Source organism: Erigeron canadensis, chromosome 1 (assembly GCF_010389155.1).
Source record: "Erigeron canadensis isolate Cc75 chromosome 1, C_canadensis_v1, whole genome shotgun sequence".
NCBI classification, from domain to species: Eukaryota; Viridiplantae; Streptophyta; class Magnoliopsida; order Asterales; family Asteraceae; genus Erigeron; species Erigeron canadensis.
In genome coordinates this window covers 52,170,928-52,243,016 of record NC_057761.1, presented here as the reverse complement: position 1 = coordinate 52,243,016, position 72,089 = coordinate 52,170,928, and the positions used below count along the sequence as shown (strand labels likewise).

At 31.3% G+C, this 72,089-nt stretch overlaps 7 protein-coding genes across 8 annotated transcripts in view; 1 reads left to right on the top strand and 6 right to left on the bottom strand.

The window, feature by feature from the left end:
* The window catches only part of LOC122584969 (heparanase-like protein 3), a 4,476-nt gene extending 2,459 nt beyond the window's left edge, over nt 1-2,017 (bottom strand). Inside the window, exons 1-2 of the mRNA XM_043757061.1 lie at nt 1,615-2,017; nt 82-118 (exon numbers count right to left, since the gene is read on the bottom strand). Coding sequence (XP_043612996.1) covers nt 82-118; nt 1,615-1,908 — 331 coding nt within the window. The 5' untranslated portion in view covers nt 1,909-2,017. The remainder of the gene's footprint in view (nt 1-81; nt 119-1,614) is intronic.
* An 18,193-nt stretch (nt 2,018-20,210) lies between these two features.
* Nucleotides 20,211-23,604, bottom strand: LOC122586080 (protein PHOX1-like). 2 transcript variants are annotated; one of them, XM_043758185.1, is made up of 4 exons: nt 23,503-23,604; nt 21,498-23,392; nt 21,254-21,411; nt 20,211-20,589 (listed from the first exon to the last, which is right to left on the bottom strand). In XM_043758185.1, exons 2-3 carry the CDS (start codon nt 23,377-23,379, stop codon nt 21,263-21,265), a joined length of 2,031 nt encoding a protein of 676 aa, XP_043614120.1. In that variant the 5' UTR covers nt 23,380-23,392; nt 23,503-23,604; the 3' UTR covers nt 20,211-20,589; nt 21,254-21,262. The 2 variants fall into 2 exon arrangements, with proteins under 2 accessions (XP_043614120.1, XP_043614119.1); XM_043758184.1 differs by having other exon boundaries at nt 21,498-23,604.
* Nucleotides 23,605-27,212: 3,608 nt separating this feature from the next.
* LOC122603178 (putative protein TPRXL) lies at nt 27,213-29,443 on the bottom strand. Its single transcript, XM_043775818.1, has 2 exons — nt 27,953-29,443; nt 27,213-27,836 (listed from the first exon to the last, which is right to left on the bottom strand). The coding sequence occupies exon 1, from the start codon at nt 29,316-29,318 to the stop codon at nt 28,647-28,649; it is 672 nt and encodes a 223-aa protein (XP_043631753.1). The 5' UTR covers nt 29,319-29,443; the 3' UTR covers nt 27,213-27,836; nt 27,953-28,646.
* A 19,039-nt stretch (nt 29,444-48,482) lies between these two features.
* LOC122594777 lies at nt 48,483-49,478 on the bottom strand. Its single transcript, XM_043767120.1, has 3 exons — nt 49,414-49,478; nt 49,254-49,325; nt 48,483-49,173 (listed from the first exon to the last, which is right to left on the bottom strand). The coding sequence occupies exons 1-3, from the start codon at nt 49,476-49,478 to the stop codon at nt 48,483-48,485; spliced, it is 828 nt and encodes a 275-aa protein (XP_043623055.1).
* Nucleotides 49,479-49,572: 94 nt separating this feature from the next.
* LOC122594761 lies at nt 49,573-50,813 on the bottom strand. Its single transcript, XM_043767119.1, has 3 exons — nt 50,698-50,813; nt 49,768-50,052; nt 49,573-49,651 (listed from the first exon to the last, which is right to left on the bottom strand). The coding sequence occupies exons 1-3, from the start codon at nt 50,811-50,813 to the stop codon at nt 49,573-49,575; spliced, it is 480 nt and encodes a 159-aa protein (XP_043623054.1).
* A 6,459-nt stretch (nt 50,814-57,272) lies between these two features.
* Nucleotides 57,273-59,540, top strand: LOC122591614 (flotillin-like protein 4). The gene is made up of 3 exons (XM_043763876.1): nt 57,273-57,879; nt 58,024-58,392; nt 58,841-59,540. Exons 1-3 carry the CDS (start codon nt 57,322-57,324, stop codon nt 59,339-59,341), a joined length of 1,428 nt encoding a protein of 475 aa, XP_043619811.1. The 5' UTR covers nt 57,273-57,321; the 3' UTR covers nt 59,342-59,540.
* A 5,153-nt stretch (nt 59,541-64,693) lies between these two features.
* On the bottom strand, nt 64,694-65,958 carry LOC122594744. The gene is made up of 2 exons (XM_043767118.1): nt 65,507-65,958; nt 64,694-65,447 (listed from the first exon to the last, which is right to left on the bottom strand). Exons 1-2 carry the CDS (start codon nt 65,956-65,958, stop codon nt 64,694-64,696), a joined length of 1,206 nt encoding a protein of 401 aa, XP_043623053.1.
* Between the last annotated feature and the right edge of the window lie 6,131 nt (nt 65,959-72,089).

The following is a 72,089-nucleotide window of genomic DNA, read 5'->3' as shown; positions in this document are numbered from 1 at the left end:
TCCTATGTACACTAATGTGATTTTAAAAAATAAAAAATTTAAACATATCTAGTGATTTTAATCACTGTGTTAAGTACTCACCTGTAACTGCATTAATCAGGATTGTGTTGTTAAGATCCTGCCACGAAGTTTAAGAGAAAAACAAATAAGAATGTTGTCTAAATAATACTTTAAAACAAATAAGAATGTTGTCTATATGTCGGTAACTCGTGTTACGTACGGGTTCTTTAAATATAATTCTTTAGAAAAATGATGTACTTTTTACAACCGGTTAATATCACTAACTTTAAAAACTTTCGAAAGATTTTTTTTTTTCTTATCAAAATAGCCTATAAATATGTATTTGTGTAAATAAAAATAAAATAATACTATCAAAAGTGTTAAAAACTCTTAAAACTCCCAATAAATAGATAAAAATCCTTTTAAGAAAATGTTAAAAGCTGTAACAATTTAAATGTTAGAAATTGTAACAATTTAAATGCTATCATTAATTTACGACGATGAAAGACTAATGAAAAAATTTGTATTACGAGTCACATTAATCCTAGTCCCGCATGTCTTGCCCTATCCGTATAAAACCAATTCTTGACTGGCCATAAGCCCATAACATGAATAGACAAATCATGAATGGGAAATGATTAATTCTTCTAACAAAATAGTCTAAAAATCTTTTTAATTATTGGATGATGACATGTGAAAAAAATCAGGGGGAAAGTGGATACCACATGTCACCTACTTAAAGTGTTAGGATGATTTTTAGGTTATTTTGTTAGGAGGATTATTCATTTTACATAATGAATTATTAAAAAAAAATTAGTAAATAACTTGACATTGTTTGACGTTTTCTAAGTCAACTCTCATGCTAATTCATAAGACTAAATTCGCGGTTTTCCTTGGGTGGTAATCACTGGCCAGAAGATTATGGGGCTTTTTTAGTCAATATAATAATGTCATTTTACAAACCTATCATGGATGTCACTACTCACTATCACCATCTACTTGAACATTCTTGTTTTTATTATTCCAAACAACTGATATATTTATTTATTTAATACAAATCAATGATCATATATATAGTAAAAAAAGAGTGAACATCATGAAGCAGTTAATTATGTCCTCCTTATCTAAACCAACAAATAACATGTCCAGTAATATTATTGCAATTTTTGTTTGAAAAAATAATGTTATATTAGATTAGAGTCTTGGGTAATTGAATATCATCTCTGTTACTACGAGTACTATCTAAATGATCATATTTTATATTCTCATGTGTATGTGTATGATTTAAAAAGTACATTACTCGTATTATATATATATATATATAAAGTAATATAATGGATTGAAAATAATATATAAAATCTACAACTTCTTCGATATTTACATTACTCTCATGCGGTTAGAACCTTTATAGTAATGTTTTCGTATGAAAGTTAAAAAGATTATTAGGAATTCGTGGAATAATATCTTAAGTCTTATGGTGTAAGTATTGTAAATATATTGGGAATTCGTGTACGTAGAATAATATCTTTCAAAAATAAAGTAAAAAAGATTAATTAAGAGGAAAAAAAGATTATTACGCATATAATAATAATAATAAAACTAAAAATTACTAACCAAATTGAGAATAGAAGAAGCTCCCCAGCTACAAGTTCCATAATCACATTTTTGAGGAGGCCACCAATCCAAAGTAGCACAAATAAAGTCTTCATCAATCAAACCAATGGAAACTGTTCCATTCACATTCACCGTTCCCTCTTCAAAACCATCCTTTTTGAATAACAGATTTCTTAACCCATGGGTCACCACCACCACAATACATATCCCAACTAGAAGGATTAATAAACCCACCTCAAACACCACCACTTTTGTTCGGATTTTGCCATGTTCCGTGTCGTCGCTTATAGCCATATCTATACTATATATATGCTTGTTTGAAAGTTGAGACTTGAGAAAGAATGATTATTAGAGAATGTGTGAGAGAGAATGGATGGAAAATAGACTTGCAAGACGCAAAATTGTTTGGGTTTTGTATTGTCTACATGGTTTATATATATATAGTTAAAGTTAATTATCATCTTAGTTACATCGTATCATCCGAATAAGTTTTATATATATATATATATACACCCAACACTCCATATACAAAACTTCAAACATATATTAGAAAATAAACTCCTTAAATAGTTGACCATTGGCAATAACGAACGGAGCAAAAAGACTAGAATATTGTGAGGCCATATATTTTTTAAGTTTCTTTTTTAGTAAAGGTATATTTGGATCTATTGTAATATATACTTTTAAAGAAAAATAGTACTCGTACGATGTACGGTTGTTTAATTAAAGTTTTGGATTTATCTTAAGTTATAAAAATCACATCAAAATTGAAACTTGCAATCATAATAGATGATGACAAATAGCCTTGTGATTTCAAATCGTAAACTCAAATTTCTGAAGTCTTCGTGTTAATAACTTATTATAATTAATATAAGTAATAGGAGTCGAAGATTGAGAAAGAAAAAGAGACAATTTATTAATAAGATTACGATGAATCAAATAAGATTATAATATCTTTTGTATTAATAAGCCAAGATTTATAGTTTTGTTCAAAGTCTAATAGGGAAATTGAATTTATATAGAACTAAAAAAACTAATTTAACAAAATAAATAAATTAAAAGGACACTTTTCGATCAAAAATTACGCCATGTGTTGATCAAAAATTACGACATGTGTCGTTTCAAGAATATGTCAATATTATTTTAGTTTATTGTTAGATATCTTCATAGTTCGATCTTTTCCATTTTAATATAAATCCTATTACCATGACTTTTAGCAAAACTTGATCACGTCATCCTCAATTGTTTTCAATATATCATTCTTCTTTTGGAAAGTACATATATGCCTATTTCATTAAAACAATCTGTTGATTCTGTTCACGTTGGCGAGTTGGGTTCGTGGGTTGGTGAGTTGAAATTCTAACCCATAAATGTTCCAATCCAGACCCATGACTTGACTAACCCGGACCAACCCTTTAACCAATTTATGAGCAACTTGAATAAATAAAAGACCATAATTTATAAATTTTTGAAAAGGGCAAAATTGTTTCATCCTTTAACCCCAATTAAGTTATGTATCCGGATGCACCTTGTGAAGTAATTTTATGATTAGAATGTCACATATTAAAACAAACCAGATCATAACAGATTTGTTTATTACGAGTATATTATATAGAAAGTTGGGGTTTACTAAATTTTACAAATTCCTTTAAAGGGTGTGATGATTATATGAAAAGATCGACTTAGTGGGATAACAAGGCTTTAGTGGCTGTCATCTGTATCCTTTTTCCACAAGGAGTTTTTATGCATTTTCTTTATCGATAATCAAAGTCAATTTAAATCTATATCTATCTATCTATTAATAAAAATTAAAACAAGATTGACATGTTCCGACATGTAGCGTAATCTTTGATCAACACATGTCTTTTTAATTTATTTATTTTGTTAAATTAGCTTTTTTTAGTTGTATATAAATTCAATTTTCTTATTATACTTAAAATTAAACTCTATCTCTTGGTTTAATAAACTTATTGTAATTAATAAACTCTAATATTGTCATTAATAAATTTTTTCTTTTTCTTAATTATTCAACTCCTAATATTTATATTAACTATAATAAGTTATTAACATAAAGACTTCAAAATTTTGAGTTTACGATTCAAAATCACAAGGTTATTTGCCATCATTCAAATCCACTATGCTTACAAGTTCTGATTTTGATATGGTTCTAAAAATTTAAGGTAAATTTAAAATTCTAACTAAACATATATTATATTTATCACTATTGTTAATTATAATTTAGCTTCAATCATCGATTACTTTAACCACAAATATACTCACGAACCATGTATGGGGCATATTCGAATTTCTTTATGATACAATTTATATAGCTACCGTACATCATACGGGTATTAAGACTAGTACTATATTATAAAGCAAAACGTCTCTAGATTTTAAACATTGAAATTAAATTTTCAATATTGATTTGAAGTACTTTCCCAAAATTCCCCTTTATCTATTCTCTATTTACCTAAAATAACTATAATACCCTATCTATCTTCTTAAATCTCAACCAATCATTTTTTTTTTCTCTCATCCATAAATCATTTCTTCCTCCAATTCATTCAAAAATCTTTTATCTCAAAAACCGTACATCGATAAATTATAAATATTATATGGATGTTCTTAAAATTTCATGCTCTTTCATTAGAGATGTCATTCGATATACTTTCAACGAATTTTTAAATCCGACGGCGGAACCAGTACGGTTAGGGCATCAACTTCATCTCATCGCCGCAACGCGCGAGTACTTACTCTCGTACATATAAACAAAGGAGAAGCTTGTCTTTGAAAAAGGACTTCATTTTTAAGAAAAATAAGGCCAATGATTATAAAGATAGCTTATTGTAACTTTTTGTCTTTTAATTTAGCGTCATATCACCTAGGACTTCCTTTAAAACTCTCTTCCTATTATAGTGGAAAGAGTACTCACCACCTCTCCCCATTTTTCCTTACCTTTTGCTCACTTGAAATTCACCAATTTTTTCCCGACCAAGTTTTTTAGATGTTGCATTTTTTTTATTGATTGCTAGGTGAAGATCAAGGTGGTAAAGCTAATCCCCAAGTAATCACCACCTTAGGCATCAATGGCACAAAATTTTGTTCTCCTGAGCAAAAGGTAGTCACCATGTTTTTTACCATGACATTCTGAGGGGCCTACGAAAGTTTCTTGGAACTTCTCTTGATTCTACTTGTATATCTTATCATTCTCATTACTCACCCCCGATCCCATCTAAAGCTTCTCCCAACTTATTTATGAAGAAGTTTGATGAGGAAGCAACAAGAAAGTTCAATGACAATGGTGTCTATTGTCTGGGAGCTCTAGGACGTTTCGGATAAGTTTTTATATATGAAGTAAATGGTTTTACACATGGTAAAAGTGAATATGGGGTTGTCATTTGATGAGCGTCCATTTTGTGATAAAAACCCTACTGAAAGGCTTCATTTTATGCTTAAATGAGTTATTATTCTGGAACTATCGGTACTTAATAAATGATGTCATTATGCAGGTTCATGGAAGATGCGAGAGAGGGTAAATGACATCAAGTGACTCAAGAAGGAAGCCTATGAGATTACAAGACATAAGGAAGTGATTTGGGAGCCAAACGAAGACCCACAAAGAAGAACAGCAGCCACCAACGTCGCTGACTACCAAGCCAGCGCCACTGGTCGACCGAGATCAGAAACCGACTAAACACCTATTTAAGTCGAACTAACCCCCAAAACCCTAAGAAAGAGCCGATTCAGCAGCCCTAGCCGCCCAACAACAACCCTAGGTCGACTTTGCAAATTCCAAGGAGGTTTTGAAGCTTAACCTTCCGATCTTCATCCTCGGTCTAGATCTTTCATCTTTATTTAGTTTATATTATCAAACAATGTCTTTCATCTTTTCAGACTTTGTTATTCCTTTAATAATGCTAGGCTAGTATGCTGAATACTTGTTTGGATCGATGTGATCATGTAGACATTTATTGTTTTAATGTGTTTGTTTAGATTCTGTTGGAGTGTGTTTTACTGTTTATCGTAGATCCATGTTTATTAGTAATCATGTTGCTATTGGTTTTATATCTGAACATATTACTTTAATTTTGATGGTTGTCTATGATCATACACTAGGACTAATATGCTAGGGGAAAAAACGACTAGTCGGTCTTTAACTAGAAGTAGAAAGTGATTCACTCGTAACCGAGGGATCCAGAAACATAGTAATTAGGATGAATTGAACATTTGACAATGTCATACGCGATCCTTTGACTTATAACCGAGCACTGTGGTCATCGGAGAGAATTATATCTAGCCATGGCTTAACGGTTGGGTAATTAAAAGACGAACTAGTAACACAAACTTTAGGTCATTAATGCTTAAACAATGAATCTAGCGAGAATTTGTTTATAGGGTAGTCTGAGTCTAGCGACAGCACTACTAATTAGGCAAAGTGAATCTAACGAGAATCTGAGCCGTGATGAAGTTTCCAATAGACTAACAAACCAGTAGGATAGTATTTGGTCGTACCATGAGATCGGAGATGCCATACAAGTATTTTAATTTAATTACTGTTATTTGTTTTTTCAAAATATTTTCATATTAGCCTCTCGCTGAATAAGCGGTTGCGGCTATTTTAATTTAATGTCAAAGTATTAGTTATTTAAGAGTTAGTGACAAACCCCAAAAACAACTAGAATTACACATACTACTAGATTAGGTAAAGCAACGGATCCCTACGAACGATTTTGTAGCTTATCACTAGACTATACTACATTAACCAGGTTCTCTGCTCGTTAGTGTGGTGTATTTTGTTAGGTCCAGTTTAAGCTATAAACTGGAGCTCTCCAGCTACATCTGGAGAGCATGAAGAATTGTCTGAAATATTAGAAGTCCAGTTCCATTGTACAGTTTAAGCAACTGATGACTTCCTCCAGTTGAGATCTGAAGACTAGAATCTGAAGACCTTCCAGTTGAAGTCGAAGACAACAAATGGAAGACAGAGATTGGCAATGGCAGCGAAGCCCAGTTGACAATCTACCAGATCAATCAACTGGAGAATCCTCTAGTGTAAATGCTCTTACAAAGCTTTACACTGATTACGAGGAGGACCTTTTACACTACATCCTTTTACCCGGACAATAATCTTGTCTGTGGATAAAAGTGCAAAGATGTAGAGTGGTTGAATAAAGTAACCTTTTGTCTTACTTTATTTAGCACACACAAAGGATTATTTAACAATACTTTTGTGTGCTGTCAACCATATTTATACGTCGAAGTTGAGATCCCAATGCCATACTTCGAGTATAAATAGAGGTCTTTGCACAAGCATTTTCACAACTTTGCAAACCCATACATTCTGTAATATTGGTGAACTTGTGCAATATTCTCTCAATCGTAAAAAGGAATATTTCACAACTTTAAGTGTTTCGATTGTTAGGAGAATTTCCAAGTATAGATCAATTGTATTTCATAGGTTGTTAGGATATTTACATCTTTGTATTATCTTGGTTCCGCAACAACCTTGTATTTTATTTAACAATCAATAAATAAAATACACTTGAAAAATACATATTGTCTCATCGATATATATACTTGTCTATTATATCTGTTGCATTGTATTTACTTATTTACATTGTCATCTTAATAAGTAAACCTCCAGTTAACCTACTACACAATCAATCTAAACTGGTCAAGTCCAGATTAATTGATTATGTTGCAAAGTTCACTCGCCATTGACATAGAGGTGTCATCTAGCAATAGTTTGGGACTTACATATTTTAAGATAGTTACTTATACAACTTATAAATTTAAAGACAAAAAAAACGTACATCATCATTTAAGCTTAAATGATGACTCTTCACAAATCAACATTTAATAATTGATCCTATAAAGTTGATCTAACGATATAGGTAAAAGTGGATCAACTTTAACCATTGAATTAAATCTAATGATCAAGATTTAAAAATTCAATTTTGATCTTAACCATTCGATTTAATCCAATGGTTAAAGTTGGTCTAACTTTATCTATAAATTTGGATCGTTTAAATGGACACAACCTCATATTCATTTCTAATTCGATTTACAAATACATATCAAATTTGAGTAAATTCCTTTTCAATTAATTTACACTTTTTAGTTTCTTATCACCAATTTACACTTTAACCCAATTTAAAATAATTAACTTACACTTTTTGATTTTTCATCACCAATTTACACTTTAACCTAATTTATATTTAATTATACTTTTATATATATAGTTTACACTTTTAAAATATAAGAAACTGTAAATTTTTTATTTAACTAAAGATGGAAAAAAAAAGGGTAAACTGAAATCAATATTTATATGAAGTTAATTTTCGTATGTTTCTTCGTTGGGCGGATAATTTTTGGAGTATTTTGACCGATGGAATAGCTATTCAGCTAGCAAATTTTCAAGTTGATTTCGGTATATCTATTTAATATATTTGAAATCCAATTTTGTAGCTTTGATTAATATCTTTTGAGACTACCCGTCCATTGTACGGGCCTGACCACTAGTTAAATATATGGAAAGCTCGTAAGTCGTAACAATTTGCTGTTTCAAATGGTAGCATCGTCTAGATTACGGGTGGTGGAAATTAATACTTGTGAAATATTAAATGTCTAGCATAAAACTTAACCGAGTAACTCACTGTCACACCCCACCTTAGGCGGAATCGTAGGATATGACGAAAAGATATATTAATAGCACATGGACTTTATAATAGAGTCAAACTAAATGAAATTCAAATAAATGTAAATTCCAAAAGCGAAAAGTCTAGGCAACACACCTCAAATATCAAAAGAAGTAGCAAATTGCAAATAGAGTTCAATGTTTCAAATGCAATCTAGGAGTCCATGAAGGATCTCTTTATTGGTCTTCTTAAAGTCCATAAGCTCACTCTCCTTAAGCATTGTTATTACCTGAAAATGAATGCTCGAAAATGTCAACATAATGTTGGTGAGTTCGTAGGTTTAAAGTAATTCAAATGAGTTTGTTGTGCATGATATATGAGGTTTGGACAATAGTGTAAATATAAACATGTAGCAGCCTGTATGCAATCCAAATACTGATCAATGTCATCATAGTTATCCAACAACACAATCCCCATCACTCCTGCCAACAACTCAATCACACACTGTAATACCAACAACTACCAGCTGGAGTATATAGTTGGTCGATAGATTTCAAATAGTCTTCAATAGATATCAACAGACATCTATTGCATCATAGAATCAACACAAACAAGCTAGCATACACATTTCATAATTACACGTATTTGTCCAAGGAAACAAACAAGTTTTGGCACAACTAGTAAAGAAATGAAAAGTGTTTTGAGCATCATTTTCCCCCAAGTAAATAAAATAAAAAGGGGCCGCGAAACTCACCAAAATTTCTTTGACAAAGTGATCAAGATTCTTTTTGTGTTTTGTGATGGAGCTTTGTTGGTGTTGTTCGACGGCAGGAGAAACCAAAGAGTTTTTATATATATATATATTTTAGGGTATAGTTATTATATATATATATATATATATATATATATATATATATATATGTGGAGATAAGTGTTTTAGTTAATTTATGATTAGACTTAATGCATCATAAGAATTCTAATGGAATTAAAATTCCTTGCTCACCGTAAATTGTTAAATATATATATGACCGAAAATTTTTTACTAAACATATGATATTTTACTATTACTATTACTATCTTACTACTTATACTGATTATATATTATTTTTATAATTATTGATTTTGTTCACCACTAAATAGCGTATACTAATTTATCAATGTCTAGAAATAAATATGACTAACAACTACAAGTCTAGAAATTACGGGGATAGTTATAGTCATCTACGTTTAGGAAGATCAAATATCTCAATCCTAAACTATTGAAATTCAAGTAATAGAAATCCCATATTAGAAATGATCACCACATTTCTATGCTTGTTATACTAAATAGGCATATTGACTAGTCAAGAAATTTGCAATGTAAGTTAGAGACTATAATAAATTACCAGTTTTGGTGACGGGTGTCACACTCACAGAATATTTTTATTTATTTATTTATTTATTATTATTATTATTATTATTATTATTATTATTACTAGATTATTGTCCCGCGTAATACGCGGGCATGCATATAAATTAATAACATGTTATCATTTGATATAAATATAAAATTAATAAATACTTGATTTTATATAGTATTTTATTTGGTGGTGGTGACGAGTGACGACAGTAACGACGGAAGTACCAGTAGCGATAGAAGTGTGATTGTTAATGTGAAAAAAAGGGTACATGAGTAAAGATATTAAGGTTGTTTAAGGCTAAGAGTATTTTGGGTATAAAAAAGTGTCAAATTCCTTAATATAGGGAAAGCCATTTTGCTTTATAAAGTATATATATATATATAGGGTAAAGTTTATGTGAGAACTATTCACATATGAACATATGTAATTTCAAGTAAAATTTTATATGGTCATATGTGAACAAATTTGCTCACATATATCATTCATATACGAACATCAACTTATAATTTAAAAGTTCTCATGGTTCTTCCAATTTAAATGGTTCTTATATGAACCTTTTCCTATATATATATATATATATATATAACATGGGGATAATAATTTATTCATTAGACATTAAAATAAAATATAAAATTAACATGTGAAAGAAATTACACCCAACTTAAGTGTATGACAACACCACATCTACTTTTCCCTATATATATAATGCATTTTTCACTTAATTTTGAGTAAAGTCGATGTCCTTCGTATTATGGATTATATGAATTATTTTATTTAATCCTTTTTTTAAACTATCATTAAAAACTTTGTATGAAAAGTTTATTATGATTTCTTAAAAATAATTAAACTATAAATTTTAAAATAATTTTTAAAAATTCATTTTATAATTTTTTTAAATCGTTATTCTTGATTGATCATAATTCGTTAATATTAAGCCCAATATAGTTTTCATTATAATTCGTATCCATAATCGTATGTTCCTTTTCTTGTTTCCTTCAATTTATATTGATATATTTTGTCTTTTTATATTATCTTAGTATAAATTGCAGCACATAATTCATGTGAATTTATATAAAAAAAAATTTCATTTTATTAGTTACTACTTTGAAAAACTTTAACATTTGAAAATTAAATGTATAAAGATGAATAAAGTAAAATATAAATGGTAGTAATATATTGATAAGAAATAATGCATGATAATGATAGTAATAGATTGAAAAGAATTAATGCATGAATATACATTAGAAAATAACAGTTATTATTAGTTTATCCTTAAATTTGATTTTTTATTTTGTTTAAAATATATAGTAGAAGAGCAAATGTTGTGTTTGATCAATTATAAAGTCAATGACATCATCATTTTGATATAAGCATTGTAATTAAAATTTAATACTCATCTAATGATTATTGTTTCTCCATTATATACTTTAAGATTATTATATATATATATAGGGGTTGGGTATTGTAAAACAAGTATTAAAGTAAAACAAATAAGACAAGATCTTGACCATTAGATCATGGTTAGATTGATGCACGAAGATTCACGAAGCAATTGATGCATAATGATTTTCATGATGCACGGTGATTTTCAGTAAAGAAAAACCTATTGTTTTATTTGTTTTACTTTAATAGTTGTTTTATTTTACTTAAAACCCATATATATATGATGTCATCTTCCACTTAAGTTTGAGCTAAGTTGATTTTAAACCCTTCATATTATGAATTATATCAATTATGTTATTCAAACTCTTTCTTATCAATTATTATTCAAAATTTGTATGGAAAGTTTATTACGATTTTTTAAAACTTTATTTAACTTTAAATTTTAAAATATCTCTTAAAAGCTCATTCTACTATTTTTTTAACTCTTTATTCTTGATAGATTATAATTCGTTAGACTCAACTCAATACTATTTTCATTATGATTCCTAGCCATAAATGTTTATTTGTATTGATATCTTACTAAGCCATAGGTTTGTTTATTTTCTAACTTTTTTTTAGTATATTTGGTCTTTTTATATTATTTTAGTATAAATTGCAAAACATACTTTATGTGAATTTATATACAGATAAATTCATTTTATTAAAACTTTACTGTTTGAACAATATATGTATATAGATAAAATAAAATGATAATAATAGGTTAAAAAGAAATAATGCATAATAGAATGAAAAGAGTTAGTGCATAAATATATATATATATATATATATATTTAAAAATTAGCTATTATTGGTTTATAAGTAAAGTTTGGGTAGCATATTCCAAATTGATGTCCGATAGCAATGATAGACTTAAAAATAATTACTTATCTTAAAAAAAGGGGGAAAACAGTTTAAAGCTTTATGTTTAATATAAAATATATATGTATATTTTAGTGTTAGTTGTTAAACGCAAAAATATTTAGTTGTTAAAAATTGTTAATATTTTTATTTTAGCCTGATAAATTATTGTTGGATAAAGGTTATTATAAAGGTTCAGTGCTATATACTTTACAAAAAATATAATTGAAAAATAGCTTTATTTTACATTTTTCATAGTGATAAAAATGATTAACTTAGTATTGTTAAATACGTATATGCTTTCTTCTATAACCTAAAAATTATTTATTTTTTAAAACTAAAAATAATCGTGAATATTATATATATTTTTTATTATTATACACTAATATATTTAGTTACATAAGGTTATACTTTATCTAAATATATAAAGTAGAAGGACTAATATCGTGTTTACTTAATAATAATAAATTTAATTATGATACAATTATTTTGATCTAACGGTTGTAATTAAAAGTTTAAATTTATCTAATGGTCTTTAATTGGATTAGTGGGTACCAAATGGTACATAAGATCAGGAGTATCTCATCAAATTACCTTTTTTATTAATGATAAAAATGATTAATTTATTAAATTTATTTATAATATTTAAATACTATTATAAAAGTTCAGGCTATATGTTTTATAAAACTATAATTGATAAAATAGTTTTATTTTACATGTTTTGTTGTGATAAAAAATATTAATTTATTAATTTCTTTTATAATATTTAAATAGGGCATAACCAAATTGCTATTAATCTATTAAAAATTACCAATTGATTGTTGATTGTTTTACGGAAGGAGTAAATAAATCTTCTCCAATATAATGATTTAGTAATAAAATATTAACATCTTATTGTTTGTTAAATAATTTTGTAAAACTTGAATAGGATACAAATACAATGTAGATATCATACATATATTTATTATTAAATATTAATATATTTAATTAGAAAAGGTTATAGTTTGTCTAAATATATAAAATAGAAGGACTAATGTTTTGTTTACTTAATAATAAACTTGGTAATGTTATAATTATTTTTATCTAAGGGTTGTGATTAAAAGTTTGAACTCATCTAACGGTCCTTGTTTCTTTATAAAAGAATTTAGGACCTTGTTATATATATATTGGTAGATGATTATTATTATTATTATTATTATTATTATTATTATTATTATTATTATTATTATTATTATTATTATATCCATAATTCGCGAGTTCAATTATCAAATTGTAGCAATAAAATTATTTTTGTGTTAGTTGATTACTAGATTATTACCCGCGTAATATGCGGGAAACATATATAATTAATGACATGTTAATTTTTTATAATATCATAAGTTAACAAATATTTAACAAAGTAAGAATTAAACCACTAAAAAACGTGAAGTTACATTAGTGGTTGTTTAGATTCCGGATAACAATGACCAGACAGTTGAAAAATGAATATATCATCTATTAGAGGTCTCACTAAGTAAGGTTTTCGTTTCTTTGATGTCTTTCATTCATCCGGATATGTCTGCATTATCATTGTACTTGTTCTTTAACGTTTTACTCGAATAATTTAGTTTTACACTAAAATTACTAAGCAATTTAATTATCAATCTATATATTGCATGTTGTGTTAATATAACTTAAAATTATGCATAATATCATTGCAATTTTCATACAATTACTTTTCTGATATATAATTATGATAGCTTACTACTCCATATTTGTTTTTAGAGCATTCACAATGGTGGGTTGATCAAAAGCTTTTTTTTTATGCTAATAAGTCATTAAAAAACTTTTTACCATTGAGAAAGATAGCTTTTTTCATCAAAATGTTGACAAACATCAACCTATTTGGTGAAAGACTTTTTTCAAACACACTCACACCAACTTAGAAATAAATTATATTAATATGACTTTATCTAACATTCTTAATTTAATATTATAAATTGATGGTATGGAAATAATAAAAAGTCATTGATAAGTAGATGTCATTGGGGATGCCCTTAGTTCTTTATTAAAAAGGACGGTTTGACATCTGGTCCGGTTTTCAAAATATTTATTTAATAAAAACGTTATATGATAAAAATCCTATATAAAAAAATCCTTATAACAAATTTTATTGGTTATATGATAAAATAACTATACAAAAATATAATTTGATAAAAACGTGTTACATTAAAAAAAGAAAATTTTATTGTAAAAATAATAAATATTAATTTACAGATAAAAAATGATATAAAATACAAAAGTATAAGTTTCCATAATTATATCATTAAAAACATTAATTAATAATGTCTACAAACTTATCAATACTACTATATAAAAATTATACATCCCTTGTTGAAAAGAAGAGTTGCAAAATGACCATTTTACCCTTAATAAATTAATTTACACCATAAGTCCTCTATCTTCTAAATATTTCCACCACCACCTTTACATTTACATCAACCTGCACCAATCGACATTGTCACCACTACCAATAGTCGTCACCATGACCACCCGTCGCAGACACCACCAACCGTCATCACGGCCACCGTCGCATTGCGCGGATACCGTGTTATAAATAAGGAAATAATAATAAATTAAATTTATTAAAATAAATTTAAATCTAAAAAAGTTAAATAAGGTATATGACATCATTATTTGATCTAATGGCTCTAACTAAAAGTTGAATTTCATCTGAAGGTTCATACTTCTCCAATTATGAATTAAGGTTCCTCTTTTATATATATTTAGAGATTTACTAGATTTTAGACCTGTGTCCAATATTGGACATTTAAGTCATAAATTATAATTTTGTAGAAATACGGTTTTAAGTGTTATATTTTGCAAGTTGTAGTACAATAGTCATAGGTTCGTCACTGTCATTATTAGCCTAAACATATTGATTGATATGTTTGTCGTAGTCATTCCACAAGGCACATGTTATATATAATAATTTCTCTATTATAGAATATTTTGAAACCATGTGTACTCATAATGTGATATTATTATGAAAAATAATTAAGAATTAAAATATAAACATACTTGTGATTATGTACTTGACATTCAAGTATATGTATTTGATCATGATGCGGACTCATAACACGCATAGGTTTATTTTCAATCACATGTCCTATAATAATTTGATAAAAATTAAAATTGTTTTTATATTCTTTGATTACAATTAGGACTCTTGATTTGATTGACAATTGTAACTTTAAACATTAATACACAAAACTAATATACAAAAAGGGAGAAAAGTATGTACCTTCTCGATTGATAGATAAAATAAATCTTGAGTGTAGTTCATATTGATTTGGATTTAGTATTCAGGTAACGCTTTGTTCTAAATCGTGTTTTGTTTTGTGATTGTCAAATGTTTTTTAATTTCTATTGTGTTTAAAATGATGATGTTAAATATCGTCATCTGTTATTATGTTTGGGATATGTATCTAGAGTAGTTATGAGCAAGATTACCGAAATACCGAAACCAAACCGATACCGAATATCAGTACCGATAGGGATTCAGTTTCGGTATCGGTTTTAAAGATTTGGTTAAATCGGTTTCAGTACTAATCGGTTCGGTACCGGTTCAGTACGGGGAAACCAGTTATTAGTAGCGAAAATATAGTTTCTTTAAAACATGTTACTGTCTTGTTATACTCCACACATTCCTTACACACAAATTGGTTATAGCCTTTCAAAAACACCATATTATGTTGTTGTGGCGTTGCTGCCTCATCATGGCATGATTTTTGACTATGCTATTGTTATATATGATGGCTATTTGAAAGATATATAGTTTCCCAGCATATACTCAAAAACATCTATTCTCCAATATCATAAAAGTGGTTATCATATACATCTCTCAATTTTAAAATTGATCTAATCTTAAATGAAGTATAAATCTTTTAGCAATTATTTGGACGGTTTTAGACTTTTAGTACTTACCTTGAAAACAGAGGAGGTTTATCTCGAACATGCCTCATAACATATCTTGAACTTTTGATATTTATGCTAAATATCAACTATTTTGCTATAGTCGGCCACATTTGATAAAAGACTAAAATTTATTTAATCAATACACTTTTAATTCAGAATTTTCATACAGAATACCATTTTTGCGAATTAGTTTCTAGAATTTCGGTATTATACGGTTTTGGTATCGAAGAACCGGTACCGTACCAGTATAATCGGTATGGTATTCGGTTTTCACCTTGGGTTACTTTCGGTATCGGTATTAGTCGGTTTTGGTACGGTTCCGTACCGAAAACCATCCCTAATCTAGAGTTTAATTTATGTTTATATTAAATATTAAATTAAATATTAATATTTATGATTTATAAAAGTCTAATCTAGTATTTATTAATAAGTCATTAGGTTTTGAAATAAATTTTTGTAGACAATATTTCATATGTTGAATTTTTTTTAATTAATCAAATGATTGCAAATTTTAAAGAATTGTCTCAAGTTGATGGCTAAAAATATATATAGATTAAGTATTCAGGGCTAAAAAATCTAAATTATTGATGGAAAACAAAAAAGTGTAAATTAATGAGATTTTTTCTACAAATTAATATAAATATCAATATAATAATATATTTGGATAATGATTATCGGGACTTTTAATTTGTAGTTTATCTAAATGATGGCATCATCAAAAGTCAATTTGATGAAATTGAATAATGTGATTGGTTAATAATTCATTAGTTAAACTGTCTTATAGTATATATTAAGATTAAGATATTTGATACGACATTCTTAGGGAGAAGCCTCAATGCTACTTCCAGGAAATTTTTAACTCATCCAAAAATCTATTAAGTCAATACCGACGGACGATTTAATGTCAACAACATCGTGGCATGACAACTTGCGTGCTCCTTTTTAATTTTAATGTTAATTAAAATTTTATTACTTACACAGTTACTTAACTAATATTCTAACACTTAAGTAATATTATAATAATGTTATTAATAACTAGCATGTATTCGCGCGTTGCAGACTTGCAGCAGATACTATTAACGGTTGCAAATAAAAGAATGAGAAATAGATTTTGAGAGAAAGATATGTTTGTGAATAACTGCAAATGAAAAGGGAAATGTTGTTTTTGTGGGGAAGGGTATTTTAGACAATTCCCTATGTGTAACTTTCAACAGGGGGTGTATTTTCTCTATTATACGAGACATAGTACTTGCGCTTTACGGCGGTGAGATAGTGGGGGTGATAGGTCATATAGTATGATAGGTCATAGAGTGTAATAGCCAAATGTCTTAGCCGTCTGGGCTCCACCCTCGGTTTTAAAAATTCGTCGAAAGTATATCGAATGACATTTCTAATGAAAGAGTATGAAATTTTAAAAAAACTCATATAATTTTTATAATTTATTAATGTACGGTTTGTAAGATAAAAGATTTTGATGAAAAAGAAGAATAAAATGATTTATGGAGGAAAGGTTAAATAATTGGTTGAGATTTGAGGAGATCAAAATGAGTGGTTGAGATTTTTTCTAAGGATGTTATAAATAAGTGATCGATAGAGGTATTTTGTGATTTTTATTTAGTTAAAGTTGAAAAAATAGAAGGAACAAATATTTTATAATGTATTAAAGATAGAAACAGAAGTATAGATAACTGGTGAATTTTAACATTTTCAACCGAAACAAATCAACAATGTTCTTTGAACTTGTCTTAATGATATATCAACCATTTTAGAATAGCGAACACTTTATTTATCCTATTAGATAATTCAATGTTGCCCAAACGTGAAACAACACTACAAGCATCTTCCAAAGTATAAACAATTTCGAAAAATAGTAAAATACGTTGATGGTTTTCCAATTGGAAAATTATCAAATTGCATCATACCTATATAAGTATTTTTTTTTAGAAGAGTTTTGGTGCGTAATATAGAATTACGTACTAGCAAGACTAACATGGTAAAAGGGTTACATTAATGGAATGGAACCATGATTGGTCGGGTTAGGTTTGGACCACTACGTCAAATATCGAAGGTATATTCTTTCAGTAGAGAGCCATATAGTCCAAACAAGCTAGTAACAAGTAACAAGTCGAGTGGATTGTTAAAGTTGACATTTCCAGTTGCCCACCAATTGCAAATAATATCTTCCAAACTTTGTATGCCACTTGAAATTAAACACCTTCTAGTGACTTATGTAGAATGGCTCCCACCTGTTAAGACTATAACCTCATAGTAAGATCTTACGATTTATATATAACTAGATTATTTTCCCGCGTAATACACGAGATGAACATATCAAGTTTTCGTAATAATATAATAAGAATTATAGAGAAAAGACATGTTAAAATATAACTGAAGCGTGCATGGTTTTATAATATTTTTTCACCTTGTTTTTTTTTCATCTTTTATTTTTAATAATTTTTTTTTGAAAAAAATAGAAAAAAATACGTACATGTTTAGTTATATACATTATACTAAATTGAATAGCTTACATATTTGTAAGATATATACACACATGAAAATAAATCAAAAAAATTTATACATCTGTAAGGAATTGTATTGGCTTGTAGCTTGTAATTTTCATTGACATAGATGATTCATAGGGTGAAACCTCGGTGACAAGGCAATTCTTTAATAAAGGGATTTGGGTCTGGTAACCTCAGGTTCGAATCTTGGAGGAGGCAAGGGTTACCTCTTTTAGTCTTGTGCCTTCGGGCGGATTAGTGTGAGGTTTTCCTCTCGTCACCATTCGGTATTGACATTTTTAATTCAGAAGAGCTCTCTAACGTGGACCCAGTTAAATCAACGTATGCTAAACATTCTGCTGTCGAATCGCGACACAAAATTTCAAGCGAAATTCATTTTTTAAAAAAAGTATGATCTGGACGAAGTATATCATAGTAAATACTTGTTAGTGATATAGCTTTTGCTATAATTTTTCTTTTTTTGCTATATTACTTCTCCTACTTTTCTTATATACAATGAATTATTTATTCATATGGACTATAATTAATGTGATATTTATCATATGTATTTTGATATTTATTTACGTATAATTGATCTGAAAAATAATGGTGTATAATCATTTATTAATTAAAATAATTTATTAAATGAATGGATGTTTAAATTTATTAAATATCTACCAAAAATACTACAAGTAAAACTTATCTTTTAATTTAAAATCACATATATAATAAATTAAAGTACCACATATAATACTTAACTTTTATATATGGTATTAATTAATATTAACTAATATATTAATATATATTGATTCTAAATAAGGTACATGATGTCATCTATTTGATCTAAGGTCACAATTCAATATTTTTTTTCATCCAGGGGTTTAGACTTTTTTAAAAAATATTTTCATGCCCTCTTTTATAATTATTGGTAGATTTGTTGGGATTTAAGAATGTAAGATCATAAGTAATCATAAGATTAGATTACATAGCTAGTCGATTATACATATGTGTATATACATATATCTTATTTACAAGTACAAAAAAAAAATACTCTTTCATCTCACAGTGAAAAAAATATCTCACCTTTTTTCATGCTAAGGATTCAAAGACATTTTAGTTAAATCTTTCAATCTATATCTGGTCCTGGGTATTAGAAAAAGAAGATAATAGTCTCCCAAGGGTATGAACCTAGCTCCCGAAGCCCTGATAAAGACAACTTAGCATCAGACCACTCGAACCTGAGATGAGCGGAAAAAGAGGGAGCTGTATTGAACTGAAGACAGCTGAGGCAAGAGCCACTAGATCTTCTCCAACCACTCTACCAGAACTAGTCAGATCTTGGCTTCCTAATCCAGCAGATCTTGCAAAGACCAAACAATCCGACGTTGATTATTTTTTTTTCAACAGCCAATTAATACATCCGATGTTGATAACCTTGAGCAGAGAAGTAGTAAGTAGTACCTACTGAATTTATTAGAAACCCATACAATGATGAATGATACAAAATACATTGCTACGTATTTGGCCCACTAGTAAAGCCCAGGTTGGATACAAGTTTTTCCGGCCCATTAATATCTTCTGTTTCTTTTTTTGGTCTAAAACATATACGTTATAATATAACGGTTATATCATGTAGTCATGAACTATCCACACAAGAAACAAATGGTCAATATATATAAGCATGCTATTTCATCAGTTAACCAAAACACCAATGCACCATTGCAACCTACTAAAATGAAATACCCCAGGCCAGGGGTTTGATTCGGTAAAAAAAAAATGATATACACACACCTAAAAAATCCACAAAAGTATACAAGAAATAATCAAACTTTTTTGAAGAATGGGATTTCAAAAAATCACACAAGTCCAACTAACAACCATAAGCAAAAGTACAAGAAAACCTATTAACAAAGTATCTTGCAGCTACAATTCTTTTTCAAAAAGATAACACAAGATCAAGCATACCCATGATGATCTATCATTAAGCAACTTGGCATAAAAAAATGTTGCCAACTCCTTTGACAAATATGTCATTCACAGGAAAACACATACAGAACCTTGAGCTTGGGTGACCTTTTTGGTCAATAGAAGCCCTGGTTGCACTAAAAATAACAAAAGCCAGAAAATCCTCCAGTTCTTTCACTTCCAGTAGCAATAGAAGCAATTTAAATGCAACAACCTAAACAAAGAAAAGAATACCTGCAAAGCATAGCAAAAGACTTTCAGGATGAATAGTTATTATACTCTATACGGAACAAGATAGTATCAACTACATGTCCGATTTATACCACTACTGGTGTTATGCCTAAACTTATTTAAAATCACTCATTAGACAGATATATGTTACTACAATATATTAGTTTCATTTTCAAACAAACTAATATTGTAAAGAATTTAGACAGTAAAAGTATGATGTGGTACGTAGTTCAAATCAGACAAATAGACCCTACATGGCTTAGATATGATTAAAATTCCTTAAATGATAAACATTTAATTGGTCTGCAGAAGATAATCAGCAGGCCGGCTAAATGTTCTACTGTCATGTGATAGATAGGAGATCTACTGATACAAAGGAACAAAGTCTCCACTAGGTAAAAGGTTCTAAATATATTCTGTAACTGGATCAAATTATGTAAGCTTAGATAGGAAACTTGTAACTTGTATATATTATTGATATGGAAAAATGCCTATAGCCCTATAGGTACACCAAAAGCAAGCTGTTAATAGCCATAGTTTCCTAAGCATGAGAATTGAGAAACTAGTTATGAAGATAATCACCTAAGAATTTGAAAATACACATAGTAATGATAGTATCATAAGTTGCCTAATAAATTTCAGGAAGAAAAATATAGAAGCAACTCACAAAGAAATTTCAGAAATGCTCCATCAGCGAATGCAGTTTTGGGACCCGTCGTCTAAACAGTGGTTCAAGCCGGAACGTTGGAACACCAGTCTGCCACCGTTTTGTATCAAACATCTCGTTCCATGCCTGAACTATTTCATCTATTTTGAAACTAAGACCTGCAAATACACAATGTAAAAACAAAGTAGATCAATCTTAAAGTCACAGATAACGGCTTATATACTTTTGAGTATGTCTGCATTACCTTCCAGAGCTGTTCCATTGGAACAATGGTTCTTTACGATCACAGCGATGTCTGTATGTGATGCACCCGCGAGTTCATACTTTTCAACTGAAACTTCCAAACATTCTTCCCACGATGGCAAACTTAACTTATATTCCACAACTGACCGCTCATAAAGCAATGTACCCCATAGAATATATATCTGAGATCTAATATTTACAGCTTGTTCTGCAGCTTCATCATCTTTAAAAACACTTTCCAAGCCCACGTTAGCCAGCTCATCTTTATACTTATCATATAATCCCAATCCATTTAATCGCCGTTCTTCAAGTTCTTCCCAAATTTGCATTCCCTTCTCCATGTTATCCTCTGCCTTATTATATAAGTCCAAAATTTGTATAGATGGTCCTTCAAGATCAGCTTTGCTCCCAATAGTGTAATGCCATATCAGCTTTGCCAGTTCAAACTGCTGCAGCCCGAGTGCCAGGTGGCCTTCATAGAAATCGGGCTTAACCTTTAGTGACTCTTCATATCTTTTGCCAGCTTTTGTGTATTCCTTTTTTGCCCATTCATATCCATCTTTCACCGTTTTTACTACCAATTCCTGGGTTCCATCTTCTGCAAAGGCCACCAATTTTCGCGCTTTATTCATGTGCACATTCCCCCAATTAAACATAGCTAAAGCAGACATTTCTTGGAACTTGTCACCCGAGATATCAAAAAGATTTTGAGAGCTTTCATTTGTGATAGTATCTTCCATTGCTTCAGAATACAATTCCATTCCAAGCTCATGAAGATCCAAATACGGATTTGCATCAAATCCTACATGGTTCTTGAACAGTCTTGCAAATTCAACAATCCATTCCTCTATACAAGTCGTCCCCTTTTCCATTTCACCATTCTTTCCAACATCAGAAGCACTAGATATTACGTAATCAGTATTAAGAATTTGTCCTCTTTCCAGACCCTCATATAATGGTTCTTTATCAGGACTAACTTCTGCCAAGTACAACTTAAAAAAACCTTGAGGATCACTTAACTTTTCAGCTAATCTAAGCTCATTATTATTCACAATTGTGACTAAATCCCCTTCTTGATCTTTATACTTAATAAGAACACCATGTAGTCCCGGAAATCTATCCCTAACTATCTCCCTCACTAACCCAATGCTACAATTAACCGGTATCTCAGCCCACCTTATATCATCACCAACCACCATCTTCACAGTTTTCATCACCACTTTTTCTTCTTTAACAATCTCTTTATCCTCCCTCACCACCTTCGCGTCACCTTTCTTTCTCCTCTTCTTCTTATCAACCTTGTCTTTCAACGCTTTAACTTTCTTCACCAAATTAGGCTCGACGACGTCTTCATAAACACCAACATCTTCAACTTTCAAACCATTCCCTTCAACCGTTTTCCTCAAAGATTCTTCCATTTCCAATGCAGCCACATTACCCGTTTCCACAGTCAACACATTGTTAACATCTCTCAAAGCCAAATCAATTTTACTCAAAGCACTATAACATTTCGCTCTATTTAACAACGCTTTACTATACTTAGGAGCAACCTCAAGAGCTAAATTACATTCTTGTATAGCTCTTGGATACTCCTTAAGTCCTAACTGCATATAACAACTCGCCATTCTAGAACGTAAATACGCAACATCTATATGACTTTTGGGTAACAATTTTAAAGCCTTTTCATATTTCAACATGGCACCTTCATAATCATGTTTTTGAAACAACTTGTTTCCTTCTTCTTTTGTTTCTTGGGACATTTGAATAAACACAGCAGTGTCTTCATCAACGTTTTTCGACGTTCTGTCTGAGGATGTTTTGTTATGTTTTATAACTTTTTCATCACTAGATTGTAACTTCTTTTTACCAGTTGGTTTTCCCATATATGTCTATATCCTTTTAAGATACAATAAATAACTGAATTTCAATTAGGGTACAAAAATAAGATTGAAATAACAACAATTATAATAAAGAAATAGTTACAAGATGATAAAGATATAATGGACCTGAATATGATAAGTACGTGAAACCTGGATTGATATTGTGAGGAAATGCTTTTGGAGTTTTAGATGAATGAAACAGGGAATATTTTTTTTTTTTATTGTATTTGAAGTAATTGTGTGTATGTATTTATGTGTATGTCGTCTATATAATATGATACGATTATTGAATGAATGTGTGTAACCAATTTGCACACAATGAGGTCGTTTGGATTTTAAATCAGAAAGTATACCATTGATGGTGGACAAAGACAGCGATAAAAGCTGTAAAAGGACCCACATAAAGATAATTGCAAATTGATCTACTAAAATGACAAGTGATTTAGAAATTAAGAAGATTTAAAATATGTTGTTTTTGATTTTTCTTTCTAATGGTATAAACAAGTTGTGTATTTTTAGAAGTGTGAGGATAGAATTTTTGGTATGATACACAACATAAATGTTGAGGTACATGTTAGTTTTTTTTTTGGTTAAAGTAAAGCATGTTGTGAGTTTTTTTTAATGATATTCCGGTTTTCTTATATGTACTACTAATTTCCTATAAACTCGTTACCTTTATGACTACTTCTTTATTACTCCGAATATTACTAGAGTACATTATTTTCACATATAATACACGTGAAAAACATAGAAATTTACTAAAATGTTAATGCCTAACAATATAATGTTTTGATTAGTTGGTTAGAGTTTGGTTGATTAACATGAATTGTTTTTCTGAAATTTTTCTTTTTTTATTTAAATTTGACGAATCACACATAGTTACCAAATTTTAATACTCATTAGTATAGTCAAACATCATAATAGTATAATAATTCAAATCAATTCATAACCATTCCAGAATTATATTATTAAGTAATGAACTTTAATAAAATAAAAAATTTAATTACATTCCATAATTATATCATCAAATCATAATTTAAATAAATGATGTATGTTTATGATATCATCAAAATAATCCAATGATTCTAGAATTATTTTTAAAATTCACCTACGGATTCTCTCGCACAATTACATAATTGGAAAGATTATTTTCCTAACGATTTTAAAATTTGGAGATATTATGGAAGCGTAAAGGATACTGTTCTACTACATAGTGCCTTACGGAGGCGAACAAAGGATGCCAGTTAAATCTTTTTGCATTTGTGGTATGATGTAACAGGTGTTCGGGTTCTTGCATGGGAGATCATTCATTTGGCATTGCATTGGGATCTTCTTTCCGACTTTAGTAGCCATCAATATGTTACGTGTTTGCCTTGTATCATTAGAATCTATTATATTCCTTTTTCTTCTTCATTTGTTTGTTGGATCGTTTATATGTACTTGCTATTTTTTTACTAACATCTTTTAATAAATTTTTAAATGTTATTCTAAAAAAAAAATACTTCTTTAATGTTGATTTTGAGTTTCTCTTTTATATATAGCAGAGAAGATTAGAGATTGTTAACTCCATTAATCTTGCGAACCATTAGGTTTGGCTACCGTGCATTGGGGGATACCCAACTAGTTTAGTCGAAATGTATTTTGATTCATTTTGTCGTTGTTCAACAATCAAATATTTGCTTATAACTTTAATTTGGCAAGAATAAACTTTGATGAATAAATACAGATTATCTAGTGGGTGGGATGCAATGTAAGATATAAAAATATTTTACATCACTCAAGAGTTAACAACCATTTGATGGCCCCATTAGTCCAAGTAACAAATACATCAAACCAACTACGTTGGCCCGGGACTGCTAAACTTCGTCTTTCATACACTAATACAAATACACAATTGGTCACACCGTCACACTCATGATATAACAAGGTTGAATGAAACAAATAAAAGTGTGGTAGCGAAATTTGTACTTTTTATTTCTTTATTATTTAGTTTTATGCTCAACAATCAACATATCGGTCAAATTTTCAAAGTTATGGTAATCAGTTCGTCCAAAAACATAATATTACATATTCTTAAACATACTTTACTCTTAGTTAGACTTAGCCCATAAAAAGCGGAAACTTTCTTTGAGATATACACATTGTGTATATGTTCACATTGTTAATGAATGGCTTCAACATTTGATGACTAACCTAAGAATGTCTAACACCCCAATAATTTTAAGATAAATAAATTAACCCTTTTTTATAGTTTTGACATTAAAATAATTTTTCAGTATTTTATTTTTGGATATGAGGTTTATTTAGTTGGAACTTTAACGGATAGCGGGTAAAATACCCACTGTTTTTTATTTTGGGTCGTGACATTACAGGAGGGTGCCAGCCTCCCATCTTTTTTTTCTTAGTCACATTTCCACTTTGCTCCCCACCATTTCTTCATGCATTTTCTTCCTAATTCTTCAAAAATCAAAGCTTAATTCCTTCAAATTCAAGAATAGAAATCATAATAATCATCACCATCAAATAATCTTCATTCAAGAATTGAAAAGTTAGGGTTGGTGGGTTTGGTGTGGTGGCCGAAATTCTAGAGGAAGAAAGGAAGAATAGAAGTGTGATTTTGATTGTTTTCAAGTGTGTTTATCCTAATTAATCAAATCCTTCAACAATAATAATAATAATCACTACATTCAGTTAACTAGTGAATTGGAGAATTGGGTGTGTGTGTGTGTGTGTGTGTGTGTATGTGTCGAACCACACCAAGAAAGAAAAGAGGAAGGAACTTGATTTTAGTTATTTAATTTCACTATAGTAGATTACTTCTCCAAGGTAAGAATTTATTTAACCTAGTTTTGATTCTTGAGAAATTAGGGTTCATGTATTCACCAAATTTGGGGGTTTTGGGTTGGATGATAATTTGGTTAGTAAATTCCCCATACTCTAATTACATTTTGATATATAAACTTAGTATTGCATGAACTTATTGGTTTGAGTTGTTAGTGACCATTATGGTCAAAATGAGAATTTGATAATTTTGAGCAATAAGATGAAATGGCCACATGATGGTGGTAAAATGAGATTTTTAGCAAAATGATAGATATTTGAGATTGATGGATTTGAAAGATTGAACTTTGTTAAGTGAAACTTGAATTTAAGCCAACTCAAAGAAATTGAGTTTGGAAGAATAGGAATGCTAGTGAATTGATGGTGGCTATGTGAGCTAGCCAAGTTGTGAATATAAAGTCTTATGCATATTGTATTGATTTGCTAGGTTGAAATTCAAAAACTTTGATTTGTTTTGAACATTTAGACTGATATTATTAATAGAATTAGCAAGGTGCTAAATAGAAAAAGTACATAGAAATGTTTACAAGGAAAACAGAAGATAAACAACCATAGACTAAAGTTACACTAGCTCGGCCAAATCTTATTTCTTTTAAAAGCTTTCTACTGAATGACATTCATATCATGATTACGTGGTATTAAAAACGTATTGATGAAATTAAAAAGACACTATATAAATTATAATTAAATAATATGACTAGGAATGGATGACACGAGCTAGTGTGTGGGCCCAAACTCCATTTGGTGGGTTAGTCAGGGGTATCTTCTAAATCCATTATATGGGCCCCAGAGGTGAGTTTTTCTTAAGGTCTTAGGTTCGGGTCTTGGATTTCTCATCTCAAGGTATTTTCCATAAGGAGGAAGTTAGAGGTCCAACAATTCGTTGGTTAAAATTGCCTCCAGCACGTCTGAATCAAAACTAACTTAAAAAAAAAAAAAAAAATGGATGAGACGAAACAACCAGGGTTGGATGGAAGATTAAAGGATACTAAAGATGAAGCAACGGATAAGTATGATATCAATAATCATAATTTGGCATTTTGTTCAAAGAAAATACAATTCAAGAAGGAATGAGCTTATCCGATGTAGAAATTTGTCTTTTCATCCTCTTACCATGAATGTCACTTTCATTTCATGGCTAGGGTTCTATCGACTAGCTGTGGTCCGTCCGTCTTGCCATTTGGATTGCATCCCTTTTACTTTTTGGAGTTACTTCACATTTGGTTTCCCTTCTTTAAAGCGAAGAAAAGAAGTCCTAATTTATTTTCTTTTTATGAACAATAATTTAAATTATTACTGTATTATTATCTTCTGTCAATCGATCGTATTTCCAAAAGTTTTATTCAACAAATTCCAATTTTCATTTTATGGATTTATGGATAGATAGATAGATAGATAAAAAGGGCCATAATCAGGCTGGTCTACAAATGTCACGCCATCTTTCCAGTTAGGTATTAGGTGTCTTTAACGTGTTAAAGGTCCAAAAAGTCCCAACTGATTTAACTTCTCCAATCATAAAGTAAACAGACATCCATTTTTCATTTTCTTCCTTTTTTTTTCAACATTTCCAAATAGTCAAGGTCAAAATCTTTAAACCGCATCCATACTTCCCCTCATTCCTGTTGCGTGAAACCAACTAAAATCAATTACGATTAAAAACATATAAAATTCAATAAAAATTATAAAAAATAATAAAAGAATATACTATATACTAAAAAAATATTAAATTGTTTACCTTCCAAGAAAAGCATATAAACCATGATACCTCAATAGCAACGGCGATAATGACGGTAAACGGTGAAAGTTAACGGAACGTAACTTAACGGCTACCAACTTAACGGAACGTAACTGAACGGCAATCAACTTAACGGAACGGAACACAACACGGAATCTGAAGCACTGCACGGGACGGACAACGGAAACAATTGCTGCGAAAACGGATGGATCAATCAGATACACAAATCAACAAAACACACACACACACACTTAAATTATTTGATGTGTTTAGTGAGATTCAATTCTATAATTAGTTAAATTGAATTTTGTTTTAGAAGGTTTGTTTTTTAAGTTCATGTCGAATGGAAAGTGCGAGTCAGAATCCAAAAAGTCCTTTGAAATTTTGCAATCACAAATGGCTGCAAAGCATAAACTATCATCTATATACAAATGAAGTAGATCCGTTTCGTTTTCCGTTTCGATAATCGAATACGCTTTCATCCTTATATTCCAAAACTCAAGGATTCACGAAGATTTCTTTTTCATTTCATGTCGCCAAATTGATATAACCGCTATCAGTTCATGTCGCCAAATTGTAGATCTGCAATATAAAAGGTGAGAAATAATGTATCACCAAACCTGTAACCGCTCAACTAGATGATTTTTTTTTTATTTCATTTTATTTTATTCAAATAAAATAGAATAAAATAAAATCATGAGTCATCGGCCTTGGACATGACGGATAACCGGCTAGGTCTCGGTTCAAACGCCGATCTCCGCCGTTGTTGATGCGATGACGGCCGGATCAACGCCGCTAAAGCTCGTTTCACCAGATCTCCACCTTCAACGGTTCCAATTCGAACTAGAGAATTCGTCATCGCAGATCTACGAGCATTTAATCTGTTAGGCGAATACGCCACTCCTTGGCTCGAATTATAATTCTTATGTAGACTACATCGAAACGATCCTGGATGCGTTGTAGGCGAACACATACACGTCTTCTTCTTCGGAAAATTCGCCAACGGATTTCCGGCATTCTGTTTCCGTACGACTTGATCACGTGAAGTCATCGATGCAACCGACCGGCTTGGAGATCCGGATCTGCTAGATAACGAAAACCGCACCGATGATGACGTCACGGGAGCTAGTCCATGAAGATTGACACGCGTCGGTGAAGACGCGCGGCTGTATACATGTGTTGATGACGGAGATGAATAAAAACTCGAGCTAGTTGACGATGCGAATGGTGATGATAACGGCGATGTCAAAGATGCCACGTCAGCAGCGTAAGCACTTGAGTAGTTTCCGAATCGGCCGGACTGTGAGCTTGATCGATGAAACGCCGATGTCAACGATGAACCTGATTTTCTAGAAGATGTGGCCATTTTTTTTTCTAGTGAGAGAAAGTTCTTCAATGCTTGTTTTGTATGTGAGAGAAAAAGAGAAAAAAGGAAAGGAAAAACTGGGAATTTGGAAAGGTGTTTTTACTGAAGGGCCCTTGGCTCTTCAGTTGGGCAAACCTAGCTCTGGTCCGAGGCTTAATTTATAGGAATAGAATGGGAATGGCATGGTATGTAATTAAGTGGAACTTTTGAGGTCTAATATTATTTTATATATACTATTTCTAAATTTATAGTTGTGGTTAGCTTTATTTTGAAGTGATGGAGACTATTAACCATGGTTAGGTTAGGGTTTCTAGCTGTTGAAGATGGGGGTTGATCAGACGGTTCTAAAATAAGGGACGGCATAACGCCGCAAGGCGGGATCCATTTTTGTAAAAGAGGCCATTTTGGAATGGAATTTGTAATATGAATTTGAAACTTTCAAATGGTCCTTTGGGACCAGTTTCTTTACTTTCAAGAATTTTATTTCATTTTTAGGATATCAAGATATATTTTCCTACATAACTATGTTTTAAAAACTCTAAAGTGGTAACCATAGACTACGAAAAATATATATTGACAATTGATTGATCATTTTCCATTGACAATACCAATATGTATACTCTTATTAAAAATTATTGAGTGGTGTTAAAAAGTTTATAAATTTGAAACATACGAATTTACTTATTTGTCCTTATACATGTAATTATTGTATATCATTATCACTTTTATCTATTTTATACATGCCAAAAGCTTAGACTTTTGAGACACTAATCACAACATGTAACGTTCCGTCAATGGTTTTCACTGCAACACAAGAACATCATGCTCGTGAATATTAATGTATTCAATTCATCACATCATCACAATTCACAACCACGTTATTTGTTTTTTAGTAGAATGAAAACACCGAAGATGCATTTATAAATGTATAATACCTTTGACCCTGATGCACTTAGGCAATGCTTGGATTTAATCGTGGCAACACCTAGCAATCTAGCATGACAGTGTTCAATGAAGCTTTACGTCAAACACTACGTCAATTACGTCTAACGCCTATTACAAGGGAACGTACATCCCTCTCCATGAATTCAAAAAATGAGTTCCACATTCATATTCATTGAATAAATCAAGTCTATATCATATCCATCGATATTAAATAAAAGAAAAAGAAATAATTCGTATCAAAGTTCCAAATGTTTAATGAAATCGATACATTATTAATACAACTCAAAACTAAAGAAACAAGACAAATGGTAGTTTATTCTCATATAAGTCACAAGCACCCTTATGTATGTTTATTGTTTCACTTTGGATAAACCCAATACAAATACAAAAGGGTAAAAGCAAGAGTCGTGTTTAAAAATAGAACTCAATTACATATTGAAGATAAGACTGATCGGAGCCGCCCTTCCTCCCCCGTCGCCGCCTACTACACCGCCCGCCAAAATTTTTTAATGACGATGAATATTGATCGCCCAATATGTTTGTTTTTTCCCAAATATCCTCGCTTATGAAAACCAACCATCAACATATCGAGATTCAGATGCGATGACCGCTAAATGGCACCGCATGCGCACAAACATTCACGTATTCGATATGATGTTCAACCGTGTAAATGAAGGTCACAAGTTCACGACGATGAACACGGTGCAATGGTTGCAAGGACTTTGGCCGAGTACAATGCGGTATCTCGAAACAGTTTTCACCACGTGGAGGAGTGGGAATTGGTACGAAGCAATCCGAAGTTTTGAAACAATTAATAATTTAGTTGTTTAGTTGTATTGTGTGATGTTTGGAATAATTGTTTAGTTGTGTTTATGTTGTGTGATTTATGGAAAACTTAATAAAATTGTTTTTTATATATAATTGTGTTTTTATAAGTTTTATTTTATAAAAGTTGTAAAAAATAAAAAATTGACCCAAGGTAGCCCCAAAGAGGTGTCTCACCTTAAGGAAAAGGATCTTCTTGGAAGGGACACCGCCACATGGCGGAAGTCGTTCCCATGTTGGGGAGTCTCAAAGGAGACTCACTCCTCATAGTCTAACATATTAAGGACGGAGAACTTTTAAATTCTATTTTAGGCAACACATTATATGATAAATACAAAATTTACCTATGAGGCTACGATTTAATACACTTTAATTTATCATAATTTTAAAACATTAGTCAAATCAGATATTTATACTATATTATAAAGTAAAAAGTCCATGTCTAATATTTTAACTTTCAAAATTTACTTCCCCAAAATGCTCCTTCTATCAATTTATATTACCAAACACCTTTTCTCTCTCCTAAAATCTCAACCAATCATTTTTTTCTCTCTCCTCCATAAATCATTTATTCCTCTAATTCATTCAAAATATTTTATCTCAAAAACCATACATCAATGAATTATAAAAACTATATGGGTGTTCTTAAAATTTCATGCTCTTTCGTTAGAGATGTTATTCGATATACTTTCGACGAATTTTTAAATCTAAGGGCGGAGCCCGTACGGCTAAGACATTTGGATATCACACTTTATGACCTGCACACTCTATGATCTATCACCCACCATCTCACCGCTGCAACACGCGGGTACTTGCACTCGTTTAATTTAACATGAGAAGATTGTCAACCAAAATTAAACTTTGTACTCGTATAACTTTATGGCCTTGGCACCATGCTAACTAACGGTCAAAAAACTGTGTGCCTCTAAATAAAACCAAGTCAATGGAGAAAATGCTATATGTATGGGAGTTTAACTTTCTTTTATCGCATCAATAATTCATGATATCATGCCAAAGCAATGGTGATTGACCAATATAATTTTAGTATATATCATATAACGTTTTTTCTTGTTTATTTGTTTCACATGATAGTGATTTGTTAGAACATAATGTTTGACTTTGAAATATGGATGAACTAGAACGATAAGCCTGATCGAACTCTAGTGGATATAAATAAATTAGACGTAGTACAGAAAAAAAAAAATTGGATCACCTGTTAATTTCAACACCGATGATTTTCTTAATATACACACATAAATATATATATATTTTCATCTTATTTTAAAAAAATTTTAACATGAAAATATAAAGTTGACGAGACGGTGGAAGGTATGATATTTTCTTACGACTATTAAGATATATAGTTGGACCAAACCCGGCCAGAGGGATCTTAAGGAACGAATGGAGAATAGTAAACAGGCGGTTGTCCATTGATGGGCCTAGAAATGTAGAGCCTTTCGATTCAACGATCATGACAATTAATTAATTGTGATTGTCAATAACGTGGTAGTGTGGTACGTGAACGTGGATGATATGTGTTCGAGTAAGAAGCCATGGTTTTTAACCCTCTTCAAGTTTTTAATTAGTACCTGTTTGTGAGCGGTAATTTTCTGAGAGATGCTAGCTAGTGATCAATTAAAATGATTATCTCATTGATCTTTAGTTAAGTCAACAGTGATAAAAGATTAATTGGAACAGATTTTGTGCTTTATAGATATACAAAGCAAATGAGACAACATGACATAATTAATCAGTCACAACTAAACAAAAATATTCGAGAATAATTTATTTTATTTTTTTTAAATGTGTATTTTATAAAATGCAGTCAATGTAACAACATCAATTTAAATAAATTAGAGCATATATTTTTCAAGAAAATTTTCATATATTTGTTAGTTTTTGAGAAAAATATAGATAGAATAATTTATTGGTTTATTTGATACATTTGTTGCTTTTCGAGAAAAAAAAATATATATATAGAAAAAATCCATTATAAGTTTCCAATTTTCAATTTTCGTGTGATTCGTTGTAATGATAGACATTAGGTATATGGGTCCAATTTCGAAGACCAATAAAGATTCTAAACTACTTTACTTTAACAAACATTATTAAAGAAAATTAATATTCTCAACAATATTTTTTTTTATAAACATATACAATGATATAAAATTTATACAATAAATGGTTTTTTTTGTAGTGTGTACTTTAGTCGGTAAACTAATAAATGATTTAAAAGAAACAAAACCAAAGCAACCTCATTGTTCTCGAAGTGCATTATCAATGATCTACCCTTTCGTGTTTTTGACACAATGGCTTACTTCTGTTCCACTCACAAAATTGCATAAATTATCAAGAAGGAAAAGCTGTTGCTTACAACTTAAAAATAAGCTCATAGCTAAAGATATCTTGTACGGGTATACGAATATATCTTTTCTAATGGAAGAATTGGAGACTTACCTTTCATTTTCATTAACATGTGGAGATATGAAAGGATTAATAAGGCGAGCCTCGTAAGTCTTAGCTTTAGCATCTTCGAGTCTTTGAACTCTGAGATTTAAAATTTGGTTATAAACCATTCAAATTGGACATTCTCAAACCCATCAATATTGATGCAATGTTGACAAGTACGAAAATATTATTATTTCCACTCAAAACCCAAACTTGTGTTTTCAAGTTTGAAACCAAACTCCTCTTGATTATTTTACTATGTCTTTTGTGAAAACATATTCCAAATAAAAGATTGAGTAAATTACATTTTTCGTCCCTGAAGTTGTCACGTTTTTCACTTTTGATTCTTAAACTTTAAAAAGTACAATTTTGACCTTAAAGTTGGCCAGTTTTTTCAATAATCGTCCTTTGGCCTTACGGCATTAAAAAATGGCCGTTAACGTACGCACGTGCTAGACACTTGAGGGCACTAATGTCATTTCACCTTGCACCGAGGGATGAAAAGTAAAAAAATAGCTACTTGAGGGACGAAAAGTGAAAAAATAGCTACTTGAGGGACGAAAAATGAAAATCATACAAATAAATTTATTCTTCCATTCTTTCTTTTTCGATCATTTTTACCGATGGAATTTTTCGACTAGACATTTATTTTTCGATGATACCTAATAAAAATTCGACTTTGAATCCAAATCTAAATCACAAACAAAATCATTTACTCAAATTCATGACATTCAAAACATAACCAGTCAAACAAATTATAGTTCAAACATGTCAATCATCTTTTTTTTTTCTTTTCTAAATTTTGATTTTAATTGAAAGGGCGACGGTGGATGGTGGTGATTCTAGGTGGCGGCGGTGGTTGGTGATGATTCCAGTCGGCGGCGGTTAGTTGGTGGTGAATGTAGACGGCGGTGTTTGGTACGGTAGTTGTAGGCAGCTGTGGCTGGTGGTGATTGTAGGCGGTGGTGGCTATTGTTGATTGTAGTGGCGGTGGCTGTTGGTAATTATAGGCGGCGGTGGCCGGAGGTGACGGTGGGTGGCAGTGGCTCGTGGTGGTTATAGACGGTGGTGGCTGGTGTTGGTCTGGTAGCGGCGACTGTTGTTGGTGGTTATTAGGTGGTGGTGATTGGAGAGGCTTGGGGGTAAAGGGGAAATAAACGTCTAGTCGGAAAAGACGATCGGAAAGATGATCATTAAAGAAAGAATGGAAGACTAAATTTATTTGTATAATTTTCATTTTTCGTCCCTCAAGTAGCTATTTTTTCACTTTACGTCTCTCAAATAGCTATTTTTTCACTTTTCGTCCCTCGGTGTAAGGTGAAATGACATTACTACTCTCACGTGTATAGCACGTGCGTACGTTAACGGCTATTTTTAACGCCGTAAGGCCAAAGGACGATTATTGAAAAAATTGGCCAACTTTAGGGTCAAAATTATAATTTTTAAAGTTTAGGGATCAAAAGTGAAAAACGTGTCAACTTCAGAGACGAAAAGTGTAATTTACTCTAAAAGATTTGACATGTCGGAAATCAAACAATAAAAAATGCATTTCATTAGGTTGTTAATCAGCTAATGATGTTTTACAAATAGTTGATATAACATTGCTTAAAAGTGTTTGTAGAATAATATGCATAAAATTGATGTTACATCGGTAAAAGGTTAAACTTTTTTTTACCTTAAAAACACATTATAAAGATAAATTATAGTATATTACTCCTTAATAAAATAAATATAACTATTATTATCCGTGAGTTTATTTAATACACAATATACCCTTAGTAAAACTAGATTATTGTCTCACATAATATGCGAGTAAATATAATTTTGTCTTTATATACTATAATACAATTCTCTAACTACATATTTAACTGATTAAGATGTTCAATTTCACTTAATTAGCATTTGGTTATGCTGTTAGGATTGTGATCTATTAAAACTTGGACTCAAATGAACTCATTGAACAGATCTTTAACCTAAAAAGGAGTGAATTATTAAGGGGGTTTCGAGAGTCTTGAGTTCCATCACACACATTCGTGTAATGTAAGAGTAGAATAATATGTCGTTCAATATATATAGATATATATCTTCTTAAATGTTTAAAATTTTTAAATTGGTTATTGTGATAAGATCAAATATTTATTTGAGATATTATAAATATAATTAGTAAAAGTCGGCCGTGATTTTTACATAATTTTATAGTTCGTAACTTAATAATTCTTTAATTTTTGCTTTATTATTTGACGCTAACTAATATCGTTTTTTATTTATTTTCATTTCATCTTTTATGCGATCAAAAATCTTAAATATTGATTCAAAAATTAATAAATTAATAAGCAGCATGGTTGGATCAGTGGTGAACATCCTTGCCTCTGGAGACAGAGGTCATGGGTTCAATTCTCATCCCATGCAAAGGTTGGAGGGTCTTTTCTACCATTTAGGTAGAAAACTGGAAGCAGTCTCTCTACTTAGGTAGAGGTAAGTTCTGCCTACATCTTAACCTCCCTCATACACCGTCGAGGTATTGGGGTTCAAAACCCACGAAAGACGGCACTGAGCAGTTACTTACTATTGTTGCTCAAAAATTAGTTTTCAAATTTTGAGTTTAAGAATTCATATTCTTTTTCCAACAAACTAATAGATTGTTTTATATAAGGAATTAAGGATATAGTGGTCATGTATTATTATTTATCATACTTTTTTTTTTTTTATCATCGGTTAGTTTGTATTTACAATGTCCAATTTTATGTTGTACATAATATCTCAAGTTAAATTGAAAAACATCTCCAAGGCGTTGAGATGTAACAAAGATGACAACTTGAAAAAATAATAAAATAAATATCGGCTACACATAAATATTACAAAAGATGAAATAGAATGTATGCTTTCAATGTTTTAGAATACATTTTTTCCTTTTAATTATATTTTTACATTTAACTTTATAAGTCTTTTTTCATATATTTTTAAAATTGAATTCACAATCTTTTTTTGGGCTACAATGTTACATATATCTAACAATTTAATTTATCCTAAAATTTCATAAATTTCTAATATATTTAACATGAGTCTAAATTTATTGTAATATAATATATGTTTTTTTCCCCATAATACATACATTAATAGTTATATATTACTAGCATGGTGCCCGCGCAATGTGACGGTGACAACGACTATGTGGTGGTGATGGTGACGACGAGTAGTGTACGCTGTTCATGTAAATTTCATTGATATAATTATGTTTAGTGTAGTTATTTTAAAAATTTAAGGATTGGTGGTGTAATTTATTTAATTAAAGGTGTTTCAGGTATATTGATGGTGATAATTAAATTAATGGATAAATAAGGTGATTAAAATAAAAAGAGGAGTATTTCTGTCATATTGTCTAATGTAACTTTCAACATTTTTAAAATTAAAAAGGGCTATAATTTTTATAAGTAGGTATAGATGACATGTTAAAAAATAATGATATTGTTATCACATTGTTTGTTGTTAAGTATGCGAGTCACCCCACACTTATTCTTTAGCTAATAGTGAATCCTATAACTTGTTTTTGTTTTAAAAAAAGTTAAATAAATTTGAAAGGACTCGTATTCACTTTGAACTACAAAACCGAAATTAAGTTAAAATAAGTGAAACAAAAAAAAAAATCATTAAAGAATGTCATAGATTTTGCACCATATATGCTCCAAAATGAATACATTCCTTAATGAACACCTATTAATGTAATCTTCTATATGCAATTTAATAATCACTAGCACGGTGCCCGCACGATGCGGCGGCGGTGACGCTAATGCGATGGTTACGGGTGGCGGCGACGATTGATGGTGGTGACGACGAATAGTGTAAGCTACTGATGTAAAGGTAGTTAATATAGTGGTTAGTGTAATTGTTTTAAGAAATGAGGACTAATGGTGTATAATAGATATATTAGTGGAAATAATTAAATTAGTGAATAAGTAAGATAATGATGTAGAAAAAGAGTAAGGGCATTATAGTTATATTGGGTAGAGTAATTTCAACATTTCATAAATAAAAAGGGTTATTCTTTTTATAATATAGTATAGATAACGCTTTTATTAAATATATATATATACACACACACACTAGTTAGAGCCGACAATTTCTGCAACGAGCCTGTTAGCACGACACGACACGACCTGGTTTTTTCGTGTTTCGTGTTTGGCCTTAGCGTGTTTCGTATCTTAACAGGTCCGGACCTGTTAAGACACGAATATTTATCGTGTCTTAACAGTTCCGAACCTGTTAAGACACGATAAGTCAAGTAGTATATATATGGACATGTTAAAGACACGTTAAAGACATGTTAAAGACACGTTAAAGACCTGTTAAAGACACGTTAAGACACGATAAGACACGATAAAACACGTTAAGACACGATAAGATACGTTATCAGGTCCCTTAACAGGTCCCTTATCGTGTAAGTTTTAACAAGTCTCTTAACAGGTCTCTTAATAGGTCCCTTATCGTGTAACCTGTTAAAAATCGTGTCGTGTTCGTGTCTTATCGTGTCGTGTCGGACACGATATGCCAGCTCTAACACTAGTGCCCAGACCCGTCAATTGGACGGGTAATTTCAAGATATAAAAATCTTATAATAATTGTGAAAAAAAAGTGTATGACAAATATTACAATTTAATGAATATGAAAGCTAAATAAGAAACATATGAGAATTAACAACATATAAATATTGATTTCAGTTTACCTTTTTTTTTTTACAACTTTAGTTAATTAAAAAGAGAAACAAAAAGTGTATGACCAATATCACAACTTAATCAATAAAAAAGTTAAAGAAGAAACAGATGAAAATTAAATCCATATAAATATTGATTCCAATTTACCTTTTTTTTTAACTTTAGTTAAATAAAAAGAGAAACAAAAAGTGTATGACCAATATCACAGCTTAATCAATACGAAAGCTAAAAAAATAAAAATATGAAAACTAACTATATATAAATATTGATTCCAGTTTATCTTTTTTTCAACTTTAAATAAATAAAAAGAGAAACAAAAACTGCATTACCAATATCACAACTTAATTAATAAGAAAGCTAAAGAAAAAACATATGAAAATTAACTCCATATAAATTTAAAAAGAGAAACAAAAAGTGTTGATTGATAATAATAATAATAATAATAATAGTAAAGATTTTTCTATAAGATTTTTTTATTAAAGGTTGGTAATTTTTTATTAAATAAATATTAAAAAAATAGATGATTAATAAGGATGGTGTATTAGGCTAAAGAAGAGGGATTAGGGGTGCCAAGTGTACCCCAACCTCCTCTTTTAGTTATATTAGATATATATATATATATATATAATCGTTAGCTTAAAACAAATTTTATGTAATTAACCTAATCCGACTTGATTTATAAACATCATTTACTATAAAAAAAATATTCAATGATATAAAAAGAATAAAAACTTATTAAATCTAATTGAATAAGAATAATTTGATGCTTAAAACACACTTGTATATAATGAGCTTAGTGACCTATTGATAATGTTTTTGACCTTGTATGGATCCAATTGGGTTCGAGTATCACATCCCACATGTGTGGGCATGTGGGATGGATTAATAAGGGGTTTTTCAAGAGTACCCAGTTTCATCCAGACATGTGCGTATTTTAGGAATAGAATAAACTGTCGTTCTATAAAAAAATGATAGTAGCCATATTAAAAAAAAAGCCTAAAATTTGAATTTATGACCATAACATAATGCTATTTTAAAAATCATATGTTTAAAAACCATCTATCAAGTGCATTACGTAGATATGATTGTAGTCTTTAATAACACAAAAAACAAATAATAATTTTTTTTTTTTAGAACGGCTAAAATTTTATTAATAAACGGCAACCTAGCCAGGTGCTAGTCACCAAGAATACAATTACAAATACACATTCAATCTAGAAACAAAACAAAAAACAACAATTCTAGATGTATTCTGTAACATTAATTGTGAAGGCTTTAAAATGCGTGAAAAAAACTCATGCCAATTACCCAAAGTAGACATAAGAAAAACTCCCAACAACGAGGATCGAGTCACCGGTTTTCACCTCGTGTTGTTTTTGGTGAAGCCCCAACCATGTCACGGGAATAAACCATCCAGGAGCAACGTCCAAATCTTGAACCGCGAACCACAATTAAGACATACAGTAGCTCAACCATGATACAAACACCTTCCAACCAAGAAAACGCATCAACCATTTCTAAAAGGAAACTCGATCCAATCTTTCCAATCCATACTATCCTTCTTGTCTCTATTATGAATCCATAGGTAGGCTATGGAAACAATAACATTGAAGATCTTCAAAAACGCTTCTTGAATGTTGTTGTGAATCTTATTGTTCCTAACTTTCCACAAATACCACCACCAAATAAAGATGATCGCCCTGCAACCTTTGATGATTAGGAGCAGATATTTTGAGATTGTCACACCATTCCAGAACATCTTCTGGATTCAGGCTAGGAATAACGAACCGAGTCCATTGGTTAAAGAAAATAAAAAAAAATAATATCTTCACTTAATATTTATGTTTATACTAATATATATATATATATATATATATATATATATATATATATAAAACAAAAGTACGAAAAAACGTGTAAAGAATAGTGTATTTTCTATTCTTTTTATTTTAACCACATAAGTTTCGATATTTACACTTTACGCGCTAAACTATAATACTTTTTAGTAAAGAATAGTATATTTTTTATTCTTTTTATTTTCACTACAAAAGTTTCAATCTTTACACTTTTAGTACTAAACTATAATACTTTTTATTAAACTTTTTATTCTTTCTATTTTCACCACAAAACAAAAATACGGAAAAACGTGTAAAGAACAGTGTACTTTCTATTCTTTTTATTTTAACCACATAAGTTTCAATATTTACACTTTGCGCACTAAACTATTATACTTTTTAGTAAAGAATACTATAATTTTTATTCTTTTTATTTTCACTACAAAACTTTCAATGTTTACACTTTTAGCACTAAACTATGATGCTTTTTAGTAAACTTTTTATTCTTTTTATTTTCATCACAATATATGAACTATTTATACTTTAGCCCTAAACTTTCATACTTTTTTATTTTTCTTTTATCTTAAAGTACGGGAAAACGTGTTAAGATTAGTATATTTTTTATTTTTATTTTTATTTTCACTACAATAGTTTCACTCTTTACACTTTTAGCACTAAATTTTCGTAATTTTTAGTAAACTTTTTATCTTTTTATTTTGATCACAATATTTTAACTCTTTACACTTTTTGCACTAAACATTCATACTTTTTGATAATCTTTTATTTTAGTCACAACATTTTAGCCTCTTATAGTTTAGGAACAAACTTTCTAACATATATGTTAAAAAGAAATATACAAGAAAACGTGTAAAGAATAATAAACTTTTTATTCATATATTTTCACCACAATATTTGAACTTTTTACATTTTTAGCACTAAGTTGTTATACTTTTTGATTTTCTTTTATGTTCACCGCAACATTTTAGCCACTTATACTTTTAGCACTAAACTATTATACGAACTACTTTCTTTCAAACAAACATTTTACTATTTGTCTTTTAACTATCACATGCAAAGAATAGTACCATTTTTATTCTTTTTGTTTTCATCACAATATTTTAACTCCTTATATTTTTAGCACTAAATTTTATACTTTTTGATTTTTTTTTTATTTTCACCATAACATTTAAGCCTCTTACACTTTTAGCACTAAACTTTTATGCGAACTACTTTCATTTTCGCACAAAACTTTTATTGTTTATTTTTTAACCGACAAATGTCAATTTTTGTTGTATTTTTAATCATTTGAATAATACATGTTTTCTTCAAAAAGTTTGTGGTTTTTTAACCTCGATCCATGAAAGCATACCTATTTATAACACATTATCTCTTGAATAATTCTTTTCTATTAAATCGTTAACAAATGTAATGTCTCCCGGGGTAACGCCCGGGTGATATATCTTGTATATATATTAAAAATAAAGTCTCAAAAAGCGTGTAAAGAATAGTATAATTTTTATTTTTTTTTTATTTTCACCACATAAGTTTCAATCTTTACATTTTTAGCACTAAACTATAACATTTTTTAGTTAACTTTTTGTTCTATTTATTTTCACCACAAAACTTTCAATCTTTACACTTTTAGCATTAAACTATAATATTTTTTTAGTAATAGTATACTTTTTATTCTTTTTATTATCACCACGGAAGTTTGAATCTTTACACTTTTAGCACTAAATATAATACTTTTTAGTAAACTTTTTATTCTTTTTATTTTCAACACAAAACTTTCAATCTTTACACTTTTAGCACTAAACTATAATATTTTTTAGTAAACTTTGTATTCTTTTTATTTTCACCACAATATTTTAACTCTTTACACTTTTAGCACTAAACTTTCATAGTTTTTAATTTTCTTTTATTTTAAGGTACGGGAAAGCGTGTATAGAATAGTATACTTTTTTTTTATTTTTTATTTTCACCACAATAGTTTCACTCTTTACACTTTTAGAACAAAACTTTTATAATTCTCAGTAAAGTTTTTAATCTTTTTATTTTCACCACAATATCTTAACTCCTTACACTTTTAACACTAAAGTTTTCTACTTTTTGATAATCTTTTATTTTAACTACAACCATTTTACCTCTTACACTTTAACAACAAACTTTTTAACACATATATTAAAAAGAAATGTACGGGAAAACTTGTAAAGAATAATAAACTTTCTATTCATTTTATTTTCACCACAACATTTTAACCCCTTATACCTTTAGCACTAAATTTTTATACTTTTTGATTTTCTTTATTTTCACCACAACATTTAAGTCTCTTACACTTTAGCACTAAACTTTTACGCGAACGACTTTCACTTTCACACAAAACTTTTACAGTTCATTTTTTAACTGACAAATGTCAGTTTTTAATAAATTGAATAATATATGTTTTCTTCAAAATGTTTATGACACATTGTCTCTTGAATAATATTTTTTATTAAATCATTAACAAATGTAATGTCTCCCGGAGCATCGCTCGGGTGACATATCTCGTTAATAAATAAATAAGAGTACAACTGTACAAGTAGTAGCATCTTCATGGGCCAACTACAATGGACTACACTTTGCCTGTCGGAATAATGTTTTACAATTGACACATTGTTTCAAGAGGTGATACTGTATTATTTAATTTTGTTAAAAGGGTGCACAATTAAGTTAAAAAAGAATGAGTTTTGTTAAACGAAACCTTACGGGTTTTCGTTGAGGTACATTAATTAGTTGTAAACTTATCATAAAATTTAGGGGTGAACTTTTAATATGGAAATATACAATCTTGTTATATATGTTAAGTGACCCTAAGGGCTTTATTTAGCATTTTTCAAAAAGTAATTACAACTTTTACTGGAAAGAAAACTTATTTATGTCTGTTGCCTATATTTAATAACGTAAATTATTTGTCTTTATAACAAAATTAATGCCTATACTCAGACAGTCGGACTTGAAAAGAACATTTGACCATACATTTGAGATCAAAATCTTTGTGGCCTATCTAAGGCCATGCTCATCCATGAAAATGTCAAATGATAGTTATAAGTTCAAAATGGAATTACTTTTACGGAGTATTTAAGTGATTTATACATTGATTTTTCTGATTTGTAAACGGAAATTTTGAGAAGTGGACAATTATACCCTTAGATATGATACCAATTTTTAACGTTCCTTTCTCAAAGCCTAGCTAGTTTCTAAAAAATCAAGAAATTTAGTAAAAGTAATTCGGAGTAAATCAAAACCTTTCTCCCCTACCATCTGTTAATTAATGCTTGACCACGCTCAAAAATGAAACATCACAATACTCCATTTGTAGTGCTCCATTCATATTGATATTCAAATTAAATGGTTAGACTAGCTAGCTTACAGGCTCGTGAAGCTCGGGTTCTGGGCTACACAACAGTGAACAAATTGATTGCTCACAGCTTCATGCCTCAAAAATTGACTAGAACCGCTTTCATGAAATTAAATATGCCATCTGGTTTGTGAAACTCCGCAGGCTATTCGTTAATCGAGATAAATGAAGCAGTTTCTTCAAAGTTTACAAATTACAACCAGAGGTACAATTAAGCAATTTACAGCTTCAAATAAAGTATTACATTTACAAGATCGAGATAAATGAAATGTGCTATTTATAGTTGTAGAATCCACCAGAAAATTTGATTTTAATCCTAAGTAATGTGATGTATCATTTTTAAGTGTGGTCACTAGTGAGGCATTAATGGTTTGGCAGAAAGGTTTTCATCTACAATTATACTCGCAATTTTTCATGGTAACTAAAACTATGGGCGCCGAGGAAGATAGTAAACAATCGTTGACTCAATTTAAGGGTATTATTGTCCTTTTATATAAGATTTCCGTGTATGAATCAAAAGGACCCGTGTAAAAATCACTTCCCATTTAACAAAGAAGAAAAACTCTCGTGGCCCATCCCGTGGAGTTAACAAAAGAATAAAAAGTTAAAAATAAATAAATCTAAAGCGTGCTCCCTTTACATCGTATTTCACTATTTTGTCATTGTAAAATGTATACTTTCATATTTATTCATTTTTCGTGACCCATGGTCTCATTTGATTTGTTCCACAAAACGTTCTCTCCTCCATTTTGAAAAGTCGTTATATGTGTTCCGAGTTGGCAACAATACACATGATGCTATATATAAATCTCATGCATAACACGATTTTGTAGGCCATCCAATGTTAGGCAATTTCCAAACTAAAACACCATTGTGGTTTCGTGGAGATTACGGATTACTTACATATATGTAGTTACATTTTGTTAAGATTATTAACCAACTCTTCTTATAAGAGTTCGCTACCAGCTGCCACTTTCTGGTAGCAACTTGGGTTCGAATCTTGCTAGAGGCAGAATTGAATTTAAGTGGTTGACTTACCTTGACATTATCCTCGCTTGGGGTTATGTGAGTACCAATTCGGTACATGAGATCAAGCGGTTCCCATCAATCTACCGTTTTCATTTTGTTTAGATTATTTGTTCATAATTCCATAATTTAGCTACGTACGAGTACCTATGCGTCTATATTAATCTCATAACTCGATTCGAACCACGCCTCTGGCTATATGAATCTCGTCGATGTGAAAACCATCAAATATCTAAATTATATGCAATATGTAATTATGATGATTAATAATAAGAGTAGTTTATTTATTCTATTAATTGTTTGGTCAACTATATCCCACCTAAGGGTATATATGTACCCATTCATATTTATTCTCAAACTATGAGTCATTCGTGCTTAACGTCAACAGAGGAGAAAGCTTCCTTTTGAAGACTTTATAATTGAGTGAATGCAAGTATATATATGCAACTATAATCCTAATTACAATTATATATTAAATTACTAACTATACGTAAAAACTAACAAAAAATTAAAAAAAATCTCTTTAGTTATTGTAGTTGTTTACTTGTATAATCAAAAAAGGTTTTCATTATGATCTAAATTAACGCTTAAATTTGATGATATTTCTGAAATCCGATATATAAAGTAATTCTTTCAAGTTTTTGTTAAACTAATTACACGTCTAGTTAATTTATCAGATATTAGCCATTATTAGCGCTTAAAAATCGCTTTTATTATGTTCCAAGAATCGTCATCAAATTAATGAAAGGGAAAAAGAGGGAAAAGTCGTTTATTTGTTTAAAGTGGTTAGGAATTGAACTTAAGTTGCAACCTTTCCATACAATGAAGGAACACATTATATGGGACTATTATTTATTTTTGAGTATAAGATAAGATATAAATATTGGAGAGGTCTTTGTAGAGTAAATATAGATTAGTTGAGCTTGGTAAACAATTTTTTCTTCTTAACTATAGCTTTAGTAGTGTATCTTCTTAATTAATAAATTAGATATAGTTATAAGAGTATTTACGTACTCACTGGTTTTAATTTATACTTAGATATTATATTTATTAGTAATTATGTGTATAAACTCACTCTACGAGTATCAATTGGCTCTGCCTTTTAGACATATCAACACAAAAAACAAAAAAAAAACACTATACACACATATGTACCTTCGTTATATGCCTTGCAAGAATGTAATCAATACCCATCGAGCTTACACGTACACGAAAATGGTAATGTTTTGAAAAAGGCAGAATTCATCAATTTGAAAGTCGCTACCCGAATAATTAAAGGTGCCTCAAGCAAAAATAATTATAAAGTTTTATCGACCTAGAAAAGATGCTTGAAAAACAACATGACCTAAAAGGAACAAGTACATAAATGTTCTAAGAAATAAACTCATTTAGTTAATTAGGGGGCCTTTAATCACTTTCAAAACAATTTTTTGATTTGTCATGATGATGACTACGAAAAATAACAACTTAGAGAGAATTCTAACATATCAAAAATATGATAGAAAATCTAATATATTACTATGATAATTTTGTATAACCTTTGATTCATAAAAACAAGTAACAGTACTCGGTAGTCGGTACATGACGACTTGATGATTGTGAAACCCGTATGGCCGGGCCGTATCTTTGACCCATCATGGATTAATGAATATCAGCCTTTTGGGCTACTTAATTCCCCATAGGAGCCCACGAACAAATGGTAATTTGGCTAGACAAATTAAACCATCAATCAATAACTACACCGGTACAAATTAAGATAGGATGATATATCAAATTCCGGAGTAATACATACATAAAACGCTTTTTTAACATGCTTGATTGTTTTTACTCAGTTATACATGTCGTAAAAGTTTTTGATTTTATCCATCATAAAATTGATAATAACTTTATGTTTTATTCATTGGATTGGATGCCACATGACTAATTTTTATAGCCCTTTAATAGTTTTTTGAAGCATATAAGCTAAGTACATCTTATATTTATTAGTTTTGTAATAGTAAGTAAAAGTACCAATTAAAAAACATGGTATGCAAATTAAATGAATGATTTACAAGCTCGGAGAGGGGGAGGGTGCAAAACCAGTTGTGAGGCCCTCCCTAATATCTTCATCGCAATTATAGAAACATTCACATGAAAAACTGCCCGATTGTGATCGCTTGCAAACTCCATTGCCATTGTGCTTTATATAACATAGTTCACCACACTCAAAAAGTTTACAATCACTCGTATTTTTGCTCAATATCTCAACGCATCTTTTTTGTGCATTAACCATTGACGCTGTAGCTACATAAAAAAAAGAAATATGTTATGTGAATACATACTAAATAATTAAATAATCACAATAAGTAAGCAAATACATTAATATTAAATAAAATGATATGTATACAAACAAAATTAGTCAACATTATTTACGGGTCCTTTGGTAATGTATATGCAATATGCACATGCCAATGCATAGGTAGGGCTGTCAATTTCGACCCAACCCGAAAAAAATCAGGTTAGGGTTGAGTATTTTTGACCCACCAACCCGTCAACCCGCCAACCTGATTTTTTCTGGGTTGGGTCTGGGTTGGGTTGTTGGGTTGTCAGGTCGACCCGCCAACCCAATATCTTTAAAATAATTGAATTATATATAATAGTTCATACTCCACATTACACTAATTCATACGTCATATTCTCATTTTTTATATTTCTAACCTAAAGTAACTTCAAACATGAAATAAAAGGAGGATTCAAAATTCTGTGAGATGATAAGTTTGTTAACTTTGTGCCAAGTATTAACAATACCCTCGTATTTCTTTCTTTTTTGTACCATTTGTTTTCGGCTTACACCATCAATGATAAAGCTTTATATTGGTTGATTTATTTCATTTTATATTTATATTTATATATATTTATGCAGCATAGGTATGTTATCCTTTAAAAAAATTATGCATGTAGAAATTTTATTATGTAAATTAATTAAATCTCGTTTTTTACATAAAATTAAATGGATTAAAATTTGCATAATATAATATGGTTTTCCGATAATGAAAGCTGAATTTTAATATAAAAGCTTAAATGTTAACTAACTAAGCAGAAATATCGATTTATCTTAACACAAATAACCACCAAAGATGTACGTGGGCAGACCTGCGGAAACAATGGAAGAGCATCAAACAATACTTGTAGCTGGCCATATATTTTTTTTACTCAAATTCTCACACAACCGTCTTTAATTTAACCTGGAACTTCCGAAACGATATGTTATATGTACCCTTAAGTTTATTATAGCCATGGTCGTTTAAATAGATGAAATACCATTAATGGATTATTTCCGTTTCCATTATTTTGTATGGTAAAATTGTGTTGTGTAGGGATTAAATAGCTTTAAAATTGTGTTGTGTAGGTAAAATTGTGTTGGTTATGCACATATACGTAGTACTAGTTATCAACGATTAATGATTGAATGGTAAAAAAAACATATACAACAACAACAGCAGGACTCAATCCATGCGCGGGGTATAGGGGAGGTATGCTGTAGACAGTCTTACCTTTACACAAAGGTAGAGAGACTGCTTCCATAGGGACCTCCGGCCACAGAGGAGTGCAAGACGGAATTATTTAAAAGGAGTAAACCGATATTATTAGAGTCTTAAAGTATGATCTAGTAATAAATCATACAATATATAAAATTGTAAATCGAAAATTATCAATCATGTCTAAAACCAATATTAAAGTAACCTTTTATAATTTTTATAATCTTTGTAATGTTTCACTTTTCTTATAAGTAAAACAACGATTAGGGGTTACGAATTGTTTCCACCTTTGTTTATTTTGTTAAGACATATCTTAAAAATATATTAAAGTGACACCGGTTCTGCTAATAGATTTGATTCGCAAAACTAAATGACCGGTTAAAAGAAACAGAAGTTAGCCATTTATCACTTTACATTTTTAAAAAAAAAAAAACCCAGAAGTTGCCATACAAGAGATTGATTCACATATCCTTCCCCCGTCCGCTTCTACTAACTATTGTTCTTGAATACACCCGATGTCTCCTTTCCCTCCCGTAAATCACCCAAAAAACAAGCGAAAACATCACCGCACATGACACCATCAACAGCCCGATATAAATCCAGTCAAGATAACGCGTTAGCCCAGGACAATGATCACGCGATATGTCAGTAAATGTATGTCTAACAAAAGTGCAATCTTGTAATTCAATCAAAAATGGCCCGTATAGGTACAACGAGTAGCCAAGTTCAATTGCAGCTGACATTTGTCTATACGACTCAGGAGTTAGTCGGCCTGTAGTAGTGCACACTTGGGTCGATGAAACATGACAAACGTATTGACTGTAGACCTTTGTGGCCTCACTCAAGGGTACTTCATTTTGTTCACATGTTCTGTTAGTGAAATCCGGGTTGAATGGGTTGCACAGGGTTGGCATCATCGGGCCAGATTGATTGAAGTAGAGTGGCGCAAAGTCAGGTGGGAAATTGCTATTTGTGACATTTCTTATGACTTGGTTGATCACATTTGTGAGTTGAACCGTGACTTCTTTGGTCCTTAGTAAGCTCTCCTGAGCCGTGGCATTGTCTACACATGGAAGGATATCGTCTAGAGTTGTATGAGCTGTTGGGTTCTCGACCCACTGGTTCATTGCCTCGCAGCTGTCTGCAGTCACACTATTGATACCAAGATATATACAAGTCAAGACATGCAATTTCTGATACATATATCTTCACTCTGTAAAAAAAGAACTTACTTATGTAGGCAGAGGAACACGCCGCATAAAATAAACGTTATGGTCACAAAAGCCCATCCAAACAACACCAATCTGCAAAGGTTTTAGTGTTTATCGATCTTTTCATATATAAAACATATCTTAAATATGATCTGGTAGCGAAAATCACATTTTCACTCACGTGTAAACCATACATTGCAGACCAAGGATCGAAAATACTGCAAAGAAACACTGAAAAAACGTCATTCAGTAGTCAATAGATAAGAAAAATGAGGATAAATTGAACAAGAAACAAACTTTGATCAAAAGCTCAAAACTTTATTTTAGATATACCATGGGGTTAGAATCGAAAGAACTTACTGAATCCAAGAAACGTCCATAAGAGCATCACCGCAGCTATAACAATTAACGCTATTCTTCTACAATAACACATACGTATAAAACACATGATCAATGACAGAAATTTACAATTTTGTCGCTAGTTAGATAATTGTATCAAACTAGTCGCGGGTAGGGGTATAATTAATTAACTTACACACTTTCAAGAAGATCATGAATGTCTTCTTTATTGTCTTTGGTTCTTTCAGAAAGTTGAATAGCCGAGGCATTAAGCTTTGTTTGTATTTCTCCGATGTCAGCTTGAACATCAACAGGCAAGAACACCTGTGCCACGGTTACTTTCTTAGCGGCATCAAGATCATCAGACACGTTACGTAGCCTCTGAGCAGTTATATCGGCTTGATGCACAATATATTTCAATGTTTTTGTTGTAGTTTGGTGAAATTTCCCCTGTCCCGTGTATAATATAATGCATCCTACACTGAAAAGTAACGATTTTTATGAAGAACAATAATTCAGGTTTTTAGGAAAATTAGTAAAAAAGGGGATTTGAAATTAAATAATGGTAATTAATTAATTACATTGCCATAATGGTGAAGAGAATTAGAAGAATGAGAGATAGAGTGTAGGCGGTTTTGGAATAGCCGTAAGGTTCTGCTTTTCGGCAACAACAGTAGCTGAAGAATATTAATGATAAGAATATACCAAAGATCACGAACCAGGCAGCAGCCACCACGAAGAAGGGTGCAGCCGTGAATGCCACAGACTACATGCATTGTAATTCAAGGGTTAAATAGAACATGTGCTAATAAATTCTGTACAAGCTAGCAACACACACACATATATATATATATGCATGCAAACATGAGTATATATATATGATGATCACAATATTTAAACTGTCAATCTATTAGATGTTCTTTGAAACTCGAAATGAAAAATGTTGTTTGCAGTATATGGTTTTGGGTTCTTTCTATTTTTGGATGATGGTATATCTGTTATTTTGGCTATGTCAAATCAGGATTTAAGGTTTTTAATGATCAATTTCCATCTTCACAGCAAAATAATTCGATCATTTGAAGGAATATTATAAATAAATCTTGAAGTATGATTTGAAGAAACATACAGCCCAATAATGGCGTTCTTTGATGTTCCATCCACCTCTATATATGTTGAATTTATCAAGAGGATCTTTTCTTCTTGTTCTTTCTTGAGCCAACACAAGTGATGATCCATTCCCATTCTTTTGTTCATTACCAATAAGAAACCTTTTCTTCCCCACCAAATCTCCATATTTTATTTTTCCTACATAATTGACCAAACCCACATACAATCATATTTAAAATTTCACAGCCAAAAAAAAGAAAAAAAAAAAACTCATTTTCTTTGTAATAGAAAATAAGAGCAACCTGAAGTGTGCCTTGATTTTGAGATGGTAAAATAAGGTTCTGCATTTGATAGATAGAAAAAAAGGGTAAGAAAAAGAAGGAGAAATGAAAATGGGCATGAAATCTTTTTTAGCATTATGGCAATAAAAGATGTGTTTTTTGGGGGTTGTATCAAGATGGTGTGCTTTCAACAACACACTTGAGCCATACAAAATTATTTGAGGGCCGAAATTTGTTCCTAAAAAATATATACTTTTTGTAAGGATTGGCATGATGTAATGAAATGAAGGTGTTTTTTCTTTAATGTACGCACACATTGTGTGTTATGAACTATGAAGAACATAGAAATAGAGTGTGAGAGAAATACAAGGAATTTAAGAAACTGTGTGGAATTGGAAGTGTTCAAATTGTCTGAAACCAGTGAAAAAAGTTTAGTGACAAAACAGATCCCTTACCTTTAAAAAGTTTGCAATCTCATGTTATCTTCCCTTTCAAATCACTCTCTTGTTTTTGATAATGTTACATTATATTATGGGTGTTTGATCTTGCTTTAAAGTTTAAGTACTCTACAAATAATTTTCTTTGTTGGAACTATTCAACTATTCCATCAATCCATCCTCCAAAGTACAAATATAGGATAGTTATCAACGAAACTAACTTTAATCTCTGCTAAAAAAAAATTAGCCATGAAATAAAAAACGGATTTATATACATGTTACAAAAAATCAATTTGTAATATTCCAGTTAACTTTAATCTTTGCGAACAAAACGCCTCCTTAGGGTGTGTTTGATTGTAGTGACATGAAATAGCATCATTCAGCTAAGTAATTTGAAAATTATAGTGTCTATTGGTAGAAAATAAAAAATAAGTTTAATTACAAGATATACTTTTTCATATTTTTATAATTTCTTATAAAACAAATATATATATATATATATATATATATATATATATATATATATATATAGGATTTATTTTTTAATAATCTCAAAAAATTTAAAAAAACGTTGAATATCGTAAAATAATAAAATTTTATAAAGAAAGAGGAATTATTTGTGAATATCGTAAAATAATAAAAATGAAAAATATATTATATGTTGGATACTTATAAAGTTCTAAGTATTTATTAAATCTAAAAAAACTCAAAATGGATAGACTTAAAATGGGTTTATGTTTGAAGTCTAGCTTGGGCCTACAATAAATTGAAGTTTCGAACCAGCGATGCCATATCTATATTGATTGGTTTTACTTAATGGGCTTTTGATACTGGAGTTCATACAGTCATACTTGCTCAGCTTCAAACCATCTTTTGTGATTTTTATTTATTTTTTATTTTTTAAAAAGTGTGGATCACGTAAGAGGATCTAGCTTACGGTTTTTTAATCGGGCTAGCGTAAGAGAGCCCCCTCACCCTCAATACCTAGTAGGAAGAAAAACTCTCAACTAAACCGTCCGAAAACACGACATTCAATTAGGATAAAACCTTGTCATCTCTGCAGGACTCAAACCTGGTTCAATGGAGTACTCAAATCTTTTGTAAGTTGTAACATGTATTTCCTTCTTATGCATCGCCAGACGACAGGCGCCCAGGCACAGCACCCCATGCGTCCATTCCCCTTAAAAGTTAAACTGCAAATATGTTCGAATCAAGTAGGTTAAAGAATTAAGATAAACATTTTTTTAAAATTCAACTATAATTTTCCTTTAAAACAATAAAAAGTATTTAACACAACATGAAAAGTTTGGGAGTATTAAATAAAGTATTTAACTTTTTTTAAAAATTCCACTTTAATAATGCTTATAAAGATATGCTCAAAGACATAAAATCGCAAATATACGGTAAATTATGAAGGGGTGGTTGACAACTTACGAAAAGTTTGACATATTTTCAATTAATGAAAACATACCACATCAAAAGATGCCCAATGATGAGAGACCAACTTGTCAAAATTTGTAAGTCAAAGTATTAAGGCATGAGAGTTAAACAAAAACCCAAAATCATTTTTGCATTTCGATTTCTCGCTCCATCAACACAGAATGGAAATTTGGTTGTTGACGCCGCATATCAATCTGGGCTGGGCTTCTTTATTTGAATGGACCCAACAACTAAACAAAAAAACCCAACAGTTTTGGCATGCCAAGAATCTATACGTCAGGTTAATGCTGCCACCCCTTCACCCTAATAATATCCCTAGGAACTGTCAATTTTATTTCCGGTAATTACAGGAAACAAAAATTGAGTTGAAGTAACTCATGCATCTCACCTTGTTTTTGGAATCAAGTTAAAATCCCTTGGTTGATATCGGTTTCTCCTAATAATTTGTCTTTTAAACAATCAGTCTATAGATATATGCCTACAAATTCATCATATCATCTCGGGAAACAATTTTATCAAGTGTTTCTAGATCTTCAATATCGGAATTATAATCCATCATGTTATTGTCAATGAAATTTTATTGTTAATTAAGATTGATGTACATACAAATCTAAAGTCTTAAGGTAATTATTATAGACTTATAGTTAAAATGATAGTGTAGTGAATGAGTTTTTGGGTGGGATGGGTCGGTGGAGGAAATACAGAGAAACAAAAATAAAAAATTAATTATTTTGAAAATTGATATGAGTTTTTTTTAACAAAAACATTAATTCTTTTAAGCTGAAAAGGGGAGTACAAAAATTCACGTTCCTCATGCTTACTAGTAAACTGGCCAACACACTGAGGTCTGGATGTGTTCGGCCTAATACGTTATATTATACGTCGGCACCAATTCGTACTATACGTTACAGGTAGTATTATTTTTAATTCTACACCATGCTATGAGATTTTATATATGCGTCATACATTGTGAGCGTTTTTGGACTCGTTATTGATTTGTTATTATGTCATTCATTATTCTGATAAGAAATAAAAGAAAAATGTTTCTTTTTCTTTTACAGATTTTGTGAGTTCTAAACTAGTAATAAGTTAGTTATATATGTATTGAGGATATTGTTAGAAATTAATTATTAATCAGTTGATGACAAAGGTAATTTTTCGATACATATTAGACAACGTGAATGGAACATTGTGACCCTTCTTAGAAGGTACGTAGAAGATAATTTCTTTGAATAATAGTAGAAACATAGTGTACGGCATAGGTACGTTCAAGTGTTCAACAATGCAATTTTTTTTCCTTTTGTCATTTCTTATCGTCTTGTTTTACTTATCAATTCTTTGATATGATAGTTTTATTAGTTACTGAGAGATTCAGTACAAAAAATTGTACCCGAATCAAATCTTTCCAGATATATTACTCTTAATTTTTCATTTGTTAACAAAATTTGGATTGGAATTCACCAGAGTCAAATATTTGTTATATAAATAACCAAAAACTTGAAAATCAAGGAAAATAAAATATGAACTTAAGCGGCCAGCAGCCTAGCTAGTAAGCTAGCTACTAAACTGCATGATAGTAAATGGTGAGGTACTAGAAACGGTGGAACATCTATTTTGTGAATGTTGGGTAGCAGCAAAAGTGTGGTATGTAATTAGTAAATGGTGCAGATCATCTCCATTCTTTGTCTTTAATGTTAAAGACTTGTGGTATGTAATTAGTAAATGGTGCAGATCATCTCCATTCTTTGTCTTTAATGTTAAAGACTTGTTGGAATATCACAAGTACCAGGGATGCAGTAAAGAAGTGGCACAAACTATTAGAGGGATTATTATGATTAGTTGCTGGAACATTTGAAAGACAAGGAATGATATCAACTTCGAAGAAGACAAAAGAAATGTTATAAAGATTATTCAAAACATCAAAATGCTAGGATTTTTATAGTATAATACAAGGTCAAAAAACAAAAGTATATATTGGGATGATTGGTGTAAATTTACTTGTGTGTAAATTCTTGTAAATATTTACCGCTGGTGTTTTGCCAGGGTATGGACTAATAGAAACTTTACTTTAAAAAAAAAAAAAAAACCTAAACTGAATGATAATCCGTATAAAGTTGCTTACATTACGAGATATTAAGTCCTACACTATTTTGACAATAATACTTATTAAATTAATTTAAATAAGTTGACAAAGCTAAGAAGCAACCAATCGTACAAAATGGCTAAAATGATTGATTGATTTTTTAATCTGTCTTTCTAGAAAGCCTATATTTATCGTTCTGCCAATTGTTAGTTTCCCTTGCCACCAATGAATGCAACTATGCAACAAAAGTAAGGTTCCAAAATGTATGTAACATTGTTCTTGGAATTAACATACCTTGATTATGTAAGAACCAGCCTGTACGTAGATAGAATGCAACATTATTTTATTTATTCCTATATATCATTGATAACAAAATTCTACACATTTTCTATAACAAGAGTAATCTATCTTTATTTGCTCTTTGTTATACTAATGACTTATACTTGTGCATATATGATTTACAGATCGGAACCATGCATACAATGGATTTGTGACCAAATTGATGAAATGCATGTAGATTCCGTTCATTTTAAAATAACCATACATGAATTGAGTACCAATGGACTATAACTCAAATGTTATAGTCAATTGCTCTCTATAGTACAAGAATAAATCAAGGAATTGCTCTCTTAGTTGGCAAGAATGTAACTCGTTCAATGTTTGTAAATAGTTGTATATTCTTGTAATTCTGGCGGTCACTCCTTAATTTGAGTGTGTTGGCGAGTTTGTTAATAAAATTCTCTTTTAAAAAAACAACTCAAGTGTTAATTTTTTTAGAACATTAACTCAAGTGTTAATTAATTAATCACACCCTCAAAAGATTCCCATTAAATACATCACATTTAATGGGTACAAGTCCTCCTTCTAGTGTGCCTCATTGTATCAAGAGAATTGCCTTTCTCTAGCTTTCAACTCGGTCCAATAAACTCCGGGTCGATTGGGAAAAATGGAACTCCTTTAATCTATAGCTCTCATGATTCTTGTCTCAATCTCTGAATTTTATAACCTTTGTTTTTGTAACCGTTGTACTTTCTAGCAGCTCGCTAGTTTTTCATCAATAAAAGCCTTACCTTGAATGTTAAAAAAGAAAAATCAAGAGAATTGCCTATTAGCCCTAGGGCTGTCAATGGGTTCGGGTTGGCGGGTTGGTGGGTTGAAAAACTCCGACCCTAACCTAACCCACTAAAAGTTTCAGGTCAGAAATTTTAACCCTGACCCATAACCCGCCAACCCATGTGACCCGAGAAGCAAATATATATAAATATAAAATGGAATAAATCAACCAATATAAAGCTTTATCATTGATGGTGTAAGCTGAAAACGAAGGGTACAAAAAAGAATGAAATACGAGGGTATTGTTAATACTTGGCACAAAGTTAACAAACTTACCGCATCATCCTACATCACTTATCATCTCACATAATGTTGAATCCTCCTTTTATTTCATATTTGAAGTTACTTTAGGTTAGAAATATAAAAAATGAGAATATGACGTATGAATTAATGTAATGTGGAGTATGAACTATTATATATAATTCAATTATTTTAAAGATATTGGGTTGACGGGTTGACCTGACAACCCAACAACCCAACCCGGACCCAACCCAAAAAAAATACAGGTTGGTTGGTTGGCGGGTTGGTGGGTAGAAAATACTCAATCCTAACCTGATTTTTTTCGGGTTGGGTCGAAATTGATAGCGCTAATTAGCCCTATATATCATCACATTTTCCTAGTATTGTCCTTGCAAGCATTCACATTAAATACTTTAGTTTGACTTTTTCTTACCAATATGTCAACCAACAATTTCCTTGTGGTTTTGGAATCCTTGGAATATCAGCAAACCAGCGACTTATTAATGTTCATGAAATTGCACTGGAACTTCATTTCATTTAAGATATATGAAATTCTCTACCTCAGTTAACGATTGAAATACAAGAAAAATATTGTAAGTTAGAAAAATGCACCTTCACTGGTAATTGACTTTGACAAAATCCATGTCTAGAGCTTACGTTAACCAAGAATATTGGCGCTTATTCAGTTATTCGTTTAGAGTTTTTTTTTTTATAAAAAAAATACTCTTATTATTGTTTCTGAAATAATTCAATATCATAGATAAATTTGTTATATTATAGTGGTATAAATTATTAACAGGAATTCACATAGCTAGTACAAAACTTACCTATCACCATACTATAATGATTACAGACATATTTTAGAATCTGTTTATTACTTTCACCATTAACAGCAAGAAGGAAACTACCTGGAAATTTACGTTTGGATATCTATACTAATAATCTTATTATATGCAGCAAATAAATAAATATAAATTATAATTGTGTATATATAGCATTAACTTCCTATCCAACAGACCAACAGTACTAGCTACTATATATCTCCAGCCATGTACAGGGTAGCAAAGGCATCCGAGTATCTGGTGATTACCGGATTCGGGATCGATGACATCAAAATCGCTAAGAAAGCATGGGTACTTCCGGGCCAATCATCCTCTGTTTTCGACATCTCCCCAGTCAACTACACGTTCGAAGTTCAGGCAATGAGTGCCGAGAAACTTCCTTTCATCCTCCCTGCTGTGTTCACCATTGGTCCACGCTCCGACGATATGGAGAGTCTCCATAAATACGCCAAACTCATTTCTCCTCATGATAAGCTATCACACCATGTGAACGAGCTTGTCAAGGGGATCATCGAAGGGGAGACACGTGTCTTGGCTGCCTCCATGACCATGGAGGAAATTTTCAAAGGAACCAAGGAGTTTAAGCATGAGGTTTTCGGAAAAGTTCAGCTGGAACTTAATCAGTTCGGGTTGTGGATTTATAATGCTAATGTCAAACAATTGGTTGATGTTCCCGGACACGAGTACTTTTCGTATTTAGGACAAAAAACACAAATGGAGGCAGCAAATCAAGCCAGAGTTGATGTTTCCGAAGCCAAGATGAAGGTGATCGATTATCATAATTACCACTACTTTCCCGTGTTTTAAGTTCTAGCCTTCTGTATATAGTTTTCTAATCTTTATTGTTTATAGGTACTTTACTTATATAAAGGCCTATTATAAGATGATTTGAGTGTTTGATTGATGTAGGGTGAAATAGGATCGAAGCTAAGAGAAGGGCAAACGCTACAAAATGCAGCGAAGATTGATGCAGAAACGAGGATCATATCGACGCAGAGGCAAGGACAAGGGAAAAAGGAAGAGATAAAAGTGAAGACGGAGGTGAAGGTGTTCGAGAATGAAAGGGAGGCTGAAATTGCTAAAGCAAATGCAGAGTTGGCGATGAAGAAGGCCAAGTGGGCCAAAGATTCACAGGTGGCGGAAGTGGAGGCCAATAAGGCGGTGGCTTTGAGAGAGGCTGAGTTGCAGAAGGAGGTTGAGATCATGAATGCCTTGACTCAAACTGAAAAGCTTAAGGCTGAGTTCTTAAGTAAAGCCAGCGTTGAGTATGAAACAAAGGTAACCTCTATACAACTAAATACAGATTAGCCATATTCCTTTCTAGTATAAAATAACAGTTTCAACTGAACTACCTATGAATTGCTTAATATGGGTTATTTTTCCACAGCAAAACAAAATAAAAATCCTATAAATAGCAATATCAGTCAAATGGGCTAAACGGATTGAAGTACCCCAAACTATTTTTTATGCATACAAGATTCTAAGTTATGTTTTGTCTAAAAAATTAAGATAACTATAGCATCCCTGAAGTGAAAGATATACTGAAATATTCTGATCATATGTAACACATACACCAGTTATTTGTAAAAATTCATGCAACTTCAGACAAAAAGTGTTTTGGTTCAACTAAACACCACCATATTCTGACCGGTACAAAAAATACACAATTCATGACAATGTTAAAAAATTCGGAGACAGTTTACTCTAAGTTCTAATGTGAACAAAGGTTCAAGAAGCAAATTGGGAGCTCTACAAGAAGCAGAAGGCTGCAGAAGCAATTCTCTATGAGAAAGAAAAAGAAGCCGAGGCTCAAAAGGCAATAGCAGAGGCAGCATTCTACTCACGTCAACAAGTGGCGGATGGTGAGTTATATGCAAAACAAAAAGAGGCTGAAGGTCTTGTTGCTCTTGCCCAAGCCCAAGGTACCTACATTCGCACCCTTTTGGGTGCAATGGGAGGTAATTATGGAGCGTTAAGGGATTATTTAATGATCAATGGAGGAATGTATCAAGAAATCGCCAAGATTAATGGTGAGGCTGTTAGGGGACTGCAACCAAAGATTACAATTTGGACTGGAGCAAGTGGTGGAGGAGAGGGCGCTGATGGTGGTGGTGCTATGAAGGAAGTGGCCGGGGTGTATAAGATGTTGCCTCCATTGTTTAGCACAGTTCATGAGCAAACCGGAATGTTGCCACCAACTTGGATGGGCAAGATCTCTGAATCCTAGTTATTCAATAACTTCAAGCTCAGTTAAATGGTATCAATAAAATCTTACAGCAACTAAATAATGAATTCAAGTATCACAAGTGTGTAAAGTTAATTACTACGTTTTAAAATGATGTCTAATGTTGGACCTCGATCTGTTTGTAAGTAAGGCAATGTGTGTAAATCTTCTTATAATTTACTTGATATCGGATCGAGTAGCATATGTTTTTGTTGAATGCGATCACATATCTACACTCTTGTCTAATTGTCTTAGTGTTATTAGCAATAAATCTTAGAATGCCTCAGACTATTTTAAATGAATGCAGGAATTTTATTTAGACCGATCCCTCCAAATCATCGACAGAACTTAAACTGAGTTTCAAGTGGATTATGAATGTCTTTGCAAGATGCTAGAGAGATATTTACGAACACAAGTACCTTGTACTGACAAGGTTTCAGTCTGAGCCCGTGTGGAATACAACAACCTAGCTCCCCATCATCATCTTGATCCGAGCCCACAATCTCGGCCTGTCATCACCTCGGTCCAAGCCCATGTTGGCCAGACCCACCTCAACCCAACAATCTTGGCTTAGCATCATCTCAACCCATAGTCCTCAACCTGAGTCATATCAACCAGATCGAGATCAACACATAATCCATGCTTATACTAATCTTGGCTTAAATCCATGCTTATACTATGGTTGAACTTTAATTTGGACTTTCTTATGACAATTTGTGCTATCTTAATCTTAATCTTATCTTAATATATACTATAAGACAGTTGAACTAATGACTTATTAACCAATCACATCGCTCAATTTCATCAAATTGACTTTTGATGATGTCATCATTTAGATAAACTACAAATTAAAAATCCTAATAATCATTATCCAAATATATTATTATATTAGTATTTATATTAATTTGTAGAAAAAGTCTCATTAATTTACACTTTTTTATTTTCCATCAATAATTTACACTTTTTAGCCCTGAATACTTAATTTTTATATTTATTTTTAGCCATCAATTGAGAGAATTTTTTAAAATTTATAATCATTTAATTAAATTAAAAAAAAATTTAACATATGAAATATTTTCTACAAAAATTATTTCAAAACCTAACGACTTATTAACAAATATTATATTAGATTTTTATAATTATAAATATCAATATTTAGTTTAATATTTGATATAAATACAATGTGAACTCTAGATACATATCCCAAACACGATTTACAACAAAGGGTTACTTGAATCCTAAATCCAAATCAACATAAACTACATTCAAGATTCATTTTATCTCTTAATAAAAAAAAGGTACATAGTTTTCTCATTTTTATATATTAGTTTTACATATTAATGTTTAATGTTACAGCTGTCACTCAAATCAAGAGTTCTAATTGTTATCATATTATCGTAGAACAAGTGATTGAAAATAAACCTATGCGTATTATGGACGCGCATCATGATTAAATACATATACTTGAATGTCAAGTACATGATCACAAATATGTTTATATTTTAATTCTTAATTATCTTTCATAATAATATCACATTATGAGTATAACTGGTTTCAAAATATTCTATAATGAAGAAATTATTATATATAGCATGTGGCTTGTGGAATGATTACGACAAACAATTCCATCAATATGTCTAGGTTAATCATTACAGTGACAAACATATGATTATTGTACTACAAATATAACACTTAGAACCGTATTTATTCAAAATTATAAGCTTTTATGACTTAAAAGTATGAAGATCTAATATTGATAATATCGTAAAACTCGTATCTAATGTTGGACACGGGTCTAAAATCTAGTATATACTATTTCCTCAAGTCAAATTAAATTAAAACCTTCATCATTGGAATATTATTCAACTTTGCTTTTAATATTTCTTATTTTTGAACATTTTTATTTTTGAATTTGGTTCTAACAGATTATTAACTAAAAAAACAAAAAATTAATTAAAAATTTTAATAGCAATTATCGATTAGTTTACTTATAAAACGAATACACAAATGTAAGAATTAAGAAATACTTACAACTTATACCTAAGAGGCTAAGACTGTGACAACATAAAGGGAATGTAAATTCCTCGATCAAACTTTAAAAGTATGCAAGGATTGAATTAAGCTCATAAACAATGAGTACGTTATTTGATGTGTCATTTTGCCAAACCAATAATTGGAGTGTCGTATTCGCGTGTCTCTTTTCGACGTTTAGTAAAAAAGACGCATAAAGTATATGGATACAAAACATGCAACCATGTTGGTTGTGTTTGTATGGACCAAAAAACTTGCTTGATTGTTGATTCCATTATATATAGTTGATCCTATATAAGTTTATTAAAATAATCTTATGTAATTACTATTAAGGAAGTAATGTGCAACGAAGGTAAACAAATAAATCTAGGCGGAAGCTCTCTACATCCTTAAGCCATATGTGACTAAAAGTACTAGGGTCGCATTTATTTGTTTCAGATTATATCATATTTTTTTTATGGGGGCCACACCTTGATTTTGTCATATTGTATAGTCCACACCTTGATTTTGTAATATTGCTTGTTTTACATAATACATCTTAATACTTCAATTATTTATAAAGAATTTTAGATATGTTTATTGTTTTTATTATTTAACATTGTTTTAGTTGTTTAAACTTGTTTTATATATTTCAATCATGGTTAACTATTTTGATTTGGCTAATCAAGTTAAAAAATGGATACTACTTCTCATTGCTTTATTTCAATAATGTTTAACTGCTATAATGTTTAATTGCTTTATTTTAGATAACACACCATTGTTTCATATTTATAGGTATTTGACTCAAACATTTACGATCTTTTCTTACGTTGCTTTTCATGGTTAACTATTTTGATTTGGCTAATCAAGTTAAAAAAATGGATACTACTTCTCGTTGCTCTATTTCAATAATATTTAACTACTATAAATGTTTAGTTGCTTTATTTTAGATAACACACCATTGTTTCATATTTATAGTATTTGACTCAAACGTTTGGTTTCATGTGAGATGAATGAGAAATCAATTTCCTTCTTCCAATTCCCATTTACACATTTTGGTCCCCAAGTTTGTTTTTTTCATAAAATAAGAAAAGGACATGTTTTCATGATATAATAAAGAAAAAGTGGTAAGATCAAAGTTATACACAAATTAAGTTGAACAATAAATACATTTATTTAGGAGATGACATTAAATTTTATATAAAATGGTGATATGATATTTGCAGGCTTATGACATAAACAGTTTAAGTCAAAAATAGATATACTTTTTAAAAAGTAACATTAAATTTACACAATATAGTGATATAGGATTGCAGGTTATATTTAATTCATTAGAAACAATATAAAATTGGTTGTAATGCTTAAAATAAATATGTCAAGTTGTGTCAAGTTTTCAACTATTATATCATTCGTGAATCTCCCACTACAAAGATTCAAACAATTACCAAAGAAAAAAGTAGAAAATAATATGTATACTATATAGCGTCTTGATAAAACAAATGCCGAGTGTAACGGAATTTTTTACAGACCAGGTATCCATCTTCCGTTCTAATGATTTATATGTAGTTCGTGTAGTTCTTGTTACTTAAGTAGATTGTTTTATATTATGATCAAGAATTTCTTAAAATACTTGTTTTATATAATACACCTTAATACTTAAGATTGTTCATATAGCATTTTCGATATGTTAATTGTTTATATTATTTTATATTGTTTTAGTTGTTTTATATATTTTAGTCATGTTTAAATATTTTGATTTGGCTAATAAAGTTCAAAAATATTAAAACTACTTCAATTGCTTTTTTTTCAATCATGTTTAACTACTAGAATATTTAGAGCGGAGATGGAAATTGCGGATTTAGAGCGGTAGCTGTATGCAATGGTCATCATCAAGATAACTGGCTTCAAGTTCGTATGAATTTATTGAACGAGTTATATCTGCATAATGCAACATATACTCATATGTTTACCAGAGAAGGTGTACGATCGCTTCAACACACACTAAGTCACTTTGAAGGAGCTGCACCTTCACCACATTGGATGGATATGTCAGATACGGGTTTACTCATTGCTTCAAGGTATAATGTGGTTGTTGTTTTTTTAAGCAACCGTGGAGATCGAGACAACCTTTCTACCACTTTTTAGTAGTCCACCAATGTCGCAACCACATAATATTTGGATAATTGCACGTGTCAATGGTAACCATTTCGTAAAGATTGGTGCTACAATTAAGGAGGTGGTATGGTGAGAAAGGCTATTTAAGATCCGCTTAGTGCGGGAGCCTTTCGTTGTGCGATTAGCACATATCATATGCGTCTGAGATAAAATTCACTTGAAAAAAAAAAGAAAAAGATATCTATAATGTACGTTTGACGGTTTATTCGATAGATATATTTTTACAAATTTCTTATATGGGAATTAGGGGTTCGCCGGGGTGGATATATCCATGACGGGTATATCAATTATCCATTCGTAACCCGCAAACGGGTAGGTATTTAATCTGTTACGTGTTTACGGATAAATATTTTTGAGATAATCAGTCCTTGACGGATAGTTATCCGCGGGTTACGAGTTTTTTTCCGTCCGTTGCCATACCAAAAAGCTAATCGATGGCATTTGATTTCTGTATCATCGATATGTCATATCTTTGATCATGATTTCACCGTTTAATAAAGTAAGTTACATTTTTAATATTTTATTTTTTAATTATTTTTTAATGCAGTTGTTAGTAAAGTTGTTCATAATTTTAAAAGGTATGTGAAGAATTCTTAGTTTAAGTTTTATAAATGCGATGTTTTTAACGTTAATTTCATTACAGTCAGCTTACTAGTTAAACAAAACTGAAATCATTAAATTTGAAGGCACTCATGATGTATTTGAAATTCTACTATCTGGCAAAGTAATAATGCATTTGATGTACAATAAAATCAACAATCAAATATAGTTGACGGTTTAAAAAAATCATTGTAAAAGATCACTTTAGAGGCTCCCCAATGGAGGCCACAAATCCACCTCAGACTAGTCCTTGTCAGCGTCACATCAGCAAAAAACACTCCAAGGACTAATCCCCTCAAAATGAACCCAATGGACCCATCCACCTAAGACTAGTCTTGGACCCACCAATTATTTAATTCTACCAATTTATCCAAACTTTACACTTTTAATCCTCTAAAATTATAACAAACTAAAACATACACAAATAAAAAACACTTCATTAAAAATAAAAACATTACACAATCTATTAAAAAAAACACATTACAATACTTCAAATAAAGAAAACACACATTAAAATAAATCATTAACAATACTTTATTATAAAAAAAACACACATTAAGCCAGGAGGCGTCATACATGCTCTGTAAGATCATGGCGAAGAGCATGATGCACAGTGCGATCTCGAAGCTCCTTGCCGGTACGTTGGTGAAGTGCAATCCTTTCCTGGAATGTACGCTCCGGTAAGACGACTGGGTCAATGTCGTCTCCTTCCTCGAGTGAGCTTATGGTGTACCCCGCGTCTTCAACCTTCATGTTATGCAATATAACACATGCGTACATTGTTCGAGTGATCCGATTCACGCTTTTTGATCTTGCTGGTTGGGTTAGAATGTGCCATGAGTTTTGAAGCCCTCCAAAGGCAAGCTCGACATCCTTCCGGGCACTTTCTTGAAACTTTTTAAATTTCTTTCGCTTCTCATCTTGAGGGCATGAATACGCCTTTACAAAAGTCGACCATTCGGGATAAATGTCGTCCGCAAGATAGTAACCCTTTTTGTAGTGGGTGCCATTAACAGTGAACGAGCTATCAGGTGCACGATCTTCAATGATTTTCCTAAATAAAGGCGACTGGTTCAGAACATTTATATCATTGTTCGAACCAGCTGTGCCGAAAAAAGCATGCCAGATCCACCTATCGTATGAAGCTACTGCTTCAAGCATGATGGTTGGATGACCGTGATCACCACACGTAAACTGACCTTGCCATGCCTTGGGGCAGTTCTTCCAAGGCCAGTGCATGCAATCAATGCTTCCAAGCATGCCTGGAAGGCCATGAAGCTCTTTATGTTGAGCGTACAAACGTTGTATGTCCTCCGGTGTTGGCCTACGCAAGTATTCATCCTTGTAAAGTTCAAACACACACAATAATAGTCTAGATAACACCTTGATGTTTCTTCACCCATCTGTAGATACTCGTCAAGCAAGTCGGGATTGTAGCCATACGCCAATTGACGTATGGCGCATACACACTTTTGGATGGTGCTGAAACCAGGCTTTCCTCGGGCATCAAGCTGCTTGTCTTGCATTTTTTTAAAATGCAAAGGCATAGCACCTGGATTGCGAGATGGATATGATATTATGTCGTTGACAATGCGCATGAACATAGGTTTAGACATACGAAATCGTCGCCTAAAGCTCTTCAACGAATACTTTGGGTTTTCGTTAAAGTAAGCTGCCATTAGGCGCTCGTTAGCACCATATCGATCTCTTTCAACGACGCTACGGGGTATGTATGGTCTTGATGATTCACCTTGTTCAAGCAAATCAACACATTCGGCCATCATACCAAAAAGCTCTTCATCATCGTCTCCAGTAGGAAACAAATCGGGTCTCATGTACGTTGATAAACTTGAATGAAACTGGTTGTTCATGATGATTTATGTATACGAAAGTGTGTTTTGGTATCATATAGCTGAATATATGCAAAAGTGGTGTGAAATGGTGGTTCAGATGAAGTGTATATATAGCCATTTAAACTAGTCGTTAAGGACTAAAGTTGTAACTTTTTTGAACCTGTTTTGAACCATATAACCATTTAGGGGCTAAAGTTGCCAAAAGATGAAACTTATGTTTGTCTTCTTCCTTTGAATTTATAGCCGTTAACATTCAAAAAAAAAAAATTAGAGGCGAGACTAGTCCCTGGAGGGACGAACTTGCCGGACGAACGACCCGAACGAGAGGGGAACGAGTCCCACCCAACGGTGTGGACTCGTCCCTGTGAGCCGGACGAGCGCGAGAACGAACCATTGGGGACCTTCTTAGTAGAGCATCCATGTGTCAAAGATAAAGCTTAGTTGCAAGTTTTATAAAATGATTATTATATAATCCATCTCTCTCACTACAAGTTTTTTGGTTCGGGTCTACCAACAGTCTAATGCTGAATAGATGGTCCCCACTCCCTAGTTCTTTTGTTTTGAAAGTCTTTGGTTTTTTAAGGTAGACTTTAAATTTAATTTATTATGTTACATAAAATAAAACTACATTTACAACTCGTTCTTGGAAGGTTTGATGCTTCTCGGGGCTTCTTTGGTGACTATGAAGTCACCAGATGATGATATCCCCCAGCGGCACGCAAGAGTTGTCACACAAAGGAACAGTAGCACGTTGCGACATAGAGACTTCTCCATAACCAAGGATCCCACAGAAGATAGAAGAGATAAGGATTGTTTCCCTACAAAGTTGGGATTTCCCTTTATCATAAAAGCCCGATAGTTATGGAAATGATACTCTAGCCTAAGAGTTAGAGAAACCCTAAAGAGACCTAGAGAAACTATTACTGTGTGCAAGGTATCTTATTATCTTTTTATTTAGTACTTCAAAAGTTAAGGAAATCCAAACCGTTATCAATGTTAGCGTTGATTCTAGAAAAAAAAACATGAAATAAGGACGAAGTATAGATGGACGTAACTTTCAGATATCTAATTGCGATTGGTTTTTTCAATTGTTATGCAGTACTATTTTTTTATAATTTTCAATGAAATTTTATGTTTTATATAATTGTTTATTATAATTAAAAGTATATTTAAAAAATAGGTTGATATATCATGATACCTTGTAAAAAATGATGAATTTTGGGTTTGATGAGCTAAAATATTTGGCAACATGCTATTGGTGTTGGTTTAGGATGGCCAAGGGGAGGAAAAGATTTATGCTTGGAAAGACTTCTTCGATGAGCATACCATGAATACGGCAAGAAGGCAAATGAATTTTGATCATCAAACTTTAGAGGGGCTAATAAAGTGTACACCGGAGGGCGGTTCTTTGATTGATATCAAGCGGACGACCCACTTTATACGTTCATTGGGTTTGGATTGGGAGTTGATCTGTCCCATCTTCGAAGTGGCTGATTAAAGAGTAACGGTCAGAAACACATTGAGCTATGAAATTTTTTTTAAACTCTATCTAGAGTATAAAGACTTCAAGACACGAGAAGGTGTATCGCTTCTGGATCTTAATGCCCATAGATGGAGGGACGAGATAAAGTTAAAACCCTTAAGTCTTACAGTTTTAGTTAGTAATGGGCTAATTAAGGGGTTCTATTGTGAAAATCGTGCATCTATATGTGTTCTCTGAAACAATGCTGATGTCTATCAAAGATATAAATATCTTCGAACAATTAGCACTTCCCCTCCTCAAAACGTGCAAGCTTTTTGTGGAATGCAGAAGGATGGAGAAATTTTCATATTTGCTTTTGAGCCAGTCCGAACTACTTTGGCTGAGTATTTGTATTTTGTGGAGAAAATGTCATATTTGCTTTTGAGCCAGTTCGAACGCAAATCTTCCACCTCCACAAAATACCAATAGTCAGCCAAAGTAGTCCGAACCAGCTCAAAAGCAAATAAGAAATTATCTCCATCCTTCTGCATTCCACAAAAAGCTTGCATGTTTTGAGGAGAGGAAGTGCTAATTGTTCGAAGATATTTATATCTTTGATAGACATCAGCACTGTTTCGGAGAACAAATATAGATGCACGATTTTCACAGTATAACCCCCTAACTAGCCCATTACTAACTGAAACTGTAAGACTTAAGGGTTTTAACTTTATCTCGTCCCTCCATCTATGGGCATTAAGATCCATAAGCGATACACCTTCTCGTGTCTTGAAGTCTTTATACTCTAGACAGAGTTTAAAAAGCTCAATGTGTTTCTGACCGTTACTCCTTTATCAGCCACTTCGAAGATGGGACAGATCAACTCCCAATCCAAACCCAATGAACGTATAAAGTGGGTCGTCCGCTTGATCTCGATCAAAGAACCGCCCTCCAGTGTACACTTTATTAGACCCTCTAAAGTATGATGATCAAAATTCTTTTACGTTCTTGCCGTATTCATGGTATGCTCATTGAAGAAGTCTTTCCAAGCATAAATCTTTTCCTCCCCTTGGCCATTGATATGTCCATTTATATGCATATTCCCATATCGTTTCTAAGTCGTTTTAAGCTTAATTATGTGTAAATTATATGTATATTCGATGCTTTGATGGTTGTTGTTAGTGATTTCAGGCTTAGAACAGGTAAAATGGTTAGAAACAGCTTTTGGAAGACTAGAATATGCATTAGGATGGTTCGGGGACGCATACAGTGAAACGGAACGAACAAAACTACAAGTTTTTGGCTGAAAACAGGCAGTGCGTCGCACCATGTAAATGGTGCGGAGCATTTTTATCAGAAACTTGGAAGCTGTTGGAAAGCAGGAGGTGCGATGTACCAACCCTGTGGTGCGTCGCATAACGGGCAAGATTAATTTTGGTAACATGGCCAGGTGCGCCGCACCTGAAGCTTGTGCGTCGCACCTGTAAGTCGTTTGTGACAACCTTGTGCAACTCTATAATACAAGACCATAACCCTCCCATTCGAAACACAATAACTTCTAGTCACTTTAGGGTTCTTTGGGTTATTCTCAGCAGCTTTTTCGTCCACAAGTCAAGGGTTGTTCGTAGAGCTTCAAGGCATTTGGTTGTCGATTTTCTTAGCGTTTACTTGTTTCTACACATGTTACAATATGTTCTTCTATATTTTACTCTTTGTGCTTTGTTTTTGATTATGAGTAGCTAAATAATTCATCTACTGAGATGAAGTGATACATTGAATAATGGTTGCATAAATTTTTGAATTTAAGTTGATTTGATTTAACGTTGTGTCGTAATCTTAGCTTATTATTCTTTGTTATTTAACTCTTGATTACGGATATTTTTTGCATAATCTCAATGGTAACTAGGTTGTGTAGAAGTTATTTTGATTGCTTGGTTAGAGCAATTGTTTTTTATGATGGGTACGTAGAAAGTAATTGATAGTTAATAAGGGTTAACGGGTTATGGTTGGTACAATCAATAGACATAATGTTATCTAAATACCAAACAATTAATTGGCTAGGAAGTTATAAAAAGCGTCTTGGGGTACCGGTCTTAGTAATGGAACTAGTTAATTAGAGAATTTAATAAGTAAAGAACTTGACGGGTACGGGTTGAGTCTTTGTTAATTCTCGGTTATAAAAATCAACTATTTGAATTGGTTCTTTAAATATATGCAACCTAAATAATGTGTATCATGGAGTCGAAGTGGATGATCTTCTCATCCTATTTGATTTGAAACAATTTTCTTTTCGATAAATTCTACGAATTTCTAACTTTTCCATCAACTAACTTTCAATTTAAATCAAGATGACGTGTGTCTTTAAAAACCAAACTCTTTCTAAATTACTTAAAACTCGCTAGCTCTTATTAGTCTCCGTGGAACGAACCTACTTACTTAAATCTATATTGCATACGAACGGGTCCACTGCCCGATTGTGTGTGGTATTTGATTCGGAGTATTTATAAGATTTTAATTTAACTAGATTTTCACACATCAGACATCCTAAACCAACACCAATAGCATGTTGCCAAATATTTTAGCTCATCAAACCTAAAATTCATCATTTTTTACAAGGTATCATGATATATCAACCTATTTTTTAAATATACTTGTAATTATAATAAACAATTATATAAAACATAAAATTTCATTGAAAATTATAAAAAATAGTACTGCATAACAATTAAAAAAACCAATCGCAATTAGAAGTTACGTCCATCTATACTTCATCCCTATTTCATGTTTTTTCTTCTAGAATCAACGCTAACATTGATCACGGTTTGGATTTCCTTAACTTTTGAAGTACTAAATAAAAAGATAATAAGATACCTTGCAGACAATAATAGTTTCTCCATGTTTATCCACATTCGCATACAAGTATTGTTTTACAGAATTTGTATGCGATGCTCTCTGTAAGAATGATGTGAATCTGCTTCACCATGCCAAGTAATGGTCTTTGTATTGTGGCAAAGACAAAAAAGCGTACTATCATCTGAAATAACCAAAGTAAATTTTAACCTATCTTCTCCATTCCAATTCCTAAAACGGCGCTTCTTATGAGGATTTGATCTGTAAAGTATTGGCGGCGGCGGCGGGGGCATAATTACATGAACGACGCTTCTTACCAGTATTTGATTGTAAAGTATTGTCGGCGGAGGGGGTCTTAGGATGATTTGATTCAGACATGGCGGCAGCGGCGTGGGTCTTAGGATGATTTGATTGAAACAACTGTAAAGTATTGGCGGCGGCGGCACCGGCGGCAGAATTCAATGAACGACGCCTGTTACCAGTATTTGATTGTATTGTCGGCGGGGGCGGGGGTCTTAGGATGATTTGATTCAGACATCGGTAGAAAGATGAGAGAGAAAAAGATATATAGACTCATCAGAAAGACTCAAAATAGGTCAGAGTATCAGATCGGCGGTTGTTGTTGGCTGATGGTGGTGGTGGTCATGGTGGCTATGGTGGTTCATGGTGGCTAGGGTTTAAATATGGAAAGATAAGAGAGAGAAAGATTTTATGCTCGTATTAAGATCTTGATGGAATAGTTTGTGAATCAATATTACGGGGTTGGCGAAATTATTTTTTTTTATTAACCCGTGGAATACCTATGTTGAGTATGGAAACTTCAAGTATGGTGGATACAATGACTGGAAGCCGTTAACATCTTCATCTAGAGGTAAGAATCCTCTCGAACAACACACTAATTTGTTAAATTTATATACTTATATGTCTAATTCGTTTAATTTATTTATCTTTATAGGTTTGGACTATGACGCCGTAGCAAAGCTGATTGCATTCATATTTAGTTATTATGCGCTCCGTAATCATGTAAAAGACAAGCATCAGTACCCGAACCTCTCATTATCGTACTTCCAATCTAGAATGCATCGCTACACCAAAGAAGCTTACAGAGTAGTAGACTTGCTAACGGATAAATATAGGTATGTACATATCACTCTTTACTTCTTTTAAATAAACAATTCTTAGTTAATTCTTTTTTACCAAGCACACAGTCCGAATATGCATACTTGTTTCCTACAATCATGGACAACAAACCCGATAAAACGGTGAGTTTTTTCCATCAGCACAAAACCATGAAAGTTACACACTTAGGGGCACTGACCGGATGTTAAAATAAAATCTTCACTTCAAAGTGCGTGATATGCTATTATAGATAACCATTTTTGTTACTGCTATTATAGAACTCAAAACCGCTGTTCTACCTTCAACCGCAGGCATACCCTTCTTTAAAAAAAGTCACGTTCGATTTCACTCTGTATTTTTCCTTCCTAAGGCATGCCACAACAGAATTAGGAAAACTCATATATATGGTCTGGTGAACATAATTTTTAATCTCTTTTATCATGAACAGAGCAATTGACTACTAATAACTAATCAATTTAAACTGCATATGCAATGTCTAATGCGTCTAAAAGAAAAACTAAAACTTTTTGTCAGTCATTGCATGTAATATACGTCTAACGTCTACCTGCTAGTTGTAACATCTTCCCACATGTGATTATAAACAATTAACAACAGTTTACTATGCCCAAAGGGTAATCACCCAAAATCTTAGTCAGAATTGATAATCACCAATAAGTAGTAATAG

What these genes read in the sequence shown, in the direction of transcription:
- LOC122586080 (XM_043758184.1), bottom strand. Translation starts at nt 23,379, where the DNA reads ATGGGAAAACCAACTGGTAAAAAGAAGTTACAATCTAGTGATGAAAAA. An exon ending in CAATGGAACAGCTCTGGAAG is followed by an intron (nt 21,412 to 21,497) that starts GTAATGCAGACA and finishes GTGTATTTGCAG; the next exon opens with GTCTTAGTTTCAAAATAGAT.
- LOC122603178 (XM_043775818.1), bottom strand. Translation starts at nt 29,318, where the DNA reads ATGGCCACATCTTCTAGAAAATCAGGTTCATCGTTGACATCGGCGTTT.
- LOC122594777 (XM_043767120.1), bottom strand. Translation starts at nt 49,478, where the DNA reads ATGACGTTTTTTCAGTGTTTCTTTGCAGTATTTTCGATCCTTGGTCTG. An exon ending in CTGCAATGTATGGTTTACAC is followed by an intron (nt 49,326 to 49,413) that starts GTGAGTGAAAAT and finishes AAACCTTTGCAG; the next exon opens with ATTGGTGTTGTTTGGATGGG. An exon ending in GTGTTCCTCTGCCTACATAA is followed by an intron (nt 49,174 to 49,253) that starts GTAAGTTCTTTT and finishes TGGTATCAATAG; the next exon opens with TGTGACTGCAGACAGCTGCG.
- LOC122594761 (XM_043767119.1), bottom strand. Translation starts at nt 50,813, where the DNA reads ATGGGAATGGATCATCACTTGTGTTGGCTCAAGAAAGAACAAGAAGAA. An exon ending in AAGAACGCCATTATTGGGCT is followed by an intron (nt 50,053 to 50,697) that starts GTATGTTTCTTC and finishes GTTACTTTTCAG; the next exon opens with TGTAGGATGCATTATATTAT. An exon ending in CATGATCTTCTTGAAAGTGT is followed by an intron (nt 49,652 to 49,767) that starts GTAAGTTAATTA and finishes GTGTTATTGTAG; the next exon opens with AAGAATAGCGTTAATTGTTA.
- LOC122591614 (XM_043763876.1), top strand. Translation starts at nt 57,322, where the DNA reads ATGTACAGGGTAGCAAAGGCATCCGAGTATCTGGTGATTACCGGATTC. An exon ending in TTTCCGAAGCCAAGATGAAG is followed by an intron (nt 57,880 to 58,023) that starts GTGATCGATTAT and finishes TGATTGATGTAG; the next exon opens with GGTGAAATAGGATCGAAGCT. An exon ending in GCGTTGAGTATGAAACAAAG is followed by an intron (nt 58,393 to 58,840) that starts GTAACCTCTATA and finishes ATGTGAACAAAG; the next exon opens with GTTCAAGAAGCAAATTGGGA.
- LOC122594744 (XM_043767118.1), bottom strand. Translation starts at nt 65,958, where the DNA reads ATGAGACCCGATTTGTTTCCTACTGGAGACGATGATGAAGAGCTTTTT. An exon ending in ATGGGTGAAGAAACATCAAG is followed by an intron (nt 65,448 to 65,506) that starts GTGTTATCTAGA and finishes ATACTTGCGTAG; the next exon opens with GCCAACACCGGAGGACATAC.